Source organism: Thalia democratica, unplaced genomic scaffold (genome assembly GCF_965202585.1).
Source record: "Thalia democratica unplaced genomic scaffold, ktThaDemo2.hap1.1 HAP1_SCAFFOLD_49, whole genome shotgun sequence".
Lineage (NCBI taxonomy): Eukaryota > Metazoa > Chordata > Thaliacea > Salpida > Salpidae > Thalia > Thalia democratica.
The window spans coordinates 1-72,089 of record NW_028139241.1 but is presented as its reverse complement, the minus strand read 5'-3'; the positions used below and the strand labels follow the sequence as shown (position 1 = coordinate 72,089).

The 72,089-nt window shown below is 24.0% G+C and overlaps 2 non-coding genes across 2 annotated transcripts; both read left to right on the top strand.

The window, feature by feature from the left end:
* The first annotated feature begins 405 nt into the window (after window positions 1–405).
* On the top strand, window positions 406–477 carry Trnaa-cgc (transfer RNA alanine (anticodon CGC)). The gene has a single exon. It is a non-coding gene; the product is annotated as a tRNA-Ala (tRNA).
* A 58,206-nt stretch (window positions 478–58,683) lies between these two features.
* On the top strand, window positions 58,684–58,756 carry Trnaa-cgc (transfer RNA alanine (anticodon CGC)). The gene has a single exon. It is a non-coding gene; the product is annotated as a tRNA-Ala (tRNA).
* Window positions 58,757–72,089: the final 13,333 nt, after the last annotated feature.

Genomic DNA, 72,089 nt, shown 5'->3' with positions numbered 1-72,089 from the left:
TCACTTTTACTTTTAATCTTTACCCTCGGTCAATAGTTTTTTTCGATCTTTTTTATTTACTTATTTTTATTTATCTGTTTATTTATTTTTTTAATATTTTTAATAGTTATTTTTAATTTTTAATTTTACTACCACTAAAACCTATAACTCTATTCCTCGGTCAGTAACTTTTTTTTTTACTTTTTTTTTACTTATCTTTTATTTTTTTGTTTTTGTAATATTTCAAAGTTTTTCTTTCTGTTTTTTTTACTCTCGTGCAAAAAATGACCCTCCGTTCAAAATTTTCTTCGTGCAATTTAGTCCCCTCGTGAAATTTTGTCTTCGTGCAAATTTTACCCGTTCCCAGTGCAAAGATATATACAAACATTCAAATATATAAAGCAAATTAATGTCTTAAAATCAAGTGGGGATGTAGCTCAGGGGTAGAGCGCGCGCCTCGCTTGCGTGAGGCCCCGGGTTCAATTCCCGGCATCTCCACGATCTCAAATTTAATTTTGACTGAATTAAGAGTTACTTATTTTTATGAACATAAATTTGAACATCTATAAGTATGTACTAAAAAGCAGAATATAGTTATTCAATAGCTTTGAATTATCTAAAATAACACTTACAAAACAAGTTAGAAAAGTAATTTTGAGAAATAATTAGGATACTGTATATATACAGTTAAACATTTTATTTTATAATTAAAAAAAAAAGTTGAACATATTCTATATAGAGTCAAGAAGTTTAGGAATAATCTTTTAATAACTTATTCTCTGAAACCTTCTATGTTGTAGTTTATGTAGGTTTGATGTAAGTTTTTTATAAATTTGTGGTTAATTTTTCTTCACAAATTTTAAGTGATTAATTATTAAAAAAAAATATAAGCTATTTGTTTATAAAAGAATTTTTTTTTACCAAAACTAAAAATTTAAGTATTTTTATTTCATTTTAAGGAAATTACTACTTTTTGACATAAATCGATTTGTTTAAATTTGTTATCTAACTATTATTGTTTTTATATTTTTATGTTGTGTATGTAAAAGATTTTATTCAAAAAAAAAATTATTGGTTTCCCTTCTACTGTAGAAAAGTTTAAAATAAATTAAAAATACCTGAAAATATCTAAAACATCTTAATATTTTAAAATAAGTGACTTTTTTACTTTACAATGTCAATAAACAGTAACTCTTAAAAAAAGGACCACGCGTCACCACTAGCGGTAAGTAGTTAACGTTGTGGCCGTAATAATACAGGTCTAATCCTAGTTACAGTGTCTATTTGCTTATAACTCACTTTAATACTAATTGTAACTAATGTAAACTTTTTTAAGTACATTGAGTAGTTTGTAATGGTTTGTTAAGTTAAAATGTAAAAATCAAAAGTTTATAACATTTTACTTAAACATCTTAATTACTATTATTATAAATTTTACTTATCAAATAATTAACTTTTTATAAACATATTTGCTATTATTTAGAACTTAAAAGCGTTTAATAAACTATATGTTTAGTTTACCAGACTAAACTTTTATGCATTCCTAGGCAATGAATGAACACATTTCAAACATAGATCGACTGTTTTAACTAAGTCGTGAGAACTTAGTAAGGCTGTATAAAGTTAGTTAGTTATGTACCAGTGTTTTTATAATGTCAAAAGTTTCAGCAAAACTTTGAAAAATTCTATAAGTTATTATTTCTAGATTTTATAGTTTTAACTTTAGTGAAAAATAGTATTAAAGTTAGTGATAATAAATTACAAAAAGAAATAAAAATTCAACATCTATATAGTAATGAGTTTAAATTTTAGAAAAGTAATCAGTTTTTAATTTTCAAAAATATATACAAGTACAATAACAAAAAAATAAAGCTTTTATAAAGGTATATTTTGATAGTTTGTATACTAAAGTTTTAGTTTTAAGTTTAAAGTTTCAAAAGCTTATACTACCAAAAATATTTTCCATTGCAAAATTTAATTAAAACTTTAATTTATGAAAAAAATCAATTATAAGTCATTATTAAAAAACTTTATGAAGTAAATTACTTACACTAGTAAACTTTTTTTAAATTGTTTTTTGTTGAGTAATATAACAAATATTTTAAAGTTTTGTGTAAATTTTTAAGTTTTGCTTTTAAAATTAACAGCCTATAAAAAGTTTGAAAATTTGAAAAGATGAAAAACTATTTTAAACTTAAATTACTATTTAGTCAAAAATAATAATTAAATTTACAACATTATATATGACGGCCATAAATTTATACAAACATTTTTATGTCTAACGCTAATCAAAATTACTAATACTGAAAACGACTTATTTTGTGATGTAACAAACAAACTAGTATTTTTTATGTTTAACTTTAATTTATGAAATAAGTATTTGTATAGAAATGGTAGAAAACATTTATTTCATATGTCTATATAAAACAAAAATCGTATGATAATCATGACAATTATTCTTTTTACATTGCGACGTAACAATATTGTTTATTGAAAGACAAAAAACGCTCAAAACTTTTGGTCTAAGGACCTGGTGCACAAAAAAACCTTTTGTTTATCAAATTTTACACCAAAACAGTTTAACGTCATGTCCAGGACTGGTAAAACACTGTTTGATTTAAAATCACTTAAAACCACTTTCAATAGCAGCCATCATAGCTCAGTGGCAGAGCGCTGGTTTGTTTACAGCGGTTGAGAGTTCAAAGTTCTCTGTCGGAACTTTTTCTTAGAGTAATAAAAAACTTATAAATATTTTTTTATAGCAACTTTTTTTACTTAACAATATATTTCTTAATATCATAAAGATGGTTTATTTTGAATATTTTGAAACTTTCATTAAGCTACGGTAATAAAAAACACTTCGAAAAAAAATTATATAGTACCATTTTAACCTTCTAAAATATTGTATAAATTAGAATAAACATATTTTTTAATTATTTGCAATAATCTAGTTCAGTAGCAAGTTCCAAAATTCTCGCACACTAGTGACAAAAAAGATAAAAAGAGCGTAGCAGTCGAAAATGCGATGAAAAATCAGCTGTACCTGAGCATTTAGTAAACAATACCTGTTTTTGGAAACAATGATAGTTTTTAAAATTACGTAATATGAGACAATGTTCAAATACTTTGGAATTATTAAGACTAGAAGCCATTCTAATACTTATAAAACAACCTAATTTATTTAAAAAGAAAGAACTTGATTACACTGTAGCCTTAATCAGTTAAAAATTAATTTTCAATATTACTTATGTTGATTGTGCTTGAATTTACTTAAGTGATTAATTAGTATTTTTGTGTAATATATATTGTTTGTGTCTTATCTTAGTTTATTGTTTCAATCGTAATTTCTCTGACGAAAATTGATGAAATATATTGAAAATGAAAGAACTTGAGTAAATTAATTTTTTCATTTAATTTTTAAAATTTTTATGAGTTTTATTCATTTTTACAAAATAAAGCAATAAAAGAACTTTAAATAGATATACAGCAAACTAAATTGAAATTACAATCAAACACAATTGAAAGATAAGTTTGTTGATAATCACATATCTTATTAATTAGACTTTATGAAGAAAATCGGTTACATTTTATAAATGAATATTGCAAATAATATTTTTGGCAAAGGCGAAAAATATTTTTCTTTTAATTTGATCTTGTTTTGTTTTGACTAAGCTACAATTTTTTTACAGATTAAAAAATCTTAAAACAACCTTTGAGATAAAATTTTGTGAAAATAGGAGAGTACAAAAATTTCCTTATTGGAGTCGCGAACTAAAGCGGAAAATAACTAAAAATCACATAAAAATCCTCCTCCATTTTGTATTGTGAATGAAAAATTTAAAAATATATTAAGTAGAATTTTTTATAAATAAATCAATTTTTTGTTTATTTCTGTTATAAAAAGTTTATTTTTTAGTATTTTTAGATTATGCTGAAACAAATATATCTAAATACTGCAAGAGACATTTCCTTAAAGTTTGAGGTAAGTATCTAAAAAACTGTAGGAAAGAATAGATTGTTATTAAAATAATTTTTTTTGCAGTTTTAGTTTGCACCTCTCACAAGGAACTTATTGTTCTCTTAAATTTTACATTAATTTAAATTATTTACAGTTTTAATCAGAAAAAATATAAAATTTTTACAAATGTTAAAAATATTAAATCAGTTAACCCTATAGCAGTGGCTTTGCGTTGTATTTTTATTAAGGAGTGCGAAAATTATAAAAAACCAAACTTTTAAGTTTTATTTTGAACTTATTCAAGATCTTTTTGAGTTACAACTACACCAATTTGTTAATGTTATAGAATATTTGGTACCAAAAAGTTAAAGTAAGTATAAATTATAATTGATGCAAAAAACTTCAATGTCTTAATAGGTGGAATTACTTTTTATCATTAAAAACTATGCTGGTTTTACTTTAGTAATTCTTTCTCGAATTGTACCTGATCGAGTTTACCCTACTCTAGCTTAGCTTTTCACTAGCTGTCTTATTGTTCACGAGCTGAAGTAAATTTTCAACAACGCAAAATGTTATATTTGATTCACACGGCGATGCACAAGATGCAGGTGACACAGATTGAGATTGCTGCTCCGATTTATCGAATTTCTGAAGGTCGAATAGAATAAATTCAAAAATAAAAAAGCTTATCAAATGAATTTGGTAGCTAAATATACACAAAAGTTGTGGATTCTTCTTTTTTTTTTTATGTGACTATGTGGTACATCAGCTTCAGTGTTTAAATTAACGCGTTAGTACAATTTTATTTGAATACGTTATTTATTAAATGATTATCTCATTAAGTTTTATAAGTTATTTAAAACAATTTTTTTTTCAAAGTTGAAACTACACATTATTAAACAACAGCTCATCAAAAATAAATAGTTCTATCATAATGTTTATTTATATTCTTGAATCTATTCTTATTTTTATTATCTCATAAATACTTTGAGAAGCTGTAAAATAAAAGCTGGCAATATTGTAAAGGTAGTCAAAAAATTATAATTTATAAATATTTTTTGTCTTTAAATTACTCATTTATTTATATATTAGAATAAGATTTCATAATTAGTAACGCTTATAAATACTTTAAACTTGGTTTAGTTTTAAGTACCTCATTTTTTACAGAGTTTAACAAAAAGTACTAAAAGTTGGGTAAAACATGGGAAAAAAGTTTAAATAGTTCGTAAAACTATATTTTGATTTTGTAAAATAAATGTTCATATTACAGGAAATGTCAAAACAAATTTTAATAACGGTTTTTTTTAGATTTCGTCAGTTGTAAAAATGAGAGTCTAAAAAAAAGTAATAGTAGTTAAATTTAGGAAATAGTATTGAATATAGTAACAAAAATAAACTTTCATTTTGTATTATTCCTTGAGGCTAAACATTAAAATAGCTTTAAAATTTTATATCAGTTTGCTTTTATTGAATGTACAGCTTTAAATGCATGAAAAAAAAAATTATGTGTATGAAATGTCATTGTTCAAGTTTTAGTTAGGCTTAACCATTTTTTTTAAAGTGTAAGCAGTTAAACGAACTAACTTGAAGAAAAAAAGTTTAAAGCATTTAGGACTTAGTAAAACCAATTATAATCTTAAAAAAAGATTATTAAAAAAATTGTTAAGTAAAATATACGTTATTATCTATAGTGCTGATTTATACATTTAGTTTAACAACTAAAGTTAGATAAATTAAAAACACAATACAAGAACCTTAGCTCCAATTATTTATTCTAAAACTAGCTTTTATTACCATTTGTGACTTTTTGTTTATAAACTTTATTGATATATTTTTAGGTATACTTGTAAAGTATTTAAGTAATATATAAAAATTGAAAACTAAAAAATCATTTAGATGACTCCTCATAAATCTAATGGAAACGTAAGCTAATACTTCAAATAACATTTTAGTAACCAGTAGATAAATATAAGAGGATTAAACTGAATTGTTTTTTGTCTAGTTTTTGATTAATTTTTTTTTTTTTTATTAATGGTTATGAACTGGCAAGATTAATACTATGTTTAATTTACAGCGTGCAAATCCGTTAGTGAACACCAGTTTGGGAGCAGACCATATTTTTGAATTTTGTGAAAAAATAAAAAATGAAGCATCACACATGAAAATTCAATTTCAAACGTTAGTTAGGTTGCTACAGTATTAAAAATACAAGCTTTTTTACTCACCTTTAAACGATGCCAAAACAAAAATATGGTTCTGTTAATATTCTTTTATTTTTTAAATGGCTTAAATTTTTAAAGTACTATAATATAAGCTTTTGAAACAAAGTTTTATTTATAACTATTTATCTTGTATAAAATTTTCTCATTTTAAATAATTTTATTGAAAAAAATCAATATAGGATTTTAATAATTTATTAATATGAAATAAAATATTCAGTTTAAGGAAAGAGTATGAAAAAGTTGTTGGAGAAAGAAATGAAAACCAAAAGCTGTGTACTAAGGTAATTTATAAAGAATAAAACAAATTATTCTTTACTAAAATTAATGTAACTACATAAGTTTTTTAACAACCTAAGATTACACTATATTTTAGTGTGAAAAGTACAGGGAAACGTATTAAAATGTAAAAACCTAATTAATATTGTAATATATTACGATATAAAGTTCATTTAACAATTTAAAACAAAATATATAACAAATTAAACATTTTTTTTATTGCAAAAATTTATTTCTAGTTTTACGATGATGCAATAAGTCTAAGCTTAGAAGTTCAAAAAATGTAAGTTTTTGTTAAATGGCTTAAAATGATAATATATTATAAATTACGAAAACTAATAGAATAAATTTTAGTAAAAAAAAATAAAAGGAAATGCTAATAGATATACCGAAAATCATATTTAGTTAAGAATCTTCATTAATAAAGTTTTTTATATATAACATATGATAAGTCAAAAACAAATTATTGAAAGGTTAATATAAGAATAGTGATACAGAGTTTAAAAACTTTCAAGTATGTAATATCTTTTCTTACCCAGAAAAGTGTTAAGTATTTTATACTTGAATTTTTCAATTTTTTAATTTGTTTTTTCAACAGGGCGAAGTAATAAACATACTTGTTGGAATAATGAATTCGTTTATATCTTACTTACCACCTGATGTTAGTTGTTTAACTTTTTGATTGAATTTATTTAAACTTTTTGTTTGTTACTTAATTTTATATGGTAAAATTAAAAGATTTCTATTTAAAAAAACAGAAAGCCTTTTTACTTAAATAATCATGGCACTCAATAATATACTTTTTTAATTATTTACGTTATTCAAAATGACTTTGAAATTATTAGAATATAAATTTATTATTAAAATTTAAATCTTAACTTTAAACAATAAATTAAAAAAATTTAGTTGTGAAACTTTTTATGTTATAAAAGGATGTTAAAAAGTTATTTTACTAAAGTTTTAGCTGTGCAAATTATAAAAATTTATGGGTGTGCGTATTGTAGACTACACTTTATTTTTTTAAATGATTTTTTTTGTTTTACTTTTAAAACTTATACTTTCTGTTTAAAATAGAATGGTTAAAGCCTTTAAGCTGTAATTTTTTATTAACTTTTGAGAAATGCAATAATTTTCAGCTTTTAACAAAAAACATAAGTTATTTCTAAATATAAGACTTCCTGTTACCGTTAGTAACTGAAGGTTCTTCGTTATTTGAGTTTCCGGTTTTGATATGAAGTTATTTTTACTTTGTAATCTAAAAAATATTCTACAAATTTATTGAGTTTGGAGTTTTTTAAACATGTAATTTTTTTGTTACTCACATAATTATAAGAAAATCAAATAAAAATAGGTAGAAATAGTTAATATAAAATTAACTTGCTCGAGTAAGCATTCTTTCTAAGCATTAAGAGTAATTAATTTTTAATAAATTAATATTTGCTTTAATTAGTATTAAAGTTTTACTATGTAATTGAATAAATAAAATATCTTTTTTAACAGCATGGACAGCGGGCTTCAATTGCTTTGGGACAAGCCATAAATCTAGACATCAATCAGTATCTTGCTGTTAGTTTATTTGTATAATACTACAGGAATTGTAGGTTTCTTAAACAATGAACTTATAAAGTTACTTGAATGGTTACAAAAAATAAAACACCTACTTACAACTAATTCTAATTTAACTTATACTGAACGATGTTATAAAATATTACTTAGGGCTACTCTACACAAAACTAGACATGACATGAACGTACATAATGTACTAAGTTACCATTGCAAACATTAACAAATATTAAGATCCATGAAATATATTAAAATTTAATGCTTTGTAAGTTTCTTTAAGTGTTATTAAAACCTTTAGACACAACTTAAATCTAAAATATATTCACCCAGATAGTCTTGAAATTAAAATAAGAATGAACTGCTTAAAACTAAAATAATAAAGACATAAATGTGATGAAAACAATCTTAAAAATAAACTTTACACAAAACAATCAATCAATATAAATGGCTATCCTGGAATAACATGTTTACTGCAGCAGGCTGTGGCTAAAATTACCCCACCACTGTTTGTTTATATAGCAATGTCCTTAACTTTATTAACATTAGATCAGGAATTTCAAATCTGCTTTTTATTTTCTCCTTATCTTAACTGTATTAAAGTTGCTTTTTTAAAACTTCGCATTCTGGTTTTTTCAATTCAAACAAAAAACGGTTTCAAATACAACTTGGTGTACTGTTACAAAATTTTTCTAATAAATAATTTTCTTGGTAGTATTTATCTTATAATAACGTATATAAGCTAAATTATTGACACATTAATATCTGTTTTGTTAAATCTTTAATAACCTCAATTAATATTCTAATAATAACTTAACATAAATTTGTGATTACTGTTCATAAATTAACATTATTACTTTTGGTCTGTTTACCTAAATTTTGAACGATTTTACTGAACTTTTCAGAACAAACAGCGAAGTTTTCTTGCTCAACATCAAGGAATTCCAATAAGTTTAACTGGATATCCAGCAGGAAATTCTTCGAGTTATCCGGGAAATCCGACAACAATTGCTCCTCAACAACTATTTTTTAATCAAGTACAAAACTACGGTCAAGAACACTTAAAAAGTAATCCTCAGTTCGTAGGTAATCCTCAGGTTAAAAGCATTCCTCAGCTAGCAGGTAATCCTCAGGTTCATAATAATTCTCAAACACTAGACAACCCTAAGGTACAAAGTAATTCTCAATTACTAGGTAACCATAAGCTTCAAAGTAACTCTCAGTTACTAGGCAACCCTAAAGTTCAGAGTGATCCTCAGTTACTAAGTAACCCTCAGGTTCAAAATAATGCTCAGTTACCAGGTAATTCTCAGGTTCAAGTTAGTTGCCAGTTACTAAGTAACGCTCAGGTTAAAAGTACTAACCAAATGCAATGCAATGCTCAGGTCCAACATAAACAACTAAAGCAAGTAAACACAGTATTTAATGCAGAAAAGATGCAAAGCGAACCAGCTTTAGCCAAGACGCAAAGTGAACCTCAGGTGTTCAAAAGTCATCAAAAAAATCCAAAGCTACCAAGAAATAGAAAAATTAACAAAACTTTTCCTTTATCTACATCTGCAGGCCAACAAATGAAAAGTCAAAACGTAATTAGCCACCCAAAAGGTAACTTAACTAAATGAAATAGTTAGTTGTGTAAAAATTTAAGTATCTTAAAAATGAGTTTTAATCTTATTTTGCTTGGTGTCTACAGAAAAACACATGTCTTGGTGTAGTTTTAGTACAATATTCCCTAACCTAATTAGTTTTATGTCGGTATTTCAGTGTTTCAAGTAATCTAGATTAGTTAGAGTTTAATGTAAAAATGTTTATATATTTTGCTATATTCAAATATGTTTAATTAACTAAGTTACAATTTTAGGCATTTTTTTACGATAATTTGACAAAAGCTTTGTCTTTTTAGATAAATTTTTGATAAAGCTTCAAGCCTCGAATATTTGTTTGTAATTAATATTGAAGTTGAAACTATCAATCTAGTTTAATTTTAACTTTTGAAAAATAGTTCATTTTATATTCTTTTAAGTCTTACTTTAGATGGTATAATTTTATTTTTATAATTAATAAGTAAATTTTCGAAGCTTTTAATATTAAATGTGCTAGATTAATTAAGCAAAACTTCTTTAGGTCTAAATAATTCATTTCCTCAAGTTGAAAGAAACTCTCATGCTACTAATCAGGTTTGTTTATTTATTTAAAATATTATATAAGAAAACCAAATATACATAATATATATTATTTAAAAACTCTATATGTAACAAAACGTTTTGTACACTTTTTAAATAGGGTATGGAAATATAAGTTGAAAATAAATTAGACATTTAAAGTTTTTTTTTTTAAAGTTAGTCCGTTTTTATAAATAATCTTACAGACTCTAGTTAATTAAGATTGAAGACTTAAATTTATAGTTTTAATTTTGTTTTATAAAGTTCTTTTAGAATTTGTCAATAAAAAATTAAGTAATTTTACAATACAAGTAAAATTATTCGAAATTTTAGTTTATGATGTATAAATAGTTTTGCTCTAATAAAGATAAATTCTAAAAAACAGAATTTTTTAAATAAATTAAATTAGGTAAAAAAAATTCAAACGTTTTTATGCGGGTTTTAATTTTTCTAAATGTTCAAAAAAAAAGTTTAAAGTTCATAAAAATTTAAAACCAATTTTTAACAGAATGGAGGTATTACTTAAAAAATTTATAAATGTTCACAATCAAACAGGTGCTCTTTGTTTGCACTAAAAAAGTTAAATTTCACATGATAATTTCCTTTGAAATACTTATTTTTGTTGTTTGACGCGAACATGAAAAGTTAAACACGTCAAAATTTATTATTTTCTAAAATGTTTGACAATTTCATGTGACCGAACAGCTGCTTCCTCGTTTTATAACAAACTTTTCGAGTTCTTTAAATTAATGAACTGTTTGTAAATTTTGCCGAAACTAAACTTAAAAGCTACCGATGTACTAGTAATAAGTGGTTTGTTAATAGATTCACCTTTTTACGTTTAGTGACGTAGTTAGAAAAAGTTTACTTTCACATATACAACATCATAATGATAAATTTTATTTTTAGTTAACATTTTTGATTGACATAATGCAGCTGATCATTTATTTTGAACAATTTTTCTTAACTTTAGACTATTTAAACAAACTTTATGTCTTGTAATGGTTATTATAAGCAACTTAATTTTTCTTAAGTATTTTTAGAAACTTAAAAAATTAAAAAACAGACTCAATAGACTTAATAAGTGACCTTAAAGGCACTACAACACTTTCAAATATTTATTTAAAACAGACATAATACAAGAAGGAATTCAAATTGAATATTTATGCATTAAAAAATTTTTTTTTTTTTTTAAATTACAATTAATCAGTTTTCACACAAACTGAATTTTCTAACTGTGATCCTGCAATAAAAATTTATCGAAATGACAAGTTATGCAAAGTCAGATATAACATCAAAACAGTTTAGTTTAATTTTACCATAAGTATTGTGTAAATTTGACTATTGTATAACAGCTGTTTAGGTTATTAAACAGAAATAAAGATTTATTAATAAAGTTTAATATAAGTTTTTTTTTAAATTATATGAAGAAAATCAACGTTTATCATATGCTTTTTAGAAATCGAGTTGACATAGTTATACTTCGATTATTGTTAAAATTATTATAATTATTAATATACAAGACTTCATACTAGTATTGTAAATAAGGTTTATTAAAACTGTTTTCGACTTATTACTTTATTGTACAAACAAACTACAAGGTTTATCAGTAGAGATATGTAGAAAGATAAAAACTTATGCTCTTAAACAAATCAATTAAGTACTCAAAAAATAAAAGCGTTTACGCAAATAGAAAGATGATGTTTTTTTTAAACGTAGTTTTAAATACTTATTTACTTCATTTACCACCAAGTTTTATAAGTTTTAAGTTGATTTAGTTTAAAGCAACAAATTTATTCTTAATTAAAAGTAAAAAGTTAATTTGATTTCAGAGTACTACACAAAATACTATAACTGCTGTTGTAGAAAATTTAAAACAGTCAATAACAAATGAATATGGTAAGGTACAAAAGCAAAGCCAAAGTGTACCAAATGTAAGTGAGAATACTGTGAACCAAATAGTGCCTCTAACAAAAATTTCAAAGAAACGTAAATTCCAGGTTAATTTTTGTTTTTATTTGTTAATTGTCAAAAAAAAAATTATTTGAAGTCTTTGTAAATGCTACTAAGCAAACAAAGCTTCGTTATCAAAATTCTTTAGAAGTAAAATATTATTAAATTATACTATAATTTGATAACTTTGTGAAAAATTTAACTTATAATTATTTTACACTTTATTTAAACTACTTATATTAAATAAAGCAAATGATTATTGAGAACTCAGAATGTTTTTAAATTTTCTAAGATTTGATTAAATAAACATATTAACTTAAAGTTTTTATTTAATTAAGAAATATTGTTTTTGTCACAGTTTTTAAAACAAGTTTAACCAACTTTTTGAACGACTTTAACTAAGAGAAAAAAGTTTGTGTCGAGAATTAAAACTTTACAAACCTATTATATGTTTTAAACGACAAATTAAACAATTTTTTCCATTTATATTGTTAAATTTTACAATGAACTGAATAAAATATTTGTTTTTTTTACAGAATGTAGAACAAAACAGTAGTTGTGAACTAAAAAATGAAGAATCAAAAGAAGTTAGTTCTTTTATATTTAGATGGTAAAAAATACATGTGCCTATATAAATGTCAAAGATTGTTCTAAGTATTATTCTTTTTACTTAATAAACACTAAAAACTTAAAAAGCAGAATACAAAAAACCGAGTTTTTTTAGAAAATTCAAATTAAGATGATAGAAAATTAATATGAAAACGGCTACAAATTATATTTTTAAGCTGATTCTATTATTTTAAACTTTAGATTCAAGCTTCGATTCTACTAAAAGGCATTCTCCATTGTAATAATAACAAAGTGTTTATAAAACACAATAGTTTCGATGCTGCTAATATCAGTAGAAAATCAATTAGTCCGATTGACGCACAAAGCAGTGAAGAATCAAAAAAGTTGGCAGAGTATCTAATATAGAGACTTTCTGAATAAAATAAAAACTGTTATTTTGTTGTTTCTTAACATAGCTTTTTTGTTTGTATATAAATCATGTTTAATCTGATAATTTGGTTAGTATGAAGTATTAATAATTGGAAACCAACTGATAACTAAAAATTTTGTAATTATGAGTCAAAAACCAAACTAAACAAGTATGTTGTTTAACTATTTAGCTAAAATATATATATGTTAAATTTCTTTTAACAAAACCTCTTGTAAAACACAGTGTTGTTAAAGAAGACAACAAATCTTTTAATATATCTTACAGTACTCAAATCAGAAGAAGCTCAAAGACGTTTTTAATTTTTAATATTAATTGTTTAGTGATTATATAAGTCGTATTTTTTTTTAAACCAGATTAATGGACGTAATTAAATAATGTCCAAAAGCACTATTTTTATTATAATCTTTAACAGTGACTATATAAAACAAATAATTTAGAACTTAATTGATCTAAAAATAGTAGTTTAGCTAAAATTAGTTTTTGACTTAACAAAAAGTATAAGGCATAGTACATTGCAAATTAATTTTGATTTTTAACAACCACAAAACAGGTCATTTGGATCAAAAAACAGTGATTCCAAAAATACAAACATTGTAAATTTAAGTAAAAATTCAAACAATGCTAGTGGTACAATTAGTGAATCGACGTCTATTCCAGGTTAATATTTAATTTAAATTGCTTCAAATTTCATTATTTTTTTTAGTTCGTAGTAGATACATTAAATAAACAAAAACAAAAAATTTTATCTGTTAATGTTGAATTCGAAAGTGAAAATTGTTATACATTTTAAAAGACCAGTGTACTAAGTTATGAGGTTACATAAGTTGTTTACATTATTCTTTTGTTAAATCACAAGTTGACTCCTAAATATTTGAACCTCTTTTTTAAGTTAAAGCGACTGGACAACAAGTTTTTAACAACAATAAATTCGATGATGTGAACTCTATATCACAAACAGCTGATACTTTAATGATGATGTCACAATCAAACAATCATTCAACTATGACGTCACAAACGGCTCACAAGAATAATATGACGTCAAAAACGGTTCATCAGAGCACCATGACATCACAAATGCATCTTGGCAGTAACATTTTACCTGATAAACGTCATAACTCTAATGTTCCAACTGATATCCCTACGGATGTTACTGAAAAGCACAAATTATCACATAACCCTAGTATGAATTTACTAAGTAATTCAAATAAAACAGGTCATAAGGCTAATACTCATTATATTTCGCCATCAGATATCACACCAAAAATGAGGTTAGATGTTAAATTTGAAAGCTTAAAAGACATTTCTAAAGTAAAGAGTTCTAAATTAAAGTAAGTTTATCAGTTTTGATGACTATAATAATACAAGCCTAGTATATAAAACTTCCTAATATTTTCTAACAGAGTTCAGCCTTCAAGCTACTATATAAATTCGCAAACGGACGATAAACCGCAAAGAGTGAAGGTCCCTGCAAACTACATGAACGGGATGCCTATTGTGAATGAGCTGTGTTCATTGATGCATGGCGAAGTTGTTTGCGCTCTTACTGTCAGTGATGACGAGCAACGACCTCTAGTGTACACCGGTGGTAAAGGAACAGTAAAAGTAAGTCAAACGTTTTTCACTTAAAGATAAACATTCTACTAATTTTTTAGTTAAACTGTGATTTTATTTTTAATGTCTTTGCACTATAACTTTTTAATTAATTGGTTATCAAGTAATTGATATGTACAGTGTAGTACAGTACACTACTCAGTTTGATATAATACCATAATTATTTTGTATTCATCAAATTGATTGTAAATAATAAGGTTTAATACATTTTATTTAGTTTAGTATTTTAAGTTAATAAATGTATATAATAAATATTGAAGTTAGTTTATATGTTTAAGATATATATTTATTTAAAAATACATTTAGGTTTTATTTACAAGTTTAATTATGATTATATAGTTTTAAAATTTCATCTCTAATTAGATCTGGGATATTTCAGTAGCAAACGAGAATCTGCAAGAAATAACAAAACCAGTAACGCATTTCAGTTGTTTTGATGACGATTACATAAGAAAATGCAAACTTATAAATGAGGGAAATTCCCTTTTAATTAGCGGTGAATCAACATCAGTATCAGTGTGGGATCTTAATTGTGGGGGCGCCCCTATATTAAAGGTTTTTTATGAGTTTGATCAAAGTTATTATTGATTTGATCATTATACATTTATTTCTAGCTGATCTTAAACGCATTTAAAAACTTTTTTCTTAAGACTTAGATTAACATATAAAGCCTAGTTTTTGTGCTAAATTTTCTAAATTAAATGACAATAAAAAATGAAATTGTTCTTTTTTTAAGATAATAATTACGCAGTTGACACTTATTATTTATTAAAGATAATCTGAATATTTTGTAGTACAATAATATTAAGTATAAAACTAACTTTTGTATTGATTATTATTAAATTTTCGTCATTTTTTCATTTATTTAATTTTTACCAGTCTCAAATAACATTATCGAATTTTCGATGGTGCTTAGGACTTGCAACTTCTCAGGACTCCAAAATATGTTTTACTTGTTGTACAGATGGAACCGTATGCATGTTGGATTTGCACAATCAACAAATTGTTCAGTATGTGATAACTATTAAAAAATTAAATTACCATTAGTTTACAGAAAGCTGCAGTATAAAATGAATCTATATAATTTTTATCTTGATTATAGAAAAAATGTTTAAAAACTTTATTTTATTTCGAATATAATAACTTTATTGGTTTTGTTGTTTTGAATTTTGAAACAGGCACAATTAATAGTTGTTCTGTATGTTTCTATTAAACTACCAATATGAAATTAAAGGTTTTGCACAAAATTGTTGTTAATTAAAATAACCTCTTATTTTTTAACAGGCAGTTCGCAGGACACACGGGCGTAGCTTCATGTATTGACATTTCTCCTGATGGAGATAAATTATTCACTGGTGGATTTGACCAAACTATCAGATGTTGGGACATTCGTCACAATAAGCATGCTTCCATCATAAACTTTGATAGTAAAGTTTACTCTTTGGGTTGTTCTCCGAATGACAATTGGATTGCAGCTGGGTTAGCAGTTTATTTATCTTTAATATATCTCATTATTTGTTTCCATGTACTTACAACTTTAAAAAATATATTTTTTGGGTTTTTTATTTGTTGTTTTTACCTGCTTACAAATTAATAATGGAAAACCTTATTTAAATAAAAAAAAAAAAAAATTCAATCTGTAATTTAGATTAAAAACTGTATTATTTTGTTTTATAAACTTAAAATCAAGTCAAAAAATTCTTGCACTTGCTCATGTTTGTAACATTTGTTTTTATTTACATATAATATAATACCCTTAAAATATAAAAGTTTGGTCAGAACCGCTATTGATTACTTGTAAAAACGTTTAACTGTTAAACATTATACTTACTATTAAAATAAATTTCTATAAATATATTTAATATAAAAGATACTAATTTGTTCAAATGACACCAAAACAAATGTGCCTTTTTTTAAAGTAAAAATGCAAAACCACCAGGTATTAATCTTTGTCATTAAAAAAACACAAAAACAATTCTACAATGATGAAATTAAGTAGACGAGTGTTATTTTATTCAATCATCAATAAACTTTTCTTAAATGATTTTATTGTTTTTAATTAATTTGGCTAACATAAGTATTAATTTTAAAACTTAATTTTATTAAACAGATTAGAAAATGGTAATGTGGAAGTATGTAGTTTAGATAATACTGCAAAATATCAGGTAAAGTATCACAATAAAAGTGTTACGTCACTTAAATATGCACACAAAAAAGACTGGTTTGTTACAACTGGGCAAGATCAACTGGTTAATTTATGGAAAAACCCCTATGGCGCGAATATTTTCAATGTTAGTTAATCAATTTTTCGGATTTAGAAAGTTCGGAATATTCTTTTATAGAGATAAATAAATCTTTTCAAATTTTATTACCTGAAAATATTTAAAGATATATGGTTTTATTTGGTGCACAACTATTCAAATACGGACAACTTAAACACCGAAATTTCAATTTTTTTAAATCTTTTTAAAGAGTTATATATACATTCCAAATAATTTAAAAACAAGTAGAAATCTCTTATTAGTGTCTAAAAATAATTTATGTTTGTAAAGTTGTTGTTCTGTAAAAAAACTATTATTTAAATTTTAAATATCAGAAATACCATGTAGCCGGTTTTTTTGTAATTATAAACTTTTGTCTACTAGATTTTTTAATAAACTGCAGACTTGACATAATTTTTAAAATTTCAATTTTAAACATTTTAAAAATACTGAAGCATTTAGGTCATTATTATTCATTTAGTTTTCAAAACCTTAAAGATAAGTTTTGATTATGTTTTTTAAACATTACGACAGAACAAAGAAAGTGCATTATTGTTAACATGTGATGTTTCGAAAAATGATAGATACATAATAACTGGAAGTGGAGGTAAAAAAGCTACTTTATACGAGTGTATCTACAATACATCTGCCTAATCTTGGATAAAAAAAACTATGTGAAAATAATATTGATAGACGCTTATATACCTAAATTTCTATTTTTACTTGTATTAGTTAAACTAACCGTTGTTATCAATAAAGTATAAAAAAAAGATAATCTTGAGTGAATAAAGTGAAAAAAAAATTTAACTACTTTTTAAAATTGTAAAACCATACTTAATGTTAATTAAAACTCTATGCTTTTAAACTTGTGCTTTTATACAGTATTCGTAAAAATTCTATAATGATTCTTTATTTGTTTTATAAGATTTTTCTATTTTCTTTTAATAAAGTAAATTGTTTGTTCTTGGTAATATTACAATATTGACTTACTGAAATGCTCATAGTTTAAAGTAATATTTTTATTATTAAATTTTGTTATTTTATTAAAATTATTTTAACTTGTTTTACTCGAATAGCAATTGAAATATTAAAATTTAAATTTGATACGCTAATTTATTGTTTAAATAAAACACATTTCAGTTAACCAGGAAAAGAAAAATTATATAAAAATATATAACAAGCATACGATAACAGTTTGTCTTAAACTACACAAATTAAAAAAAGTAAACGAAATCAAAAATTTTAACGAAATTTTTAACAAAAGTTTGCGTTAGATTTTACTATTTAGATGGTTATGGAATAAGAATTGTGTCTTATATCTTTTATAAAAATCAAAAAACAATATTAATTAGGGTTAGAAAATCGTAATTCAAGCATATAGTGTTGTTAATAAAAAATAAATCAAATAATCTAAAAATAATATTTTAGTAGTATTTAATATAAAAATAGTAGTTTTAAAACTATAAAGTATTTTATATCAAGATGAAGTTTGCCTGCAGTTGAAACTTCTCAATAAACACCAGCAATCCAGTTCAAGTAATCTATATTATTTTTGTTTATTGAACTATAAAAAAAATTTTTAGTCCGAAGACCTAGTGTACTTAGCAAGCTTTAAGTTATCGAGTCGTACACCACTTGAACACAGTTTAACGTTAAATAACTCGACAATAACTGTCTAAATGTTTCTAAGGTGCATGGATGTTTGAATTTAGATTTAGAATTATAAATTTGAAACTGTAGTAAAACACAAAGCAACATTTTTATAATTAATCTATATCTTTAATTCTTAATAAAATAATTAAAACATAATCCCAAGTCTTTATCTTCTTTTTTGATAATAAGTGTAAAAGATTCCTAAATATTTTTAGTAAAAGAATTCCTTAAACACGTCGAAAACCATAATTAAGTGTATCAAAATTGCTGTGTGCATTATTTTTCATTAAAAAGAAGTTTGTATTTGATAATAGAAATATATATGTTTATATGTATACAATTGTATAGCATAAGACAGCAACGGTCACTCAGTACAAAATATTAGCCTTAAAACCCGTCCCCGAACTTGAATCAAAAAATCTTACATTAAACAGTCGAACGCGCTGAATCATTCATACTGTTTATGAACTATCAATTAAAATGCCACCACACACAGATTATTAAAGTATGAACTTCATTAGATCTTTCATTTAAACTTATAAAGATAATTTTAAAAGTTAGTCATATTTTCAAAAAGTATGACTAAAACTATAAGTAAAAAAGTCAGAGAAAATACAAGATGTTTTTAATTTAACTGTCACCAGGTTAACTTATTTAAAAAAATAAACATTTAATAAAAATAGAAGTATGTAGAAACACTGAGAAACATTTTGTAAAAACTTTAAAAAATCTGAAACACTAATAATCTAAAAAAACAAAAAAGAATTAAAAAGATAGTCTTTAATGCATAGAGACACTGTAAAAATAAAAAAAAGCTTATGGTTTAAGAAAAAAAGTCTGGCCAAATATTGTTAAATTAAAAGAATCAAACTAGTCTAAATTTACCTTTTCAAAATACAGTTAAAGATGAAAAAAAAGAAGATAATTATTTGTAGTGTTAAGGGAAAAATCAAGATAGTTTAATTTAAAAAAGTAATATAAAAAAGCTTACTTTTTAAATATGCTCTACTATGATTTCATAATGACTTCATTAGAATTTAAAATCAGTTCATATTTTCAAATATAAGAGTTTTTAAATAAAACAAATTTAACAGTATGATGAAAATTTTCAAACAACAAAATGTCTTAAGAAAATAAAGCAATTCTGGCTGTTTTACCTTTAGTCTTAGAACTATACCAATGGCAAAATAAAAAATAAATATCTTTATATTTCATCGCACCAAAATAACACTCCTAAATAAGTTTTCGCGCTCTGTAAAAATTCGAATGTGGTTTAACAAACTTTTTAAAAGATTTTTTTTATATTAATATGGTAAACAGACTAGTTACAAAAGTTTAAGCATGGTGTAACTATAACGTTTGTTAAAACATTATTTATTTATTCTAAATCGTCCTAAAAACTTTCGGTCAAAAGTAAAACACCTTTGAATAGAAGATTTTTACAAACTTGCTTTTTGCTCTGCTTTGAAAAAAATATTTAAGACAAAATGTAAAGCATATTGTAAAAAGATTTGTTATGGTAAGTAAATTTTTTGTTTTATTTTAGTCTACTCAATTAACTCATTTTTCAATATTTAGAACTCTTACTTTTCTAAAATATACTTTTTTTGTAAGTGCAATGTACCATTTTTTTAGAATATCATTAAACGGTTAGTTTGATGGAAAAAACGACATTTCAATTTAACTGCAAGTCTATTGGTATATTTAATTTTAAAACAAAAGTGCTATGATCGCCTTAGTTTTGCGTAGAAATTATATTGTTTAGTTGTCCAACTTAATAGTATTACGTTTCTAACTGATCATCAAGACGTGTGTTCAAAAACGATTTGTTAAGAAGTTAATTTATATTTATGTATTAGTTTTCATATGCACTGTACAAGCTTATCATAAAGCTTTATTACTATAATTAGTTAATTTTCATAATAATATGTTAATATGAATAAAAAAACATACCTCCAGTCCTCGTCAACGAGAAAGTTTAAGTTTTTAATTGTAAAGCCAAATTGTTTTAGAATATTAAAGTAGTAAGTTTATTTAATCTGATCAATTGCTAAAGGAAGTTATAATTATAAAGCTTTACATAAAGACTGTTATAAACCGTATCTAATTGCTTAGTAAAAGTAGTCACTTAAATTCACTTAAAATTACTTAGTTAAAGATTTTTAGGTTAACTGCTTAAAAAAAAAAAAAAAATTCAACTGATATGAATGAAGTCACATGGTTTGTTACAACAGCACAAAACTTAAGTTATCAAAGTTGTTGTTGAATTTTTAGTAATTTCTTTTTTAATCCTCTTATTATAGTCACTTTTAAAATAATTAAATAAAGGTGGTCGGTTTTATTCATCCAGTAAAAAATTACTAGAGGCTAAAAATATTTTTCAAATTTTAAATTAAAACTGATAAGTTTTTTTTGAATAAATGCTAGTTACCTTTTATAATAAAATTCATTATGATTTACTGTAGCAGTTTTGCACAAGTGCGTACTTTAAAGTAAAACTTATTTTTAATTTAATAATTCATCGAACAACGTTAATTCTAATTTATTCTAATTATTATGTCACTTTATCTGAATATTTAATTTTATACCTTTAAAAAAAAGTCTTTTTTGGGTTTTATAAAGTCTAACCATTAAAAAAAGACACACATCTCTAAAACTGTTGTTATATCAAACTTACTCCGACCTAATGTTACTAACTTTATCTATTTTAAATTACAAATTGTAGGAGAATAGTTTTGGAAACCTAGGTTGTTAATAATGTTTCGCAAATTTCTGATTTATTTCTGCTTAAATCTGAAACGAAATTTCAATAATTAACTTTTTTAACCTCTATATTTTCATTTCTTCTATTGACAAATTTTCCTACACTCATTGTTTTTTTTTTTCAATTTTTTCATAAATACTAGTTTACCACAAACCACTGCGGATTCTAATTTTAAGAAACCAGTAGCTCTGATACTGATTACTAACTAAAATCTTCTTTGTTTTAATTTAAAATGAATAGCTTGAATATTTTTGATAAAACATTTATTTCAACAATGGCACTTATGAATTTAATTATTTTGTTACTTGTTCCCAGTTTTATTTAGAAAGTCTTTTGTAGATTAACTAACTAATTTCATGTAAATCTATTATACTGACTAAGACACTAATATTTATAAATATCTTAAAAATGTTTTATGTTTTGTAAATTTATAAGTAATGAATTTTGCATAACATCTCTCAATCTTAATTGCTTGATTATCTGAAAAAAATTGTTGCAGGCTAGTTTTTTTGTAATTTGGATTATGGATGTTGTAAAACATTTTGTAAAAACTTTGGTATGCTTTACAATTTAAATTTATCTATTTTAATTATTTTATTACCCGGCTATTTTTTTTAGCTAAGTTAATTAAAAAAGGAAAATCATTATAACAATATGAAAAAAGTTAAAATTTCTGTTTTTATTTCAAAAATGTAAATAAAACTTGTAAATTTTGCTTAACTCCTGGACCAAAATTATTCAATTTTTTATTAACTATATATAATTTCGTTTTTTCTTATGTTATTATAATCTTAACTTTATTTACAAAAAAAAAAAACGTCGTTTTAACCTTATTTGGGGTCTTCAGAGCTTTATCAACATTATTGAGTTTTACTTATTTCAATAATATTGATAAAGGTCTGAAGATCCAAGTTTAGGGTGACACGACGTTGCCTTTGTGATAACAACATCAATATTAGTATTGTGTCCAAAATTATTTTTTTCAAGTGTTAGGAATACTCTTCACATATACCTAATGTTAATTTATAAATGGTACTTAGCTCAATTTAGTCTAGCTAGTTATCAAGTACAACATATTTTTTAATCCTTAAATATCAAAAAGTAAAATAGGATAAAAACATCTCATAAGGCTTTTTAAAATTTCGGCATACAAACTATAAAAAGCAGTCTTTTGTGTTTCAAACGAAAGCAAGTCAGGGTAATTAGATAAAGTTTTAGTTCAAACTTCAGATGCTATTCAGAACTTAAAATCAAGATCAGTTTAAGTTCAGAGAGCTGCAACTTGTAATTTTTTTTTTGACTGCATCTTGTTTACCTTACGTGGACCTTAGATTTAAGATGCTTGATCTGGGGGTGTTTTTTTTGCACGAGCGTCCCTTTAGCACTAGTGGACACTTTTAAAATGCGTCACTTTTGCACAGAGGCTCACTTTTGCACAAAAAACCTTTGCACAGATTGAAAAACATTTAATTTTTTTCTATATATTTTTTTATTTTTTGCTACCAAAGTTATCCCTAACCCTTATCTCAGTCGGTAGTTTTTGATAATTTATTTGCATATTATTTTATTTGCTTTACTTTTTTTTTTATTAGTTAATTTTTTTACTTTAATCACTTACTAATCTAATTTTTTTTGTATTTTTTTTGATTTTACTTTCATTGTTACCAATAACCCTTACCCCCAGTCGGTAACTATTTCTTTTTCTATCTTATTATCTTTTTACAGTTTGTTTTTTAGTATTTTATATGTTTTTTTTTACTTTCGTACATTATATTTATAAATTATTCTTCTTGCAAAAGTGACGAACTGCAGAAGTGTCCCCTCGTGCACAAGTGACGCTGTTGTAAAAGTTAACTGTTCCCGTTTGATCTAGTGTGAGTTTCAAAACAAGATTTAAGTGATTGACACGTATAAATGCGCACTTTGTTTTTAGCTTTATTCCAAACAATAAGATAATTGTTGGTGGGCCGGTCATTTTAACTTAACGTCAAACCCTGATAATGGAATCGGTTTGGATTAATAAACTAAATAATTATTTCAACTTAAATTTTAGCAACTTTACTAATCAAAAAAATTGAATTTAAACCTATTAGTTAAAGTTTAAGTTTATGACCCAATAGATCATTTTTGACTGCAAAAAAAAAACCTAAAAATTAGTATAAAACTAATACTAACTTTTTATTTTTGTTTTTTAGGTATTTTTTTTTCCGTTTAGTAAACTTTTTTATTCCTTTTGAAGTTAATTAAGGTCTATAATAAAAAGACAAAAGTTTTAAACACTGAATAATTTAGAAATATTAAAAAAAATTATTGTGACAATTTTTATATATATTTTATATTTATATATTATAAATTTTTATAAGAAAAAAGCATGGGAAAAGGAGATAAGAGAGCGAATTGTAATTTTTATTGCACAAACATTAAACTCAAAACTTGTAGAGCTGATGCAAATTTAAGTGATTTTTGTAATAAAGTACTAAATGAACATCTAAACTGTTCATTTCAAGATGATAAAAAAGTTTTACAAGCCTTTGTTAAACATTCAATTAATTTAGTTAGAGAAGAGAATGAACAAGATTTTTTAGTATTTGAAAAAAACAGTAAGTAAACTGCTGGTATTTCTAAGTATTTTACACAGTACCTATATTTTAACACTTTGTTATATATATTTTTTTGTTTTAAATTTAACTTATATTTAATTACATTTTACCTTTTCATGTAACTTGGCATAATTAATTAGTTTATACTAGAATTTTTGTTTATATTCAATTAAAAAGTTTTTTTACTTAGCATTAGTTAGTTATTTGCAAAATTAAGATATTACTTCTGCTTTTTACCGAAAACTACTAAATTACTTAAAGCTGGTACTTTAATAAGTTAAATGTCATATTCATTACAATTAAAAACAGGAAAAAAATTGTTGACATGGAGATTACGGTTGAAATTCAACAGATTGTCAAAAACACTCAACACTGAAAAAATTGAAGACGCCTTAGCGACTACTGTAGAAGAAAATATCAACCCCGAAAATGCCTGTTTCTTTTACGAAGTTTTGAAGAGCAACAACCTTGGAAGTACTGAAGTTTGTGCGTTTGAGCGCATCGAAAAGTGGTTTTATTTAATATTGAAAAACAAAACATTTATTAATTTGCCATTCAGCAAAATACACCGGATTTGTATGAGCTCCAAACTAAAAATTACTTCAGAAGTTGAGGTAGCTAACTTTGTAGAAGCTTGGATAAATGACGACTTCTTGAATAGAATTAAATACACAAAAGTACTTATTAAAGCAGTACGCTTGCCTTTATTAAGTTTTGCAGCATTGAAGTATTTAAAAAGTAAAAACTTATTTTGCAATAGCAGTGAATGTATAACACTTATAGATGAAGTGATAAAAGATAAAAAAAGTGATAAAAGGAAAGAAATATTTGATCCAAAATCTTCATATTATCAAAGCCGTTACTGTGAACATAAAACGTTTTATTTGTGCCTTCTAGACAACAAAGATAGTGATTTTGATAGTTCAGATCGCTATCTGTGTCAAATTAGTGACAGCAATAAAATTGTATCAAATCAAGTTGTAACATCTGGACATGTTATAAAAACTCTTTTTAGTAATGGAAGCTTTTTTTTGTTTGACCGTGTATCTTTACATAAATATTCAACCATCACAGGAGCACACAAAATTTTATGGAATCATTTTGATGAGTACATGTTCAATACAGCCTGTGTTCTTATGGATAGATTATACGTTTTAGGTGCTAAAGAAGCGCAATGTATTTCAATCGATCACAGAAATGAAAAATTGTATGAAATAAGAAATATGCCTGACAAAGTATCACGTGCAGCATGTGCTGTGTTTGAAGGTAGAATTATAATCTCTGGTGGTAAATATTACATTACAGGCCGCGTTCAAGTCGAACAAAGTGTTTGCCTATGACCACATTGACAACACCTGGTCTCGCATGCCTGATATGGTAGGACAAAACATATGGACACGATTCAGTATCGGTAAACAGCAAGCTTTACATGATTTGTGGCACGAAAAGGAGTAGCGAAGTTTATGATAGTTACAGCAAGACTTTTACTATACTTTTGGAACCCCTACCCAGTTTTTCGACTTTTACTTGAATACAATAAGATACACAATAATAGAAAGTAAACAGGTTGTTTTTGGAAAACACGATTTCTATCGTCCTCTTATTCTTGATTTGTGAACTTCTTGAGCAATCTCTTCATTACATATTTATTACATTACGGTATAGGCTCAATTTATTTATTTTTTAGTTTTTAATCCAGTTTAAAAAAGTTAAAGTTTTCATATGAATAAAATGTTCCAAGGTTTATTATTTTTATTTAATTGTCTATCAAAAAATGTTAGTGTCAAGTAGGCTTTTAATTGTTATACCGTTATTTAACTTATTTTTAAATTGAGTTTACTTACCAAAATATTAATGATATCCAAGTGTTGTATGACTAAATAACATAAATATTTTTTGTGAACCATGTCTAAAGACCAGGCACTTTTTGAGCTGTTTTTGTCGTTCAATAAACATAAGTATACTAAAAATATAATTTGTTATTTAGAATTAGTTTTGTACTTTAGAAAATTGTGATACTTTTGTAGTCTTGATATATTATTTACTTTTATAGTATGTAACTAGACTTTTTGTACGTTGAAAATTCAAGTTTTCGTTTACAATTTTTAAACTTTAAATAAATATCTTTTTTATTATTTGTATATTAGTTAAAATATGTTAAGGTTTACCATATAAATAATAATGCAATAAGATCAAAAATTTTAAGTTAAGAATATCAAATTTGTAAAAGATACTTGTTTAATAGAAACGTATAAACGGACTTTCTTTTATTATACAGTTGTTTAAAATTATAAAAAAAAATTGTTTAGTTTATAAAAATTCAGAATAAAAGTCTTAGATTTGGTCGGATGTTACTTAGACTAATGTCAAAACGGATCTAAATCAAGCGGAATACTGGTTTAAGTAATTAAAAAGAGCTAGAGTAATTTTTGCCTTTTTGATAAAAATAAGTCTACATATTATCAAATAATAGAATTACATTATCTAAAACACGTCCTTTGACAAAGTAAAGCTTCTCAACTAAGATAATAATTGTTATATTGAGAAGTTTTACAAGTTTTTTATTGTAATATTATTTGTATACTTGCAAATACTTTTATACAGAAAGTATAAAAATGATAAATGCTGAATTCTCTGTAAAAATATATGTTATAACTTATTAGAATGTTTATACATTAATTACATCGATTAAAATGAGGTAACAGATTTTAAAAGTTTAGTTATGTTTATTATATGACAGACTAATTAACTAAACCTAATTTTTTCGTTCATTATTACATAATTTTGTTTTCATTGAAAAATTTTTACACACTTTATGGCGACTGAGTAACGTATTATTCTACAAAAAGTATAAAACTAGCTGTGTAAGCTTAGATTAGTTAAAAAAATAAAATATGTGCTTTTTACTTTATTGAATAAAATATAAGTATATAAGTTTGAAGTTCGTTATTGAGTGTAGGGGTTAAACTAAACAAAAACAGGTTTTTGATGAATTCATTAAAATAATTTTTTACGTTTTAACTTATATTTTAATTTTTTTTATTAAAACTTACACGATTAGTTTATTGGAATACAATTTTTAATAATAAAAGCGTTTAAGGACACTATCAAAATTTCCTTTACATCTAATAATAAGAAAAATCTTATTAAGTTGCCAAATTTTTTGTTAGTTGACTGAAACTTAGTTTAAGCTGTATTGGAGCCTTGACTCAAACCACAGATGAGCCATGTTCTTCACTAGAATAACTCCGTTATATGTTGTTATTTATTTTATTTATTGTAAAAGCTATACTTGCGGTGTATGATACTGTTGCGTTATGTATATTTGATAAGTTGCTACGCTCATTGGTACATTTGAACATATAATATATCAATACAATTATCAACATGCACACTACAATTAAGAATACTAGAAGCAAATCTTTCAAAACTAAAATATACATTGGTTCAATATAAGATAAATACTTAGTTATCTTGGAAAACAAAATTCTTTTTCATGATATTTTACTTAGTTTTAAAAGAAAGTACTGACAAAAAGAAAACTTAAAATCGCCACTAAGTAGTAAATATACTACTTAAGTTTTTGTACCAAGTATATAAAAAAAAAACAAATGCTGTTAGTTTAGATATTGTTATTTGTTGTTAGTTTAAAAAAATACCTGTAAGCTAAAATAAAAGTAAGAAAATTATAGACTACTGTCGACTGAAAAATACAAAAATGTTGAATAACTGTCCGAAAGTATTTGTTATTTGAACTACTTTTATTTATGTTTTATAATTTATCTAATAGTTATGAACTGAAAATTATTAACCTCGTCTCAACGCCAGAGTTAACTGTGGCCTTCTAAACGATGTTCTCTGAACGGCAATTGCCCCCTAATCACACTAGAAGTTAATGTACTTTCGACGATCAAGAACTGTTGCCGTCTTCAGTCAATTTAAATCAATTTCAAACTGATTTGTTGAAACTAAAAGGTTTTTTTTGCCAGAAAAGAATCTAGAATAGAAAAAAAAAGAACTATCGAAATGTAGTGATTCGAAATCTGTATAACTAACTGTTAAACGACTAGTAAAAGTTACTAAAATTTAAAAAGGTTTATTTGTCTAAACAGTAAAATTAAATAAATGAAGAAAACTATTTTGAATTTTGAATAAACATTTAACCTCAGTTCGAAATGCATACCTTAGAGATGTTGCTCTCTACCGTAACTTATAGTATCTTTTACTGTCATTAAGGTAAATTCATATTTTTGAAATGTATCTATTATTCATAAGATTTTTACACTAAAAAGATCTAGTTTTTGTGTTGTTTTGAAATTACAACTATCTCATGACAATGTAATTTCTAAGTAATAATTTGTGGCAGAACATAAATATCTAAATTTCAAATAAAAATTTTTATCTAGATCTTAATTTTTTAATTGTTTTTACGAATAAGACTAATTAGTGTAAAAATAATTAGTGTAAAAAAATAACTAATTAGTGTAAGAAAATTCTAAACAAAAGTATATCACAATAAATAAGGGAAAAAACTGACTTACAATTATAACTTTGCACATTTTTCTAGCACAGAAAGCTTTATGGTTTGATAAAAGTTGTTAAAAAAGTAAGGTCTAAGCCAGGGGTCGGCAAACTGCGGCCCGCGGGCCAATCGTGGCCCGCGAAGGGTAAATCTGCGGCCCGCGAGCATGTTATTTTTTTGAATGGAATGCGGCCCGCCAAAGAAAATTAAGAAAATTTTGTGGCCCGCGAGCATGTAAATGTGGCCTGCTGAGCAAAATTATATTTCTAGTTAAATTTTTCGGTAATTCGACTTAATTTGATTAGTTTTATTTTAAGTCTCTATATAATATTTTAAATAATTTTAAGAAATTACTGATTTAGTTTAAAAACGTGAAAAGACAGATTAGCGTTCTAACAGGATATGTTTCTCAGTTTCATAATTACTTCTTATTTACAACAGTAAGTAATTATCTGAAAAAAGAGTGTCAAGAGTGCTTGGATTTGATAATTTGGTTATATAATACCTATTTATTAAATAAACTAAATGCAAATATTTTCCATTTTGTACAAAAGTAATGCACAGTAATTAACTTAAGTGTCATTTATAGCTTAGATAATTCTTTTTCAATATTTTTTATACCTCAGTTTCTTTTATAATTTTTTTAGTATTGTGTGAAAACATTTAAAATAACATAATAATAAGAAATAAGGTTCATTTGATTTTTGTTTTGACACATTTTAACTTTTTATAAGTTTTCTATGCACACCAACTTAAAAAAATACTTAATTTTAAACCACTTTTTATTTAATACTTTAGTTTAGTTTAAGTTTAGTTTCTGCATACTTTTCTAACATTGTTATTTATAAATGTCATATCTAAATTTGTACAGACACATTTAAAACAATATATATGACATAATTTAATATAGTTTTTGTTAGGTATACATTCCATTTTTCAAACATTGTTTTTTCAAGCTAAGTTAACTTTTATGCCTTGCATATCAATAGACACAATTACTGTTTTTTGGAGCTACCTATTTAATATAAACTAGATATAGGGGTGGTAAATTTATAACAAAATAGTTCAAATTCAAGCAAATAAACAACTAAAATTGCCACACACTCAGACTATTACTATTTGAAGACTTCAAATCTCAGGCCAACTAAGCCATTTTTTAAGTTTTTGGCTAGAAATTGGATTTTTGTATACAAAAACATCAGGAATGTTTTTGTTGACTCAGGCTGGATTTTTTGCTTGAAAGAGTGGCAGATTAAACTTATGATGTATGTTTTGCTCAATCCACAGTGTTAGTTTGAGTTTTAATATATTTTAAAATTTAAGTCTTGCAGCTGATATAATTCAAAATATTATTTATATTATTGTGTACATTAAAGAATGAACAATCAGTGTTGCCAAAAATAAATTAATCCGGAAAAGCTTTGAATTTGTGAATTTACGGTTAAAAATTTTAGAAAAAAATATTGAATTTGAGAATTTTTGAAAAAACCTAAAATTTCAAAGAATTTTTACATTTAAAGTAATGAAATTTCGATTTGAATCAAAATAAATTACCAAATAAATGTTTTTATATCAAAAAATATATTATAGTAGCTTAACAGTATTTTTTAATTTTTGATAGTTGTTTTAAGACATTTTTTTAAACTTTAATTAAACTTTATATTAAAAATAAAAGAAAGAATTGTACTTCCAAAAACTCCGTATTGGTAAATTGCACATTTACTTAAAAATTTCACCGATTGTTGTGCTTCGCGTTGGAACAAAATCAAGAAATTTTACTAAAATGTCAAAGTTAGTAAAAACATCTCTAATAAAAATTCTCAGATGAGCAATAGTTTTCTATCAGTGCTCTCATGTTAACAGTTAATTAAAGTCCTAATTTGATTTATGCGACTTTATAACCTTAATGCATTTCCTAAACACGACTTCATGTTGTCATTGAAGAAATAAACAAAAGCTTTTTATTACCGCCAACATCAATTCTTTATAAAAGTTTTCAATTATAAATGATGTCTCATTTTAGGTAATAAATTTTCATACTTTATAACTTTCCTTAACATTTTTTTCTGATTATTCTGTAGTTACTGAAGATAATAATGTGGCTTTGTCGGAAATAACTTTGGTGAATTTTTTTTATTGTTTCTCGCAATAACTCCTAACTAACGCTTTTTTTATTCTTGTAGCTCGTCGTATATTTTACAATTAATATTTTATCTATCATGTTTAATAAAAAAAAAATCTACCTCGCTAATGACTCAATAAAATTTTATACTTTTGTTTAAACTTGTTTAAGAAACTTAATTGTTCATTCCAGCTGACTTATATATTTTTGGCATGTAATTTATTTACTGTTAATAACCTTTGTTATTTCTTTATGAAGTGAATTTTATATTAACTGGGTTGCTACACAAACAGGCTATTTTAAAAGCTTGAAAACTCAGGTGTGTGTGAAACTTTTTTCTGTTACTAATTGCATTTTTTTCTTGTTTTCTTACACTTTGTGTACTTTTTGATAAGGATGATATTTTAACTAGGTATTTAAGCTTGATTAACAACTATTTTTTAGCTTTTTCAAATTTTAATAAATTTAAGCTGGTTTGATACATCTCAGACATTTTTTGTTTTTAAGTGGCAACCATGTTAAAGTCTAATTACTAATAAAATATTTTATTAAAGTATTTGAGAATTAATTATGTTAAATCATTTGTTTTAGCTTTCTGGAATACAAACTTGTATTAATTTTTTTATGTTAACTAATTACTAAATTTCTTAATGAATGTAAATTATTTAACTCGCAAAAACTTTTTTTGAAGTAAATATTCTTAGAAATATGAAAAAGTGTTGATGATATAACAAATATATAAAAGTAACCCAAAAATTGTCTTTCAAGTTAGGTTTTTATAGAGAGTTAGGTTGTAAGTAAAATTAAAAATGTATTAAGTTTAACTTATTAAGTGCTTATGAAAGTACATATTTTATTAACAATATTAGTCAATGTAAATCATAATCTAATGAATATTTATTTGAATAGGCATTCTATGTATAGCTAAAAGTCATTTTAAATAAATAAGGTGAATAAAAGTAAAACTTTTCTCTAGTGTGACTAAAACTAAAATCATAAGGTTATTCAAATGTCACTAAAACTAAAACTGCGGCCCGCGAAGACTTTGAAACTTGAAATTTGGGCCCGCGACCACTAACTGCCTGCCGACCCCTGGTCTAAGCATATGGTAGTCTCAAATTATTATTAAACATTATGCTCATTTTAACATTTAAAAAAGTTTCAGCCGTCTAAAATGCATTTTTGTAAACCAAAAAAATACCTCTTTACATTTTATTTATTGATACTTGATATTTTATTGTTATCACAGATACTTTTGATGTTAAGGCCATAGGGGGGTCCAACATTTTTTTACAAAAATTAACTTTGGCTTTTATATGAAAGCTTTAAGTATAATCTACAAGCCAGTTTTTATAGAATTCAAAAATATCATTCAACTTTTGAGATATTTAATTTTTTGTAAAATTTTTCCAATATAAACGTATGGACCGCAAATTTTTCGAGGTCAATTTTCTCGGAAATTTAAAAATTCACAGAAAATCTATCTCCTCCTTCATTTTTGAAGCAATCTTCTTCAAATTTTCAGGAAACGTTCCTTATAATAAAAGAAAAAAATGTTACTTTAGAATTTAAATAGTTTCAAAAATAAAAAATTTATCACAATAATTAAAAATAAATTGTTTTTTTTTCAAAAAAAATTATATTTTTACAAATATTTTTTATTCCAAAGAAAAGTTTTTTTGTTATTGTATAAAGATTAGACTGTGAAAGTTTGAAGAAGATTGCTTGAAAAATGTAGGAGGAGGTAGATTTCAAATGAAATAGTCTTTTACCGCTGTTATAGTTTTCCCTTCCTATAGGGAACCTATTATGCGGCCCGACTTTGACTAGTCATATCTCAAAAAATAATTCGAATTTTTGAAAACGATAAAAAGCATTTTGAAGCTTATAAAAAACTCTATAAAATTAGATCAATTTGTAAAAAACATAATTTACCCCCCCCCCCCCCCTATGGCCTTAACTAGCATTAGTTAACGTTTAGTTTAAGATAAAGGTTATTAAATGAGATCATTTTTTTAATGATTATTATTAGCAAGTATTTTATTTTGGTCAAAACAAACCTTATTAAAGTGCATTAGAGTCTGAACGCAGTCTGCTGGCTATGTCTGTCGTCTGCGGAATTGATATCAACATTTAAGTTGTTGGCGTTAGTTCTGTTTTGCAGCCACATTTCCAACTTTGACGTCATGTCCTTGAACTGTTTTTCTCCCTTCGGTCCAAAGTTCTCAGTGCAGTAGGAGTACTTGTACGAAGTGATGAACATGTACTATTTTATTCCTAAATTAAATAAGAAGTAAATAAAAATGATAGACTTACTAAAGTAGATATTATTTGTGAGTATACTGTAGTTGTGTAAACTTAATTAAGTAGAAAAACATAAAAAAAACAATAAAAACAAACTACTAAATGAACTGACTAAAGAGTCAAAAGTATAAATGCAAAAAAGCATAAACTATTGGTTGTAAGCTTGAATCTAAAAGTTCTAACAAAAACTACTAAAAGTAACATCTGAGAAAAAATGAAAGTTTGCTTTAAATGTATCGCTTTCCTACCTGATTGATTTGAATTTTTTCGAGTCCCAATCTTTGTTGAATTTGTAACCGACTGTTTCCGGGTGAATCCTGAATTCTGGTTGAAGTGAATCGCATCCTTCACTGCCTTTTGTTACATACTTGTCTTTGGCCAGGTTCAGTGCATTGTTCGACTGCTTGTAGTCGTTCAGTGAAATACAAGACGAGAAAATTAATGTTTTTATCGCTTTTCTGAAGGCCATATTTCTTTTGCTTGACAAATGAGTCTATATAAAACACAACATACTTTAAAACATTTATTAAACTCTTAAAGTCTATATTTTCTGCAATTTAATTTATTTTTAAGCTTTCCGATTACTACGTCATTTTTTGGAAAATTAAATAATTTTGTAAAACCTTAATAAAATATTATTCAAATCATTATTTTGTTTTCTAACTTTACTTTAATTCAGCAACTTATTATAAGTCGCGACCAACTTTCTTAAAAAAGTCTCTCGCGGGCCGCAGGTATTCAAAATAAATGTAGTAATTAATTTAAGTACAGTATTTTAAACCAAAATGCGAAATATTTGAAATAAAAATGCATAGTTAAGTTGTAGTTGTTTAAATTAGTGCTTTGCTTTAAGTTTTAGCAATGTTTTTTTTAAGTATATTTTAGATGAACAACCTAAGAAGCAGCTTAATTTTACTTTAAGCATATATAGTCTTAATTAAAGAATATATAATGTAACACTTTTGAACTTTATTTCTAGTTTATAGTCAGCTAATTGATCTTTTTAAATTGATTTTATTACTACTTGTTGCATTATGTTGATTTTGTAAAAGTTAATAAACAGAAAAGTTTAAGACAGTTTGACTCTAAAAGCGATAAAGGTACACAGGAATTTAAAAACAATCAAACACAATTTAAACCAGGATTTCCCAAAGTTAGCAATATTACTTTTTTACGGACGATTATGGTTTTCAGGGGCGTTAATCAGTAAGGCGGTGAAAAAGTAAAAAGGTAAATAATTATTAAGGGGGACTACTAGAAAATGGAGACGATGATCATTTCTTAATTTTTTAGCCAAAGAAAACTTATGATGTAAAAAAGATGCAGAAAGATAAATTTAGAAAACCGTGTGTTTTATGATGAATACAAAAACTTGTAATGCAAATTTAAAGAGGAACTAGATGTTCTAAATAATAAATTTCTACATAGGATACTGGTTCCTCGTGTTTTTAGTGTCCATAGCAAATTCTTGTTATCGAAAAATTGTGTCTATGTGTAAATAATTAATAAACGATATAAAATGAAGTTTATAATAAACTGAAAATGTAAAAAGTACTTAGACATTGTAGAAAATGGTGTGACAAAAAAGTTCGTCTTTTGAAGCGACAGTTTTAACGATTTAGTGAAATTACGGCTTTGATATAAATTTTTTATTGTCAATGTCGAACTTTATATGTTTGAATGTTGAATGATACAAAATAAGCCAATAAGAATGCAAAATGATTAAAATATAATAAAAGCTTTTTTATGCCTATTTATGCATATTTTGTTACTAAACTATGAGATTATAAATACAAAATATTATAAGTTATTGTAATATAAGTAGAAAAAAACTAAGTAGTAACCAACTAGCTACCAAAAGTTTTTTGATAGTTTTTCTTGTTTTTTTAATTTTCCTCAAGGTTTTTGAAATGGCAGTTTTTTTTTGTCCCTCTTTATACAAAATAAAGTTTATGGCAGAAAAGTAACCTAACTTAGTCACAGTTTTTAGTATTTACCTCCCGGAAGTTACCTCCTTGATGACCAAAGAAGAATTTTAAGATAATAGCTAAACCTGTTTTGTTAGGAGTATACTTTAAGTAGTTTTTGAATTTTTATTGTTTTATTTAAAATTTGTTTTTATCTAAACAATACTTAATTGTTTTAATTGTTTTAATAGAGTCAAGTACAAATAGTATTGATTTTTTTTTCTAATGTTCACTATTAATAAAAACCTCATATTAAAAATGTTATGATTTTAAATTGTAAAAAGATTAAATTAGTAGTAAACTACTTATTGAAAAAAGATCAAAATAGATAGGTAAAGTTTTATTTTCTTTGATTAGAACTAGTGAGTTCTATTTGTTTAAAATTGACAAAAAAAACAGTATATATATGATAGTTTACAAGTTTTTCTTAAATTTTCGAAAATGTAATGTAAACTATACTTAAATTATACTAACAATTTGTTAAAGTTATTAATAAACAATATAACTTTTGACACATTATAAAACTAAATCATCTAAACTAGTTTAGTTAGCTAAATAAATCAGAAACAAGCCATTTTGTATATAACCAGCATGAAAAAAAAAAATTACTATTTTATATGTTTTGCATTAAAATTCTAAAGCTTTTTACATTTTTAATGTTTAATATATTAATTATTAATCTTCAAAACTTTTATTAAAACTATGTACTTATTCTTAAATAATTTTATTCAATTAATAACTGAATATTATATTGATTAAATGGAAAATAATTACAAGTTGTTTTACTAATTTTCTTATAAAAAGATTTGAAAGAAAGTATAGTTAACTTTTATTCAAGATAGTTCTAGCTTAAACTATTTTATTGAGATGCAATTTTTGTTTTTAAAATTGTCTTTGTTATATAACTTCTTTTGTAGGTTTTTAAGTATATTTCTATAAGTTAATTAAAAATAATTTTTTTCTACTAGTTAAACATTTTGATATTGGTATTACATTTAAGTTAAAAAGGGTTTCAAATTTCAGATTAATATTTACCTTTTTGAACAGTTACTGGTTTTAAAACTAATGTTTTTAATAAAATAAAAGTCTTGTAGACCTCATATAAAAAGAATGTTATGATGTTAAACTGTAAAAACCATATTTGTAGTCTATTCCTAACAAAAAAGACCAAACTAGATAAACCTAGTTTGAACCTGATTAATTTTAACTCATACTACTAGTGATTTATAGTTGCATAAGAGTACATAAAAGAAAAAAAACTTTTTTTGTTATAGTTATAAAGTATTTAATAATAATTAAACAATAAACCTTTAGTTTTTGTAAACTATTACAATTAAACACAAATACAAGTAAAGGATGTAATTTTTATTGAAAACTATTCTAAATTTATTTATTTAGAAACTCAGTCCAAAGTATACATATTTCTTTGTTTTCAGATTTTTCATGTTATGAACTATTTTCTATATCTATATTTATATTAAAAATCAATATGAAAAATATCTAACCTAAAATACTTTGTTTGAAGATTTGTTTTTATATATTAGGTACGCTAAAGAAATAAATAACTATGAATGTTTAATCAGCATTATATACTAAACAATTGCAAAATTTTTGATAACGTGAAGTGAACCATGAATAAGTTGAAAATGAATTTCAAACCTAGCATGAGAACTACCATCAAAAGCATTCCGTGTAACCAAAAAGCGATAAGGAAAAAGCAAAATAATAAGTATACAAAGTTGATGTTGAAAAATTATTATTTTTAATGTATTAATTAAACTACACACTTTTAATTTTTGTATTTAATATTTTGATAGTTTAAACTAAAAATAAATGTTTATTCAAGTTGCTAAAAGTTAAAAATAATTTGAAAAAAATTTCTTTATTATAAGTTAAGTACAAATCTTAGTGACCTTTAATAAATGTTTTATTGAACTTTACTTTATCAGTTTACCATCAAAGTCAACAATTAAGCATGTTGAACTTTTTCTCAAAAGAAGTGACAACTCACAAGTCATTCAAGTTGGTGAAATTCGTAATAGGATCAATATTCGCCTTGTACAGCTTTTCTTATAAAAGTAAGTTTTTTTTTTAAATGAATATACAAAATAAACACACTAAATAGATAACAAATTATTTTAACTTACAGATATTAGATTTATAGACGTAGAGTTGTTTGCACAACTTAAGTCTCAACGTTTTAATAAACAAAGCTTTAAACAAGGTTGCTACTTTACCTAGAAACCTGGAATTTGAAAATTTTGACCAAAAAAACCTAGAAAAACCTGGAATTTGAGAAATTAAAAAAAAAAAACTGAAAAAACTTGGAATTTCAAACAAAACTCACTATAAAAACCTGGAAAAACCTAGAATTTTAACATCTTTCACATGTTTAGTAGTAAAACTTTGATGTGACTCAAAAAATCTACCATATAAATAAAACATTTTGTCATTGTCAATTTTTTTTGTTAAAAAACATATATAAAGTAGTTTTACAGTATGTTTTCAATGTTTTTACACTATCTAACACAGTTTCTTACCTTTAACTTAACTCTATACTATAAATAGACTCAAAAATGTTTAATTTTAACAACCTGGAAAAAATTAGGAAAACCTGGAATAAATTTAAAAATACGAGTGACAACCTTGTTTAAAAGCATTAATTGAATAATATACATTACAAGCTTTACTTAAAATTCAAAAATGACTATCATTATAATTTTTTGCACATTCTTAGTTGTTTAAAAAAATTTAGCAATCATAGATTGTTTTATATTTATAAAATATATCAATCCAAATAGGTGATAATTTATAAGATGTAAACAATTACATTCTAAGTGTTTTATTTAAATTAACTTCATGTTTAAAAAAAAAACATCATAAAAGTATTAAAGGAAAAATGTCTTACTATTTAGAAATACCTAGTGCAGTAACATTTTTTATATTGTTATATTATTATTAAACCTAAATAAAAAATTAAATTTCAAATTATCAAAAATGTAGAGAAGTCTTTATAAAAAACATATTTTGCTAAATTTAACTGAAATATCTAAATATTAAATCAAACTCATTGTTTTACAGGGAATGTTAATAAACTACAGTGGATATTATTACATTAAGTATCGTTTGGAAAATGATTCCGAAGTTTAAAAATGTTAAGGTTAGTCTAAAAAATAGTGTGTTTACTTTAATATTTTTTTATAATTACTAAGTAACTGGCATTACTTAATTCAGTACTTCAAATGTATTAGTATCATTAAATTTGATATAAATTAAATATATACTTAACACTAAAGACTCAGTTGAAAGATCAAAATCATCTTAATTTATTTTTAAATCGCAGATTTGTAGAGATATTAACGAAGGTGATTTTCGTGTGTACTGCAAGGAAAACAATGTTGCTGAGAAAGTTGTTCAGTTTTTAAAAACTCCATCTTGTTCAAACTACATTAACATAAAGTATTCAATGAGACCAATAAGGATCTGTCTTGACCCTCCTTCGTTTAACACCGACCGACACAAGTTGTTTTGAGGTAAATAATATATGCCTTATTTTATAGTTAGCAAGGTAGTCTATTAAAATAAGTATTTTTAAATTTCTTATGCATTAAAATGTTGTATTGCAAAAAAAAAGTGCCCAATTTAAGGTTTGGAAACTTAAGACTAGAAACATTTAGTCGAATGTAATGTTTCCAGCAAGGAAAACTTTATACATTTTAATCATAAAAAGTTAATCAAATATATGTTTACTCCAACTAAAAACTATTTAATAAACTCTAAACAGGAATGTGTAAAGCATGTTTATGATCGAACCAACAAACGATTAGATTTGTCTCTTTTGTTCCGGCTTATTAAAAGTAACGTACCAGACAAAGAGAAGATTAATTTTAATTGTCCTTATATTTTTGAAAAGTTAGCAGATCAAATAGAAAGTTGTTGTCATGATGTAAGTTATGATTAGTTTCTAACAAGTTTTTTTGATAAAATTAGTAATATAATAGTTGATTAAGGTGAATTTAAAATTCTGTTTATAAACGAAAAAAACTTGAATAATTTATTTCTATTCATCAATTTTTTACCAACTGTAAAAAAAATGTTTGCTGATTTATAAAATTTTTCTGAATAGGTTAAATTTTATTGTTCATGCATTCTACTTTTAATTTTTTTTATAAAGTTTATGGAGAAGCTGATTAAACAAACAGTTTGTTATTTGAAATGAATCGTTTCACCAATGGCTGTTTTTAATAACAGTTCTCAAAACTTCAACAAACTCTTAAAACTAAGAACTATAATTCCCTTATTCAAATCTTTTTAAATGATATGCAGTGCTTGCTTTTAGATTACAGTTAATTAAATAAATAAAAATTAATGTATATTTTTTCACAGATGGATGTGTTAGAATGCAAAGATGATAAGTTTTGTTTCAAACTTTTAAAGCATTTAGTTAAAAGAGTTTCTACAGTTACACGTGTTTCTTTGGTAGAATGTATAAAACCAGTTAGTCTTTTCTGAGACTACATATGTTTTGTTAAAGTTTACATTTTACTTTTAATTTAGTTTGATCATTAACTTATTAAGGTTTTAATCATATTGGATTATCCTTAGAAACCGCAGATTAAAAAATTAATACATTAAACTATAACATTTTTTTTTTGCTCTTGATTTGTTTAGTGTTTATTTCATTATAAAATTTTACACGTATTAAAGCTTAAAGAATAAACATCAAAATTATAAAGTTTTTGATCATCTGTAAAACTTTATTATTATGAAATCATTTTCAAACAGGGTCCGTGTACTAAACTTCAAACAAATATTCAAATATACACAACTTTTGCTGGTTGGAATTTGAATTCAATTGAGATAATTTCAGTGAATGAAGATGACTTGAATTTAAACAGTTTAACGTTAGTATGTATAATTGTGACACGTGTGTTGTAAATGTATAAGCCTTTTTATTCAACCCACTGCTAGTTTTTGAAATATTATAAACTAGTAGAGTATAAAGCTATTAAGTAAAACAACGATTTAATTGTTCAAATTTTTATATATTTGTTTAATTACATTTTTAAAATGTACGAAATCGACTTATATGTTAAAAAACTGTGTTTCCAACAAGGTTTAGTCAGGACTGTAACAAAATAAAGGAAACTAAGACCTATGATGAAATTTTGAGAGAGGTATCGCAAGAAGTATTAGTTAGGTAAGTTTGCTAAAACTTATTAAGTAAGCTTAAAGGGGTTTAAAATGTTATGAAAAAGTCAAAAAAAATATTTTTTATCAAGAAAACTATTATATTTATTTAATAAGTTCGTTAAAAAAGACAGCTTTAAACATAATTTCAAGTGCAAGAAACCTTTACATACAGTTTAGCTATATCTGGTATCTACATATTATTATAATAACTTTTCATTTAGATTTTTTATCAACAAATTTTGTTTCAAAAATTTATTTTATTATTTTCAAATATATTAAAAGCATTTTTTAAATTATCATTAAACAATTGTAAAACTGTACATTATTTATATTTACAGCCGTCTGCAAGAATGCTATCCGAACCTAAATGTTTTGGTAAGTTAAGTTTCAAAAAATTTAAGATACATTATTATAGTCAAAATCTTTTATATGGGGTTTAAAACTTAAGTTTACAAAACTAAAAAAATATAAACAAGACTATAAACACAAAATTTGTTAACATTAATTTGTAAAGTTTTATTTTTTATAAAGTTACTACAACAGTTTTTCTAATGAATTTAAATCTTTAATTATATAAAACTCTTAGTAAATAAACCTTAGCTATTCAAGCAAATATTAAGATCATATATTGTTGTAGGTTTTACTGCAAGTTAATAAAAAAAACTTATATTTTAACCTACAAAGTTAAAGTAACCAACTTGCTTTATAATTTAAGTAATTAAATATACAACAAAATGAAAAAAAAAGGTTTTGTTTTCTAAGTCACAGTCTGTTCATATTTACTCAAATTTGTTTTGATTAAGATTTTACATAGTAATCTATTTTATATCAACTTCCGAGACTAATTAGCTGTCTTATTTAAACTTCAAATTAAAACTACTCCGTATTAATAATTTTTAAATTTTTTGTAAACAAAATTAATTTGCTAAAACTGCACAATAATTTTTAGTTTATAATTATAACAGAATGGAAAGCCCATAGAGGAAATCAAAGCAAAGGAAAAAATAACAGACTATAACAAACAGCTTCGCACAGACCGAAGCTTATCCGTAGTAAAACACTACTTAGATAGGTTTTATGAAGACAGAAAAATTAAAAGAAAAATCTTTAACGAACTGTGAGTTAAATGTTACTTTATTTACTTTTTTTTTTTAATTGCTTAAATTTTTTAAATATTTAACATAGAATGAAGAATTTTATTTTGAAACCGAAAAAGTCTATTGTTGAAGAATGAAAATTTAAGAATGATTTTTTTTCTATTTTACCAGTTAATATAAAGCATTTAAAATCTTAATAGTATTTTAAACCTAAACCAAAAAAAGTATTGGTAAGAACTTAAACTAAACAAAATAAATTGGTATTTCTACAGATTTAAAGAATCAGATGACCAAAGATTTATTTTGGTTAGTTTTACTGTTTTTTGTTATTTTTTGTTAAGTAACAAGCAAAAATTTGCAAAAAATATAAAACTTTTATTATTTAAAAATTAAAATTAACTTAATCAACTGTTAAATCCTTCTCCATTTAAACGAATAAATTCTACATTGGTAAATACAAATGTTAAGAAATCTTTAGTTTAATAAAAACACTTAAATATTTATGGTCATCTTAATTTTAAAATTGTCAGTACAGTTTAAATTTATTACAGAAAAAAGATGACATTCATTTAGACTTGGAAAAATTGAATATGGATGTATGTTGTTTCTTGATTGTAAAAACAGTTATTTATACTATTTTGCGTTTATTTCTATTTGTTTAGTACTACTTCGTTATTAACTATTACTTATCTTTACATTCAAAATAATTTAAACAATCTGTATGTAATATCAATTGCAGAAAATAGTAATCGCAGTCTTGGTTAAGTTTTTTTTTCATATGTACCTACCTGTAGCATAATACTGAGCCTACTCTATAAAATTTAACTCTAATAAAGTTTAAGTTTTTTTTTCAAAATGAAAGCTCCAAAGCTTTCAAAAACTTAATTGTTTATAAAGTTAATAGAAAGATGCATTCTATTTTTTTTCAAGAAATTATAGATCACAAGTAATTTAAAACAACTAAGATAGATTTAAACTTTTTCATTAAGCATGTATTTTCTTACTAAAACTATATTTTTAAAATATTTTTAAGCATTTTTACTTTCCTTTTATAATTCACTGACTTTATTGACAGTAGAGCACATATTTTGGTCTAATTAATATAAGTTTTAAATTTAAATGTTAGTATTTTTTAAATTAACAGTGTTTTTCTTTTGTAAAATTAATTTTTATGTAGCCAAAATCTAATGCTTTCAAGAATATTTTATTAAAATTTCATAAATTTATTTTATTTTAAGGTGCACCAGGCTGGCTGAAGATGTATAACAGCCCGACTACCACGTGGTGGCAGAAGTTCGATGATATGATGCGTTTTGATAAACTTTGAAATAAAAAATCACTGTACATGAATGGCAGTTTGAAATATAGTAAAACATCAATTCATTTTTTTTGCCAATAAAATGTTGTTTTATGTCGTTTTTATTTTGTAGAAACTTCAAAATATTGCAAAAAAGCATGCTTGGTCAAAAATATAATCCGATGCTTTTTTAAAAGATTTATTTTTTTTGATGCACAAATTAGTTTATTTCGATAAAGTTGAATCTGCCTGCTTTTTACTACATTAACAACATCACATATGCTAAATTTAGCGATAGCATAAATCTAGTGGTTTTTAAGTACATTAATTTCTTAAACCTAAATCATCAAGCGTTTAGTCTTGTCAAATTAGGTAAAAAATAAGATTTATAAAATAAAAGTCAACAGAATAGTAACTATACTATTATGTATTTTTGTGAGAACTTTTTAACTTAAAATTAAGTCAGCGGTCGAAAGTTTATGTTAGTGAACTGGATCCGGCCAGTGGGTCATCAGTTACATTTTACTTTTGAAGCTTTAAATTTAAACAGACATTGAAATAAAACGATTAAACTACTTTTGTTTATCTAATTATTAAAACTACAATTTAAATCGCATTAAAACACCTTATAATACAAAACTTAATGAAATTCTCTTATAATCTATTGACTATATAAATTTAGTAAAAAGTAGAAATAAAACAATTATAAATTACATATTAAGAGCTTCTTCATATGTAGGCAGTTTAGTATTTGACCTAAACTTAACTTCTTGTTTGTTTATATTCGATAAATTTTGTGATCGGGATGATTCATTTTCGTACTCCAACTTGCTATTAGATGTCTTTATTTCATCATAAGTTGGAGGTGGATCAAATCGTATAACATGAGTTGTGTCGTTATCTATTATCAAAATAAGTATAATATTCTATATAAACACAAAAAAGATAATCGAACTTCATTTTTTCTTTTATTATTTTAAATGCATACTAAAAATATTTTACCAAACTAAATAATATGGACTAATTATAATTATATCAAACCTGTATTATCCAATACTGTTCTTCCTGGAAACAATAATGCTTTCACAACAATCCACAATAATCTAATTAAAAACACAATTGGTAGAATTGCAAATAAAATAACTCCCCAATCTGGTGAACCTTTACCATTAGCTAGAATATTTTTAATAATATTATTCGAGATTTTCGAATTTTTGATATATATGTTATTAAATTTAAAGTTTAAATACATAAAGCATATATTTATTACCGTTTAATTGAAATTTTATACAAATTACGATATAAGTAAAAGTTTTTCAACAACTAATCACAATACATAGGTATTACCTGTGCTTGTAGTATTTGTTTGATTACTTGCTATCATTATCTTTAAAACTGTACTGTAATATTATGTTCTACAGAACTGTATATTTTGTTTAAAAAAAACAAATACTACTAATTTTTTATATTGCGGCTATTTTTCAACAGTAAAAGTTTAAATTGTTTCAGAAAATTCGTTTACTTAAACACTTTGATAAAATAAAATTTATAGAAAATTATAGTTATATTCTTTACTAGAACATATACCTTAAAACTAAATTTTGAAAGAGTTTTTTATTAAAGTTAGTGTAATAAAGAATTTCTCGAATACTTTAAAATAGTTTGGTATACTATGTCAATACTTTATAATTGTATTTTAAGGAAATTTTGTGAAAATCTTTAAAATCTAAAGCTACTAATATTCAAACTTTTTCAAGCTTATAAAACAACTTAATATCTTAGTAATAAAAATAATGACACGTTAGTTTTACAAAAAAAAGTTTTAAGAAAAATTAAAGTATTATAATATTATTTAATTTTTCTAGGGCCTAGTGTGCCTATACATTATATTCGAGTAATTTAGGCCGAACATAATTACAAAAATTAAAGGAACTCTATTCTAAAGAGTTATTAGTAATAATTCAGTTAATTAATGAGTAATATATATTTTGTTCACGATAAAAGAAAGCGTTCATAACTGTTACAACTTATTGCTATTTTATTACCTTGTTTATAAATTTTTATGCTACAATTAGTTAGTATGTTAAAAGACTGTAAATACTAATTAAGAAAAAGTTTTCTGTTTCAATTACATAAACTAGTTATAGCATAAATTTTTACTAGTTAACTAATCTTTGAACACAATTTAATATTTAACGATATATCATTTAACTTCTAATTTGTAAAAAATTATTGACCTTGTTTTGGTTATTTGATAAACTTTAAATAATGAACGTTAAATTTTTAACACAGAAAGATTATAAGTTTCCGTAACAAAAAGTGCTCGTTTTTGCCCATCTTAAGTAGGTTATAAAATTATTTAATTGTGAAGTGATAATAGGTAAAAGTTTTAAAGTAGCATTTTTTTCTGGGAATTATTTTAAAATGATTTAATTTAAAGATTTTACATTCTGCTTTACTAGTATTTTTAGATTGTTTAAAGTTCAAAAGTTCTTATTCACCTTAAAAAAATTTATTCCAGCTATGCTTTTTTTGAATTCTGTTACAAACATTATATCAAAATTAATGATTATGCTCGTAAAAATTATGTTCTCAATTATTTTATTCAAATGACTTGCATTTTTTTTTGACAAATTCTAAAGGTTTTTATTTATGATTTATATTTTACAGCAGGTTTATTAAGAAATTTTTCAAAGCTTAAACCAATGATTATGATATAATAAAACTACCTACAAGTTTTAGTCTTTAATTACCTCTATAGTCACAATACAATGTTCGTTTTACCGTTAATTAAAAAAACTGTTTGTAATACATTTGTTTTAATAAACGGAAAAAAAATCTATTATTATTAATATGTTTTTTATCTTTTTTAAGCAAAAAAAAGCATTTTAAACACTGTGTTTTTCGGTTATATTGCGTTCAAAAGCGGCAAATTAAAAAGAAAAAATTTGTGAATCCCCTTTGAAAAATCCCTTTACACGCACCTGAAACACTATACAAGCTTAACGTAAAATAATATTACTATAATTAGTTAATTTTTATAGTAATGTGTTCGTATAAAAACAAAAATATACCTCAAGAGTCCTGTCCTCGAATATAAAATAAAAATATAAAAAAATATAAAAATTTTAATATTAATCCAAATTGTTTTAGAATATTGTACCAATAAAACTTTTGAATTTGATGAATCGTATAAGGAACGAAGTTATACTTTTAGAGATTTATAAAGACTCCTATAATCTACATCTAATGAGTTATTGAAAGGCAATAAACTCAATAAAAATCAATAAACTAAAATATTTTCAAGTTACTTACTTAAAAATATTAAAAAAAAAAAAATACCGATACGATTGAATTCACGTTGTGCGTAAAAACAGCAAAAAACTTAAGTTATTAAAATTGTGTTGGATTTTTTATTTAACATTACTTTTTTAAATCATTTAAAAATAATAAAATTAAATATTTTAATAATTCTGTTTTTGTTTCTTTAATGTAGATAAAATCTTAAGATAAATATTATAGACAAAATAATTTTTATTAGGAAATTAGGTATATAATTATCTTTTTACTTTCCAACAATATTTTATATATGGTTATCAGCTTAATTTAGTCTAGCTTGATATTAAGTACATTATATTTAACAAATTTTTAATATCAGAAAATAAAATACAACAAAAACAGCTTATAATATTTTTAAAAATTTAGTCGTTTGAATTATATAAAGCAGTCTATTGTGTTTTGAACCAAAGCAAGACAGAATAACTATATAAAATTTTAGTTTAAATACTGAATACTAAGGTTAGTTTAGGTTAAAAAAGAAACTAAGGAAACTAATACATTTCATTGAAAATTACAGTTAATTACAAGTTAGCCTTTTTGCTATAATAAGCCTTTTTTTTTAGTTAATTCTAATAACTAATCTTAAACTAATTAACTCTGAGTTGACTTTTTTGATTAATTTAGTAAATATTTCCTAGAAGCCAAATGTATCTTTGAACTTCAAATCTATGTTAAAGAATTTGTTTTTTTCAAACTAATACTAATTCAAACTCTAAATTTTTCGAAAAATCTATTTATGTTTTACAGTGGCCTGATTTACACAAGTGCATATTTTAAAGTAATTGATTTACTGAGCATCTAAAACTTATGATAAAATTACTAATTTATTAAATAATGTTTATTATATTGTTTATTATATCTGGTTAATTTCTGCTAAAATTTGAAATTAAATTTCAATTATTAACATCTACAAGCTCTATATTGCAATTTCTTCTATTGAAAATGTTCCTACACTCATTGATTTTATATCAATTTTCTTATAATGAATTGCTTACCCAAAAACACTGCAAATTTTAATTTGCAAGAACGAGAAGTTGTAAATACTGATTACTAACTAAAGTGTTTTTTATTTATCTTAAATGAAATGCATTAGTAATTTGTATAAAACAGTGGTTGCATTAATGGCACTTATGACCTTTTTTAATATAGAAAACTATTTTCTGGTACATCTGTTATTGTAACAATGACACTAAAATTTATAAATATCTTAATTGTGTTTTAATTTTGAAAATTTATAAGTAATGATTTACACATAATACTCTCACATTTGTTTGATTATCTGAAAAAAATAAAATATAATTTTGTTGCAGGCTACTTGTTTTTGTTTGTTGTAAAATTTTCATCCAATATTTACAAAATGTTTGGTATGCTTTACAACTAAGTTTCATATAATTTAATTAAACTTATTACCAGGTTAATTATTTTAAGCAAAGTTCATTTCAATAATCAAAACAAAATAAGAAATATTAACAATTCTTTTTTTCTTTTAATAATGTATATAAAACCTGTAAATTTAGCTTAATTTTAAATCTAAAGTATTTAATTTGGAACAGTCATTTTCACTCAGTGCCAAGCAGTTCTAATAAAGGAATTGTTATTCATTTACGAAAATTCATTTATTCTTCTCTTAAATTTCAGCACTTAAACTGATAAACAAAGTTAAATTAATATCAGTTATGAATTTAAGTTTACAACTTTATACGATCCATTTGGACTGTAAAAAAATACACTTAAAATAGTTTTAAACTTATATTAAAAATGATACCTTTTTTCGTTTTATTAGGTTAAGTAATTTTAGTTTGTCTTATTGTATAGTAAACTTTTTTTTCCTTTGAAATTAATAAACATCTATATTAAAAAACACAAGTTTTAAACACTGAATAACTTACATATTTCATAATAATTAATTTCTATAATTTTTTAAGAAAAATTTATTTAAATTAAAAGTATGGGAAAAGCAGATAAGAAAGCTAGTTGCAATTTATTGCACAAACAAAAAACAAAAACTTGTAGAGTTGATTCTGATTTAAGTAACCTTTGTAATAAAATACTAAATGAACATCTAAAATGTTCGTTTCAAGATAATAAAAAAGTTTTACAAGCCTTTTATCAACATTCAATTAATTTAGTTAGAGAAGAGAACGAACAAAGTTTCTTAGTAATAGAAAAAAACAGTAAGTAAAGTATTGGTACTTTCTAACTATTCTAAATACTACCTTAATTTCAGCACTTTAATTGTATTTGTTATAGTTTTATATTTATCTTATTCAGTTATCTTTTCCACTTTATCTTTTCCTACTAAGCTTTAGTTTGTTATTTGCAAAAGATAAATAATACAAATTTGTTTCACCAAAAACTACTAAATTACTTAAAACTCGTACTTATCTTAAGTAAGATTCTTATTTATAACCGTTTAAAACAGGAAAAAAATTGTTGACATGGAGATTATGGTTGAAATTCAACAGATTGTCAAAAACACTTAATACTAAAAAAATTGAAGATGCCTTAGCGACTATTGTAGAAGAAAATATCAACCCCGAAAATGCCTGTTTCTTTTACGACGTTTTAAAAAGCAACAACCATGGAAGTACTGAAGTTTGCGCGTTTGAGCGCATCGAAAAGTGGTTTTATTTGATATTGAAAAACAAAATCATTATTAATTTGCCCTTCAGCAAAATACACCGGATTTGTATGAGCTCCAAACTAAAAGTTACTTCAGAAGTTGAGGTAGCTAATTTTGCAGAAGCATGGATAAAAGATGACTTCTTGAATAGAAGAAAGTATACAATTGTACTTTTAAAAGCAGTTCTCTTGCCTTTATTAAGTCTTGCAGCATTGAAGTATATAAAAAGTAAAACCTTATTTTTCCATAGCAGTGAAAGTATTACATTTATAGATAGAGCGATAAAAGATAAAAGGGAAGAAATATTTGATCCAGAATCTATATATTATCAAAGCCGTTACTGTGAACATAAGAAGTTCTATTTGACCCTTCTTCAAAACAATAAAAGTGTTTCAAACAATTTAGGTCATTATCTGTGTCAAATGAGTGACAGCAATAAATGTGTGTCAAATCCAGTTGTAACATCTGGACATGTTAAAAAAACTCTTTTTTAGTAATGGAAGCTTTTTTTGTTTGACAGTGAATCATTATATAAATATTCAACCATCACAGGAGCACACAAAATTTTATGGAATTATTTTGATGAGTACGTTTTCGATACAGCATGTATTCTTATGGATAGATTATACGTTGTATGTGCTAAAGGAGCGCAATGTATTTCAATCAACCATAGAAATGGACAATTGCATGAAATCGAAATTATGCCTAAAAATGTAACACATGCAGCATGTGCTGTTTTTGAAGGCAGAATTGTAGTCTCTGGGGGTTACTTCCATGCCATAAAATATTACCATATAACAGAATTTCAGTCGAACATGGTGTTTGCCTACGACCATATTGAAAACACATGGTCTTGCATGCCTGATATGATAGAAAAAAGATATGGACACGATTCAGTATCGGTAAACAGCAAGCTTTACATGATTTGTGGCTCGAAAAGAAGCTGCGAAGTTTATGATAGTTACAGCAAGACTTTTAATATACTTATGCAACCCCTACCCAGTTTTTTCGACTTTTACTTGAATACAATAAGATACGCAACAATAGAAGATGAACAGGTAGTTTTCAAAGAAGACGACCTCAATCGTCCACTTATTCTAGATTTGTGAACTAAAGAGCAATCTCTTAATGACATATTTATTACATTACGATATAGGCTCAATTTATTTATTTTCTAGTTTTTAATCCAGTTTAAAAAATATAAAGTTTTTTTTATATAGATAAAATGTTCTAATTTTTATTACTTTTATTTAACTTTCTATCAAAAAATGTTAGTGACTAGTAGGCTTCTAATTTGTAAACCATTATTTAACTTTTTTTAATTGAGTTTACTTACCAAAATATTAATAATATCCAAGTGGTATACGATTAAATAACATAGAGATTTTTTGTGAACCATGTTTAAAGACCAAGCGTTTTTTAAGCTTTTTTTCTTGTTTAATAAACCATAAATATACTAAAAATGTAGTTAGTTATTTAGATTTAGTTTATTTTTTAGAAACAAGTTATAACATGAATGTGATACTTTTGTTACCTTTATATATTATTTACTTTTGTAATATGTGATAAGACTTATTGTTACAATGAAAATAAAATTTTCTGGTTTTACAATTTTAGACTTTAAATACGTAACTTTTTTATTATTTGTATATTAGTTATATATTATAAAGTGTACCATATAAATATTTGTGCAATAAGAATTAAAATTACTAGTTATGAATATCAGAAATCTGTAAAAGTTACTTCTTTTGACTATTTTTTATTATATAATTGTTTAAAATTATTAAAAGATAAACTTGTTTAGTTTATACAACTTCTGAATAAAAGCTTAAGATTTAGTCGAAGTTTTAAAATCAAACTATGTCCAAACGGATCTAAATCAAGGGGAATACAGGTTTAAGTAATCAAAAAGAGCAAAGGTAATTTGGTTGACTTTTTTTTATAAAAATAAGTCGACATATTATAAAATAATAAAATAAAAAATGTCCTTTCACGATGCAGATGTTCTTAACTTTGCAAATTCTTGTTATATTGAGAATTGTCACAAATTTTATATTTGTATATATTTTAAAAGTTTTCATATACTTGAAAATACTATTTTATTATTACAGAAAGTACAAAAATGATGAATGTTGAATTCTTTGGTGAATATATCTCTTATAAATTAATAGAATGTGTATACATTTATTAAATCGATTAAAATGAGGTAACATATTTTAAAAGTTTAGACATGTTTGTTATATGAAAGACTAGTTATTAAAACCTCATTTTTTTATTATTACATAACTTTATATTCTTCGAAAATATTTTTACACTTTATGCGGCTGAATATAAACAATAGTTAAAGTTCATAATGTATATATATATTGTATATTGAACATTTTAAAAAGCGCTGCAAAATTTTGGTTTAAGAACCTGGTGTACAAAGGATTCTTCGGTTCTCGAGTCGTACACCACATACTTATAAAGTTTCTTACGATCTATTACACATAGTTTTTTTATCATTTAATTGTTTAAATCTTTAGTAATAAACAACAGTTAAACAAAATTAAAAAAAAAAACTAAACGAAAATTATTGAATTTTGTGTTTAATAATATACTATGAATCTTTTTCAGTAAAATATGAACTGAAAAATATGTATATCATTTTAAATTAACTTTTAAAAGCTTTAAAGAAACTAAAAATGCATTATTTTAACTAAACTAAAAATTAATTGTCAAGTTAGAACATTTTAAAGTTTTATACATGTTAAGTTCGTCAGCAAATAAATCAATTAAAAGTTAGATGAAATTTTTGGAAAAAAAGGAAATTTATTATTTTTATACTTATAATGTGTTTGTTTGTTGCTTAGAGTGTGTACTACTTGTATATTAATGTATATTTTTTTATAATTGAACAAAACAAAAGGTGTTTTAGTTAATCATGTTTTAACATCAGGCTATATAAAAGATTTTTATAAAACTTATTTTAGAATTATCTTCGTAAAATAAGCAATACTTAAGACCAACAGGAGTTTAATAACTTTAACTTTACTTTAAACTAACATACATTCTTCTAACTAACTTGAGTGCTTCTATTAAGTAAAGATTTGAAAAAATTTACAAAGATATTTAACATATGTTTTCTTTTTTTCATAATTGTATAACATGTTAAGTATAACATATATGTATATATATATGTTTATATAAAGTAATATTCTACAAAAAATATAAAACTAGCTATGTAAGCTTAGATAAGTAAAAAAATTAAATTTGTACTTTTGACTTTAATAAATAAAATATAAGTATTTAAGTTAGACATTCGTTTTAGAATATAGGGGTTAGATTTAAAGAAAAATCAATTTTTTAATGAATTTCTTAAAAATATTTTTTTTAACGTTTTAACTTATATTTTAGTTTATTTTATTGAAACTTACAAGATTAGTTTATTGGAATACAATTTTCATGATAAAAGCGTTTAGGACACTAATTATTAAACTTCATTTACATCGTAATAAAAAAAAAATATTTTGAAGTTGCATAACTTTTTGTTAGCTGACTTAAAATTATTTTTAAGCCTGTTTTAAAGGCTTTTACTCAAATCACAGATGAGCCGTGGTTTTCTTTTTTTTACGAATAAAGAATCAGCGAGAAGTTTTTTTTATATTTAAGTTATACTTATAACATAACAATCTTGTCACTAGAATAACTCTGTTATATATTGTTATTCATTTAATTTATTGTAAAAGTTATAAATTTTAGATTGAATTTCTAAACTTTCTTTAATGTTGTTAGTCTGAATAAATAATCTGTAAACTATATAACAGTAAAACATTTTTCGACTACTGTCGACTGAAAAAATACAAAGATGTTGAATAACTGTCCGAAAGTATTTGTTATTTAAACTATTTTTATTTATATTTCATAATTTTATCTAGTAATTATGAACTGAAAACTCTATATATATACTTAAAATTTTAAAAACACCAAATCTTATTGAAAAAATTACAATAAATAACTTTGTTTTAAAAGTTTAAAAGAATTAATACAAGCAATGAATGTGTTGTTCTTTATTCTTTAAAACAATAAAAAATATAATTTGTTACTTAAGTTAACTACAAGGAAATAAAAAGAGCTATTTGTATTTTTAAGTAAACATTTTTTGATTTGTTTTGTTTAAATTATAAACTAATAACTTTAAAAAAAACTACTGTAAAAGTAACATCATTAAATAAAGAAATTAGTATGATACAAAAAAATAAAAAATATCTAAAATCTTCTAACTTATATATTCTTTAATTTAATACTATATTGGCTGTTATTTAAAGATGTTAGAAATTTTTTAAAGCAGACTCATTTCTAGTTTTTCTACAACCATTTAAATAAAAAAATAGGTTTACATAATCAAAAAAAAACTTAATTAAATATTTGCAAAAACTTCCACAAAATCAGTGTTTAATTATTTTATTGGTCGTCGGATAAAAAAAAACTTAGTTGTCCGTATTGAAAGTATATAACTTACGAACATAAGTTATACTTAAGTATTTTAAATACAAGTAAATATAATAGTTAATGTTCTATTAAGAAGTTTATTTTAAAAGAAAGTTTCGATAACCCTTTGATATTTTTTATAGTAAAAACCATGAACTTTAATTAACTTGTTAACTTGAAAGATATAACATTAATTAAATTACTTAAAACTATTTCAAGTTTTTATTTGTTTTTAAGCACTACATAATACAGTAGACTACCGCTTAAGTACGCAAATTGAACCCGACCAAAAAGTGCGTACTTAGCACGGGTAGTGCGTACTTTTTGACGACATGGTATAATATGAAATTTAGTTGTTTGTTTTCTTTCTTACAACTAGCAACCAAATAATTAAGTCAAATAAACAAGTTTTTTAATTTAAATAACATTTAATACATAATTCTAGTTTGCAAAATTATTTAATAGATTTTAAAATGATTTATAATTTCTAAAAAAAGTTTCTACATAATTACATAATACATACATTTAATATAGAAAGTCAATGTCAGTCAATGATATAAAAAAGAATATTTAGCCATATTTTCCATATTTTGTTTTGTTAGAGGTAAAATACCAAACATTTTCAGAACATCAATGCGCATACATTTAAATTAAATTATATTTAACTATTTTGTATTTGTAGGTTTTTTTAACTTTGTCAACTAGATATATTTATTTAATAGCATTACAGCTCAAATACCATTATTCTTTTCACTTTTCTGCAACCAATCCCTAAATAATTAGTTTATTAACATTTAATAACAGGACTGTCACAATCTCAGGCCTTTTAGACTACTCAGGATTACTCAGGCTAACTGAGCAGGTTGGCCATTCTACCTTGAAACATAAAACAATCTGGAAAAACTTAATGATTGAAAATTTAGGCAAAAGTGCGTACTTAAGGCGGGGTGCGTACCAAAAAAAGTGCAAACTTAAGCGGTAGTCTACTGTAAACGTATTGAATTTTTATTAATAACAATAACATTATAGTGAACGTACTTATAATACATTATAGTTCTTGAAAATCAAACTATATATGTAATTAATAAATTGCATTTAGTTATTCTTTCATGAAAATAGCTAAGAGTGTCAATACTGTTTTTAAAGTATAAAGTTAGCTGAACTTTTTATAAAAGTGTCTAATCAAACACATAATCAAATCGATATTCAAGCTTAAAAATATAAAAACATACAAACTTTACAAACTCCATGCTAAACTCGAATAGTCAATGGAATTAACCATTTATTCGGATTTTTAAAAATGTAAAATGAACAATTTCAAAGTATTGTGAACCGATTAGGCTAATACTTTTATACAGTTATTTACAACATCTAACTAAATATGTAAAGCAATAAAAAATACAAAATAATCTAATGAAGATTATAATTTATTATTGTTTAATGTTTCATTAACTCATCATTAATTTTAATTATATTGGTGACTACAAAAATATTACCAAACTTTTAACGATGTACTATAATCTACATATTTTTTTTCAAAAATTTTTTCTAAAGTTGCTTAATTATAATTTATAAAAATTACACTGAAATAATCAAATGTTTTATTTTAACTTCTGAAAAAAATTATTTAAATGTTTTAATCACAATTTAAAAATTTTACGAGTTCGATAAACATTTTATTCATTACAGCACTGTACTTTTGTATCATGCTTTATAATAAAAATATTTTATAAACCGTTGTATACCTAGAATAATAAAATTTAATTTCATAATGAATTTTTTTAAATTGAAATTTTAGTTATTTAGAATTTATAAACTAATTTTTGTTTCATAAAAGTTAAAAAAGAGTAGTTTTAATATAGAATAAATATATTGACAACCTTAAAAAGTACTAATAAATCTGCGCGGCAATCAGCTTTAATATAACATAATTTTCAGTTGGTATATAAAAAAATGAGTTGTTTAATATAAACTTAAGGTCTTTTTTTTACTTAGCACTATTTAAAGATAACAGTATGCATAGAAAAATTACCATTAACTTAATTGTATTTAATAAAAGTTCTTGAGCGCAGCATTGATAACATACTTAAAATATTATCTATCATGGGCGTATTTTGACTAGTTTTCTCAGTCAACTTCAGTGTAAATTTTAAAAAATTAGAATAACATTACAAAGTTTGTGTACAATATTAGAATAATTTAGATTGATATGAATATTTGATTTTAAATAAAACATGACTATTTGTGTGAAATAGTAGTTACACTCAAATTGTTTCTATAGAAAAAGTTCATCTGACTAGATATAGAATATTTAGTTACATTTAAAGCTAAAATTAAAAACAGTAAGCCTACATGTAATATGAAAAATAATTTTTAGATAAAATTAAAAAGTTATATAATTAGTAAATAAATAAAGTTATTAGTACAAAATTGTTATCATAGTTAAGAAATTTAAAATAAATCTTCAAGTATTTAATCTTCTTTAGGTTTTTATTTATATGCAATTATAAATAATAACTTTTTATGGAACTCATAAAACATATTGTTTAGTGATGTTAAAATGTTTTGAAATATTGAGTAATTGGCCGACCGAAATGTGAACATGTTGCTTACTCACTTTTTCTAAGTAATTTTATGTCAAAAAACGAAACAAACTATTAAAAAAAAGAATAAAATAATAGTTGAAAAACTTTATTAATAAATAAATTAAAATTGTTATTTCAGAAGTTTTAATCTTATGTTGTTAAAATATCAGATCAAACTAAAAAGAAACTAGCCATAAAATGTAAAGAAAATAGTTTTTTGTTTTTATTTGCAGAAAAATTAAGTTTTATTTCAATATGAACATTTTATTCAAAAACTTAAGTTTGTTTGCAAATTACATATTGAGTATTTAAAAACTATTATTTTTTTTGAAGATAAGTGGGTTTACATATGTATAACTGTTTTTATAAAACTTAAGTAATATGAATAATCTCTTTTTTTTTATTTTTCAATGATAGGTACTATTATGTAACATTAAACACTTAATAAAACTGGAATAGCATTAATAAAATGATATAATTTATTACAAAATGAAATAAACTTTTTTCAAACTTAGATAAAGTAGTTGATTTCAATTTTATTTAAAGTTTCTGACAGATTTAATTATAAAGCAGTTTAGCTTTATAGTAACATAAAAACTGAGTAACAAAAAGCTCCATTTTACGGTCAGCAATAGATACAAATCATTCTATAGAAAAAATTAGACATATAAACCACATTTTGTTAATATAATATAAGAAATCTCAATTGTTTATAGCAGGGTTTCTAAAAGTGGGCCAGTTGACCCCATTTGGGGCCATGACAGAAATTTAAGTGGTCATGAGCAGTAAAGGGGCCGCAGGGGAGCTATGAGGTCAAAATTTGAAATACTTAAATTTACACTAAATATTCTGGAGTTGATGATGAAATGCAGAAAAAGAACTTTTAAAGGCGTTTTTAAAAGTAGTTCTTTTAGCAAACTTGTTAGAAGAGAATATAGCTTTTTTATTAATTTAAACAGACCCTTTTGAAAAAATGTTTGGGAAATTTTGTTATATAGTTCTACAGTTTGAAAAAAAAAAAGTATAAAACTAGATTATCCAGAATTAAAGATAATTAATGCTTTAATATGTGTAGATATTCTAAGAAAAAGTATAAAAATCATCTAACAAATGTACAGCAATAATTACATGACAAACTAAATTTAGTTATGACTATAAAAAAGGACATCGCGTTAAATTATGACGTAATAGTTCAACTAGATAACAAACATGATAATGTTCAATTTCTCATGCGGCTCTATGACTTAATTGGCTAAAGCACCAAACTAATAATCAAAAGATACTGATTTTTGATCTATGTAGAGCTATTTTTATAAATAAAAGTTAAAACATTAATATCATAACTAAATTACAATCATTCGAACTTTTGGTTCACGTTAATGCGCAATGAATTTAACGAGAGAGTTTTGTTACCTAAAACCAAAAAAGTTTTTAAAGCCGTCCGCTAAAGTTGTTATATTAATAATGAATCTTTAAAAAAAATCAGGAAACAAACAAACAAGTGTACCTACAAAAAAAAATGTTTCTGTTTGCAACTTAACTATTTTTTTTCCTAAAATAGAAGTTAAAAATAAGTTTATTAATGAATTTTAATGAAAAACAACTATACTCTTAAAAACTTTCGTTTAAGGAATAAGTTAACAATCTCGGTCATCGAGTGGTACATACACACTTTAATTTTATATAACAATAAACTAAAAAAAAATTAATATCATTTAGATATATATATATAAACATATACATGTAACCTAAATTTATCAACACTCAAAAATTAAAAAATGTATTTAGTCAGTTTATAATTATAATAATTAAAACAATAGACAGTGAAGAAATGTAGTTTTTACGGCCTTAAAATTAGAATGAAAAACTAGTTTTTTATTTTTTCATATTTTATTATGTTCTATAAAATTTCTGTTTAGCATTAAACTAAACCTTTAAAAAACTGCAGACTACAACCATAAGTTGAACAAAAAGCTTCTTTAGCTGCAAAAATTCTTGCTAAACTAAAAGTATTTATTTATAGCTGTTAATTTTATTAGGAAAAACCAGTTAAGTAGTTTTTATTGAAATTTACACTAACATTCAGTTTTATTGTTTTTAGTTTATAAAACATACCAACTTATCAATATTTATATATACGTTATCTGTAGGTCGATTCGATAGTTTCTAATGAAACTAAAGACATATTGTTTCTGAACAACTTAATTTAAATTAAAACAGTTCTAGTAGGCATTTTTTGAAATTGTAATAGTTAGGCCTGTCCGTGATCTCGCGCCACCAAAGCGCGAATCATACCCCTAGACCAACAGGCCAAGTGGTATTTCAAATTTCTTTTGGTTATAAACTTATTATGCAAACAAATCCAATATGTAAACAATTTTATTTGTGATTGAATTTCTAAGTATTGTTGTACATGTTAAAAATATCTCGAATTAATATTTTTTGGCTAAATTAAACTTATTTAAAATAGTAAATTGTTAATTTATACGATTAATAAAAAAAAATAGTGTTTTCTGCATGTTTTCATACATTTTAATGAAGAATTATCACAAAAAAATGTTCAATCTGTTTTTAGTGGGTAAACGTTCTACAACTGTAATGCTAGTGCTCCATTATCAAATGTTTGAGTTAATGAAAAATAATTGTTTTCTATAATTTTACAATCTATAATTCTGTTCTGAAAGAAGTATTTTTTTAAAAGTTTAAAAAACGCTAGTAATCCTATATGATATATATATATATATATATATATACAAATTTATATATTAATCATAAATGAAGTTTTATGTCACTTACTTATACTTCATCATTAATCATTTACTTAGTGTGATTTAACTACGGTCTTAATTAAAACTAAATTTATAAAAATTTTAAAGATTTGTTAGCTTAAATTGTTAGAAAAAAGTTCAAATTTAATTGAAATAAGAATATTTGAAGTTACAATGCGGGCAGAAAGAAAATTTTTCTGATTAACCGCCAAGAAAAAAGTATTGCACAGTTAAACAAATTTTATAAAAATCATTTACAAAAAAAACAATAAACATTTTTATTTTGACAGCCTACTTAGTCATTGGTATTGTTTAACTTTATACTGCGCAGCACACATTGCAAAGATATATGCAAACATTTTAATTTTTAAAGCTACTTAATATAAACTCAACAAGTGGGGATGTAGCTCAGGGGTAGAGCGCGCGCTTCGCATGCGTGAAGCCCCGGGGTTCAATTCCCGGCATCTCCACGTTTTAATATTTTATTTTGACTTAACTTATAAGTTGTTCATTTTTATGAACTTATATTTTAATATTTACAAGTATTTACTAAAGAGCAGAAAATAGTTATTCTATGGGATTAATTAATATAGAATAACACTTATAAAACTAGTTAAAAAAAAAGTTTGAGAAAAAAAAAAAGAATACACTATATGAGAACGCGTCAAAATTGCACGAAGACCAAATAGCACAAGGGCAGAAAATTGCACAGAGGGACTTTTGCACGAAGACAAATCTACACCAGAGAGCTAAATTTCACGTAGAAAAATAGCACGAGGGCACAAAATTGCACGACGATACTTTTGCACGAACATACATTTGCACGAGGGACTGCAAGAAAACAATTTTGCACAGAAGGTCATTTTGCACGAGAGTAAAATTATCATATTAAATCACATCATATAAAACATATTTTAAATTATTAGTTCTATAATCAATTAAAATATGTAAAAAGAAGTATCTATAAATCTAAATCCGTAAAAACTTACATCTAAAGTAGGAAAAATAATTTTTTAAAGTAAGTTTTTGAAGAACAAACTGTTTAAAATATCTTTATATATTGGTCTATTACACAAAACTAATAAAAATACTAACTACTATAGCTGATCAAATACAAAAATATAAACCCTAAAAATTAGTAATTAGTATTTGTTTATGATGATTAATACTATTACTATATAAGTTTAAAATAAACTGATAGTAGTAAACTTTTTGATTATATGTAAAAGTCTGTTTTTTTTTTTTTAAGATATAAATTTTAAAATTTAAAAAGTGTATAATCCCATTACTTATAACGCCTAGTTTAACTCTAAAATAGGTCCACTCTTTTTGTAGAAATTAAAGCCTGTAACTAAATTAGATTTTTTTAATTAGGTCGTTATGAAACACAAAGTCGTAAATCTTATTAACAACCTTTGAATCAATCTGCATATTAAGTATATACTTATTCTACTATTGATAATTTTGTGCCATCAATAAATGAGATCAATAAAACTTAAAACATGTAAATTATTTAAAAATTAATCACTTATGCTTTTTTTGACTGTTAGTATTAGGTATACGTTTTATACTTTCAAGTTATCAAAAGTATATGTCGAAAAAAACATTTTTATTTTGGTTTTATAATCTTTTATAGTTCAAACTATACAAACTATATAAAAAGTATAATAAAAAAAACACACAAGACTGCTTTTTATTCTGTTATCAAACTTGTTTAGTTACAATCGTTTTGCTGTTCATATGTTAATCATAAACATAAACAGATTTATCTGTTTTTATCTATGGAAGTACTTAAAAATAATATCCAGACATTTACAGACTTTCTCTAATATATTTATTGAAATAATAATACGAATTCAAATAATGTATTTACTACAATACAACACAAACTTTTTTGTGTCTTTTTGTATCTAGGATTAAAATCTGTTTAATCCATAAACAGTCTATGAAACTAATGAGTTTCTTCTAGTACTTATTTTTCATTATATTTGAAAGTTTATTGATTTAAATTTTAGATTTAAAACTTAATTAAATGTTTTGATTAAAAAAAAAATATAGTTAAAGTGAATTTTATATAACAAATTAGCTAATTTTAATCTACGTCAAATCTACGTCTTTGTTTAACAAAATATTGTGTGTATGATTAGCATTGTTTTTGATGTAAGCAAAATAATCTACAAAACTACTTGTAAAATAAAAATAAAAATAAAAAACTACGTAACCGAATAAATTTGTTTCTTAATTTTGAAATTAGTTCACAAACCACATAGGTTGTTTGGTAAGCCAACAGTTTGTATCAAGCGAAAAGTTACAAATTAATTTCTTAAGCTCTCTCAAATCTGCCAAAAATACACGTGCTTAACATTTATAAACGCAATATTTATCAGCTTGACGTTTGGTCCTATGGTGTAATGGTTAGCACACAGGACTCTGAATCCTGTTTAAACTCGGGCAAAATTGTACGAAAACACCTTTGCACGAGGGAATAAAATCGCACGAAGATAAAGTTGCAAGAAGACATTTCTGAATGTTGCATGCACGAGTTGAATTTTTTATTTCAATATTTTTATTAATTTTAATTACAGATTTTTTTGTTAATTTTTTTATTTTTCTACTATTACTGTTACCCCTAACAGCCCTAATTGTTACCCTCGGTGGTAACTTTTTTGTTTATAAGTTAATTTTTTAGTTTTTAATTTTGTTCTTTGTTTTCTTCTATCACTGTTACCCCTAATCCTTACCCTCGATCGGTAATCTTTTTTGTTCTTTTATTTATTTATTATACTCGGTTTTTTATATATATAAACTTTTTGTTTTTCTTTACTATCGTTAAAAAATGACACTCCGTACAAAGTTGACCTTTGGTGCATAAATGACCTTTGGTGCAAAATTGTCTTCGTGCAATTTTGTCATCTCGTGCAAACTTGTCTTCGTGCAATTTTGTGCTCTTGTGCAATTTTATCTTTGCGTAATTTTGACCCGTTCCTTAAGTACACGATGTCTCAAAATTTGGACAACAAAAACTAAGTTTTGAGTTGGTGATGGACAGCATAAAAAGGTCTAAGGGTCTATTTTAACTTTGGGTGTACATATTTTGTATACCAATAAATTGTGCACAAATATCGTGAAGACCACTGATCTAGTCTAATTTATTATGAATAAACAATGATGATTAAAACTATAAATTATAGGAAAATTCAAAAAAGCAACTAATGTAAATTATAGGTTAAATAAACAAGGATAGATAAGCGTATAATAAAAAATAGATTGTAAACTGCGTCTTTGGTAAAAGCAATTATCTAATTTTTTCAACAAAATTATTTAGAGTTTTGTTTGTTTTACCAAGTAAAGCAAGTGAAAATTTGTTAAATGAATAGTAAAGAAAACTAGGCTAAAAATTAAATTAAACACAATTGAAAGCTGAGTTAACTAATATGCACATACTTAAGCCTTATGAAAAAGCAGTTACATTTGTAAATAAACGCTGTAAACAAAAAAATTATTTATTTCAAAATTTGATTTTGTTTTGATAAGTTTTAACTAAGATACAAGTTGCTTTTTACAAATTTGAAAACAAAAAATAGTTTTTAAGTTATAGCTGTTAAAAATAGTAAAGTTCAATAAGTTCCTTACGGGAGGCGCAAACGACAACGGCAAATAAAAAAAATTTACAAAGAAATATCCTTCTTTGATTTTTAAGATAATTAATAAAATTTCAAACTTTGAAAATTAGGTTTTATGACAAAAACAATTTTTTTTGTGTATATTTGTCATAAAAACTTTTATTTTTGATGTGTTTAGATTATGCTACGAAAGAATTTTCTAAATTTTGTGAGAAACCGTTTCCTAAAAACTTTAGACAACTATCTAATATAAACGTAGGAAAAGAAAGGTTTTTATTGAAATAGTTTTTGTTCGCATTTTAGTTTAAACTTTCTAAAAGGAGGTTTTTGTTCTATTAGACTTTTACAATATTTTTTCAGGTATTTACAGTGATAATCAGACAAAAAGGTCAACGTCTTACAACTATGTTAGGCATCTAGAACTCGTGGTTTTAAATTAAAATTTCAAATATTAAGTACCCTAAACCAGTGGCGTTGCGTAGTATTTTCGTTAGGGGATCTTGAAAACTAAACAAAATCTAACTTTGTAAGTTTTTTTTTGAACTAAATTCAAGACGTTTTTTTGTTACAACTACACAAGTTTGTTAATGTAACAAAATATTTTTTACTGAAAAATAAAACTAACTATGAAAAACATGTTTGATGTAAAAACTAAAATTATTAATAACTATAATTACTTTTTATCTAATAGATCTATGCTGGTTTTACTTTAGTAGTTCTTTCTCAAATTGTCCTTGATCGAGTTTACCCTACTCTAGTTTAGCTTGTAACTTCCTGTCTTATTTTTCACGAGTTGTAGTGAATTTTCAACAACATAATAATGTGATATTTTATTTACATGGCGAGGCACAAGATGCAAATGACACAGGTTAAACTTGCAGCAGCGATTTATAGAGTTTTTAAAATCGAATGGAAAAGATTCAAAAATAAAAAAACTTATTAAGTAAATTAAAAAAAAAAAAGAAAAACCGTGAATTTTAATTTGTGACTATGTGGAACAACAGCTCTAGCGTTTCTTACTACGTGTTAGTACAATCTTATTTGAATAAGTTGATCATAAATGATGATCTAATAAGGCTTTAAAATTTATTAAAAATTTTTTTTTAATGAAAACTAGATTTATTAAACAACAGTTCATCAAAAGAAAAATTCATTTTAAAATGTTTTTTTAAAATTCTTAAGATTATCTTTATTATCTCACAAATACTCAAAGAACTTGTAAAATAAAAGTTTAAAACATTTTAAAAGAAAGTCTTAAAAGAATTTTTTTGTAAAAATACTCATTTATTTTGATTTTTATAATTAGTGGTCTATTATGAACAGCTTATAAATAATTTAGTTTTTTTTTTAATTTTTATGTATTTCACTTTTTTACGAATTTAAAACTAGTACTAAACATTAGGTATAACAACAATAAAAAAAATGGTAAAATTATACTTTATTTTATTGATGAAACTTTTATATTACAGGAAATATAAACTATCTTTAAATAACGGTTTTTTTATTTTCAGTTAGTTTTAAAAATGAGAGTTAAAAAAAAAAGCAGCAGTTAAAATTTTGAACAAGAATTATTTATAGTAACTAACATTATTTTTGCTTAAGTATTTCTAGAGACTTATAAAATTAAAATAAAGACTTAATATAAAACTTTTAAATATTTGGTTCAACAAAATTTAAAACAAGAAGGAATTGAAATTAAATATTCACATATATAAAAACTTAATTTATTTCATAATTTTCAATTCATCAGTTTTAACTTAACACAAATTTTCAAACTGAGATTTTGTAATGAAGAAAATATCAAAATGACAAATTATGCAAAAACTGAAATGACATTAGAAAAATGTAGTTGAACATAATTTACCAAAAACATATTGTGTAAATTTAAACATTCTATAACAGCGAATTAGGTTATTGTACAGAAAGAAAGATTTATTAATAAAGTTTAATACAACTTTATTAAATTATCTGCAGAAAATAAACATTTATCATATGGTTTTTTGAAGTTGAGTTGTTATGGTTAGAATTCTATTAATATTCGAATTGTTATAATTATTATTACTAAATAAAACTTTATACTAATCTTGTATAGAAGGTTTATTGAAACTTTTTACGACTTATTACATTATTGTACTGGCAAACTATAATCTTTATTACTAGAGATCTGTACAAAATTATAAGTTATATTCTTTAAAATATCAATTAAGCACTCAAAAGAATTAAAATTGATAACACCAATAGAAAGATGATCATAATATTGTTTAAAACGTAGTTTTAAAACACTTATTTACATTATTTACTATTAAGTTTTTTGAGGTTTAAATTGCTTAAAGTTATAGCAACAAAATTATCCTTAATTACAAGTAAATGAATCTACTTATTTTTAGATTAACACAATTATTTTTAGATTGACTCTAAAACAGTCTATTACAAATGATTATAGTAAAATAAAAAATCAGCGCCAAAACGTACCAAATGTAAGTGAGAATATTGTGAATCAAACCATGCCTTCAGTAAAATGTGAAAGAAACAAAAAAACCAAGTTAAACAAATAATGTTTCGTTATCAAAATCCTTCAGACATAAAATGTTATAACTTTGTACTATAATATAATAGCATCGTAAAAAATTATAGCTTAAAAACTATTTTACATTTTATTTAAACTACTGATATCAAATTCGGCAAATGATTATTCTGAACTTAGAAAGTTTTCAATTTTCCTTAAAATTGATTAAATCAAACCATTAACTTAAAATTAATATTTAATTATTTTTTGTCATAATTTTGAAGCGAGTTCAATTACTTTTTTGAACGACTTTAATTAAAAGAAAAAAGTTAACGTCAAAAGTTAAAATTAAACTTTAAATTTTTTACACTGTGTTGGTTGACAAATTAAGCATTCATTTAGATTTAAATGTTTAATTTTACAATGAAGTAAACAGATGATTTTATTGTTGTTATGATGTAAGTGATGATTAGTTTGTAACAAGTTTACTAAAGTTAGTATTTAACAGTTAATGGAGGTGAATTTAGACTTTTATTCAAAAACGAAGAACTGTGTAAAATATTTTTTTCATCGTTTTCTTACCAACTGTAAAATAATTGTTTTTTTCTACTTACAAAAATTTTCTAAATTGTTTAGTTTTTACTGCTCTAGCATTTTACTTTTAATAATATTTAAAAATTTTAAAACAAAACTTGAACAAACAGTTTTTTATTTGAAATAAATCGTTTCACTGATGGCTGATTTTAAATGCATTTTTTTAAACTGCAAAAAACTGCTGAATTTGTAAAATATAATATAAATTTATTTAAATGATCTGGGTGTTTAGTTTTTAACTAAAAGTTAGTTGAATAGAATAAAAATTAATGTATATTTTCTCACAGATGGTTGTTCTAGAATGCAATGATAAAAAATTTTACATCCAATTTTTAAAGCATTTAGTTAAAAGAATTTCTACAGTTACACGTGTTTCTTTGGTAGAATGTATAAAACCAGTTAGTCTTTTCTGTGACTACATATGTTTGATTAACGTTTACTTTTTAAATTTAAATGAATTTGATCGTTAACTTGTTAAGGTTTAAAGTTAAATTGTATTTATAAAGCGCGAATAAAAAACACTAACACATTAAACTATTTTTTTTGCTGTTGTTTTCATCAGTGTGATTTTATTATAAAAGTTATTATACATTTAAAGTTTAAGTTAAAAGTATTAATATGTAAATTATAAAGTTCCCTATAACCTGTAATTTTTATTGTTTATAAAATTATTTTTAAACAGGGTCCGTATACAAAGTTTTAAAGAAATATTCAAATATACACAACATTTGCTGGTTGGAATTTGAATTCAATAGAGGTACACCCAGTGAATGAAGATTAATTGAAATGAAACAGTTCAACGTTAGTATGGATAACTGTGATGTCTGTGTTGTAAATGTATAGGCATTTTTCTTCAACCTACTGCTGTTTGTTAAAGTATTAAAACTTGTAGAGTATTGAGCTATTAAGTAAAACAACGTGTCAAATTATTTATATTTTGTGTATATATGTTAAATTTTTAAAGTTGTAATAAATCGATTTATGTGTTTAAAAAATGTGTTTTTAACAAGGTTCAATCAAAACATAAATAAAACTAAGATCTTGGGTGAAATTATGAGAGAGGTATCACAGGATGTATTAGTTAGGTTAGTTTGCTTATACTTATTAAGTAATCTAAGAGGGGTTTAAAATGTTACGAATAAAGAATATCATTGTAACTATTTAAATAAATTCGTTAAAGTAGACAGTTTTTATAAAAACTTTAATATACAGTTTAACTCTATCTGATATAAACATAATATTATTACAAAATTTGATTTGATTTAATTCAAAAAAAAATTTTTATAAATATATGTATATGTTTTAAAAGTTATTAAAAGCATTCAATGAATTAACATTAAATAGTTATGAAAATATTTTATTTTTCATCCGCTTGCAAGAATAATATCCAAACATTAATGCATTGGTAGGTAAAATATTTGAATAAATTTACAGTATACTATATGTATATATTATAGTTAAAATACTTTATAAGGTGTATAAAAAATAAGTTAATAAAACAATCTAACAAGACACTAAACACAGTATTTGTTAAATTAGCTAGTATCATTAAAGTTTCAAGTTAATACAATATATTTTCTAAATTTTTTTAAAAATTATATAAATAAAGCTCTTAATAAATAAATCTTAGCTATTCAAACAAATATATAGGTTAGAAATTGTTTTAGGTTTTACTGCAATTCAATTTAAAATATTTCTTCTATTCTATTCTCTGAAGTTAAAGAAACCAACTTGCTTTATAGTTAAAGTTATGAAATATACAATAACATGATGTAAATTATTCAAATTTTTGTTGCCTTAGTCGCAGTCTGTTCATATCTGCTAAATTTTACTTTTGTTAAGATATTGCATAGTAATCAACTTTATTTCAACTTCCAAGACTGATTAACTATTTAGTTAAAACTTTAAATTAAAACTATTTTGTATTATATAAACTTTCAATTTTATATTAAACATGTTTTTATTAATTTCGCTAAAATTGTATATAAATGCTTAATTTGTTATTATAAATACTTTAACAGAACGGAAAATCCATAGATGAAATAAAAGCCAATTAAAAAATAACAGACTATAATAAACAGCTCCGCAAGGACCAAAGCCTGTCCATAGTAAAACACTATTTAAATACATTTAACAAAAACAGAAAAGTTAACTTTATTCGTATACTAACAAACATAACGTGATTATTAGACAGTTCAATTAAGTTTGAATTAATAAGAAAATAAGACATTTTTTTAGTAATCAAACAGGTTTCTAATTATTGTTTAGTTATGTTTTGTGTTGTAATAAATAAATAAAAAAAAATCTCAAAGGGATTTTTTTTTTGATAAATAAACAAAAAGTTTTTTGATAAATTGTATAAAAGGGGGCGGGGTCATAGAATTTTTACTTCATTCAAAGGGTATCTTAAAATAAATTTGGGAAATTCAGATCTAAATATTAAGCATTTATGTAAACAAATCAAATCGTTGTTTTGTGAGGTGAGCAGAATCTCAATGTTTGCACAACAAAAAATACACCTTAATTTCTAATACAAATGTATCATTAGTATTCTATCAGTATCTTGTAGTTTGTATTACTTTTAATGAGTATTTTGAGTAAGTAACAAAACACATACGTTAGTATGATAATTCCACAATCAAATACAAAACACTTTGTTAGATTAATTTAAATTAAAACATTTAACCCCATAGCTGTACCATCAATTTGACGGTATAAAAAATTGTTGAAACTAAATTCAACTACTTCAGTTGCAAGTTTCTTTGGGGAAATTAAATTATTTTTTGAAGAAATGGATTTAATAAGTTGTCCAGTGTATCAGCACCAGTATCAATCAACACACACTTTTATCTTAAATTAACTTAATGACATATAAAACAATACTCTGAAGTGCTCTAAAATTAATATATTCAGTATCTATATACTTAAAGTTACTTTATTTTGCAACATAAGTTGTCACACTGATGAAAATTTGTTGAAATATACTTGTGCTTAGTGAAAGACCTTGTTTGCTTATAATTAAGTACAATAGCAGACTAATATTAAAAAATGAAAAATTAGTCCTTAAATCTCTATATATTATTTCATTTTAATTACTTATTTAATCTTTATAAAGTCTAATATATAAAAATTACCAGACTAGATTAAAAGATAAACCCATAACACAACGAGTTTTTTTCTAGAGTACATACTTTAAAGAAAGCCCAAAATTCCGTTAATGATCACATTTCTTACTTATAAACAAAATATATAGTAAAAATTTCAACACAGTTTTTACTCTCGAACGAGTAAAAAAGAATAACACAGCGCAATAGTTAAACTAAAATGCTGACTATATTAATGCTTACTAGTTGTTAAAACTTAACTTTGTGAATTAAAAAAAAGTTCCTCTAACTTATAATGTTTTGAGTTTTGTCATTTAAACTGAAAAAAAAAATTAGCAATGTAATATCTATTTATTAGCAAATTAATTTAGGTTATAACTACCTTAAGTAAGCTTAGTCATTAAGAATTATCAGATATTTTACAAGCTTAGTTTAACTGTAAGGTAAGCTTTTGTAAAGTTGATTTTTTTACACAAGTAATAAACCATCTTGATTAATAAGTTTTTATAATCACAACAGTATTTAGTTCATTATTTGTTTTAAAATATTCAGAAAAATATACTTAAAAAGTTAAAAGATAAAACTTTTATTTAAAATTAATTATATTAAACTAAATAAAACACTCTAAAATAACTGTATTAATTTTTATCTACTTAAACTTATTAACACTGATTACTTTGTGCTTATTTCAATAAAACAAAACATAACTTTACACTTCGTATTTTATAATATAAGATTATATAAATATATATTGTTTTCCGTAAAGATAGTTTTTGAAGACACATATTTTTTGATGAGTAAGAAGCATGAAATTGTCGTCTGAATTACATTTTAAGTGCTTCTTCATAAGTAGGAAGTGGTGTACTAGATCTACGACTACAATTTTGTTCGCTGATATTGGAAAATATTGATGTTTCTTGTGAACTAACAGTTTTAATTTCATTTTCAATATCTCGCAAATTTATTGTCTGATTTTCGTTCTCATGTTGGTCATCATTTCTCAACAGTTCACTATAAGTTGGAAGTGGGTCTAGTTGCACGCTACCTATAAAAAAACTTTTGTTAGTTTCTTTAAGCAAGTAAACTAATTTAACCGGGTGGCTTTCAAATTTCCACTAGCGTACGAAATTGCACGAGGGCACGCAATTGCACAAAGACACTTTTGTAAGAGGGGATAAAATTGCACAAACATAAAATTGCATTATGACACTTTTGCAAGAAGGGTCAGTGTTGCACGATCAGAAAATTTTGCACGGAGACGTTTTTTCACGGGTTTAATTAAAAAATATATATATTTTTTGATAAATTTAAACTTTTTTTTCTTGCTATCACTGTTACCCCTAACCCTTAACCTCGGTCGGTAGCTTTTTGTTTTCTTTTAATTTAATTTTTTTTTTACAATGTTATTTTTAGTTTTTTTCTATTTTTATTTTTACTATCACTGTTACTCTTTACCCTTACCCTCGGTCAGTATTTTTTTTTCTATTTATTTATTTTTTAGTTTATTTTTTAATATATTTATTTATTGTTTTTTACTCCAGTGCAAAATTGTAACTCGTGCAAGGATGACCCTTAGTGCAAGTTTGTATTTGTTCAATTTAGTAACCTCGTGAAATTTTTTCTTCGTGCAATTCCGACCCGTTGCCATATTTTATAGTTTATTAATAAAACAATGATTCATACTTGTATCGTACATACGGTCTTCTATGAGTTCCCAAAGATAAGTCAAGCAGGCTGCAAATAAGAAAAAACCAATCACAATTGCCATTATAGCAGCAGATTCCAGTAATTTATTTGTTTATTTTATATATTTGTTATCAGTAAAAACAATACAAGTTAGTTTTAATTTTATAAAACATTTTTTTCAAAATTAACCAAAAATTAATTTCTTGTAATCACTATTTTTTATAAACTTGCTGGAAAATATAAGAATTAAGCAAAAATACTTCAAATTTACTTATTTTCATTATACAATCATGATTACCTAATAACATTTTCTTTTTCTTTTGTTACTGATTTTTTTGAATATTAAATCTGAAACAATGTATGTTAAAATATTAAAAATATCATTTTACAAGCATTAGTAACATTCCTTTATTTAAAGCAGTAAATTTGCCTTAGTAAAGTTTTCAAGATAAGTCATTTATATTGATACAATAATTTAATAATAACCTTGAACTTCAAGGCTTGAAGTACTATAAGCACATTTGCAAAAACATTTTTTTCTAGGATGTTTAATTGTTTAAAATATTGAAATTTAAACGCTTTTAAAATATAATACTTATTAACAATAAAAATTTATATTTATTTCCTTAGCTTAAAATATTAAATAATTTTAGTACGACTTATTTTAAGGTCTTTTTTATATATTAAGTTTTATTCTGTTGCATATCTGAAAATGTTAACAACGCTTTAAAAATTATTTACTTGTTTAATTATAAGGTATTTTTTTAAAATAAAACACAGTTTTGTATCTTTTTTTTTTAGAAAAATATATCAGTCTCAATAACATGTATTGAAAAAATGTAAATAATTCTATTTCCTTACTAAACGCTTATTTAAATAAAAAATAATCGTAGTTTATTGTAAAATTAGAAGTTTATGCTGCACAAAACCTTCTTAACAAAAGTTCTTACCTTAATTTAATATACTTTTAACACTTAAACAGTCAAAACGAGATAAAATATTATAATTTACATCACATGGTTTATAAAAAATAACATAACTAATTTATCAAAGTAGATAAATCTTAATTAAAGGTTATTAATAAACTAGATACTGTTTTAAATATATTAAAGAATTAAGTTTATAAAGATAAAGTAAATTATTGTAAGCATCGCTTACTAAAATAATTTTTTATAATTATCTTATTACACTTATATCACTTAGTCATACTAAAAAGGAACAAAGGTATGTTTAAATACTTCAAAATAAGTTGCATTAAAGAAGCTACAACTTAAGTTTTTGATTTTAAAGTGGATAAAGGTTATGGTATTGTTTTCTAATATAGCTGTTTTAATCAGTTGATATCAAATCTGTCTATTTTTTTTAATTACTGTAACAACCTTACCAATCTTATTGTTTATCATTACTTTGCTTGTAAATTAGTATAAATTAGTAAGCAAAAATATATTAGTAATGAAAAAACGAAAACGTATCATTTGAATTAAAGTTAGCTTCGTAGATTAAAATATCTTATAGCAAAAAAGAAATATGATAGTTTATCTATGAGTGGTAATTTATATAGTTGTTATTTGTATAGTTTTTAAGTTGTAAGTATGTTGATCAGTTTTTTGCTTTTTAGAAGATTAGCTAATTAATTTTATCAAATATTAGAGTAGCTTAACTTCAATAACATATAAAAGCTTTAAAACATTGGAATAAATAAATATTTTTACATAATGCTTGGCTCTTTTATAAAAATTTTCTTATTTTTTGTTAATTTATTAAAGATCACATTATGTGATAGTACGCAACATTTACAAAGGTATTAAAGTTTTTTGTTGAAATATTTATATTATTCATTTATATACAATTCTATTTCATCAAAATTAAATTAATTAAATTTATGAAGAGATAAAGAACATATTTTAATGGATGCCATGGTAATATATAAACAGTCATATTAAAATATTGTAAGAAATGTATTTTTTTTATCTTCATTATTTTTTAAAAACTTTTGCTGTACCAAAAGTTTATCTTAGTTCTCTAAAAATATTTTTGTAACACCTAAGTATATATAAGAAAATAACACCTAAAAAAAGAAGTTTTATGAATAAATTCAATGACTAAATTAGTCGTATTAGCATACTGATAAAAAATACAACTGTTAACTTATTTAGCTAAAATACTATTACAAACATTTTCATCTTGTATCGATAGTACTTGTTATCAATTCACGCTCCTTCTGTAAAATAATACATTTAATTAATTTACATTAAACGCTAATTTCATTAATTTTTCACATTCTGTTAAA